We start from the raw sequence: 72,089 nt of genomic DNA on the forward strand, positions 1-72,089 counted from the left end.
GGAAGATATCATCTACATATTTGGGGGTGTGGTCCTGCTTCTGCATGACTGATCTGTCTTGAGCCTAAGGTCAGATCCTCACCTGTGGAGGAGGGGCTTGGGGCATTGTCCTATATGATTGATCTGTCTTGAGCCTATGTAACCTGTGGTCACATCCTCATCTGTGGAGGATAAGCTTGAGGTGTTGCCCTACATAACTGATCTGTCTCAAACCTCTCTACAGGAGGTTGTGGGGGGGCTGATGCTACCTGAGAAGGGCCTGATTTCCTAGGAGACTGGGAATGCTCCTGCTATCCCTTTTAGGGTCCCCGAGGATTCAATGTATGGCAACCAGGAATCAGGGTACCTTTCAGAGCTCACCGCCCTACACCTGACTATGCTGCTGGCCTGGTGTCCACACAGAACCTTGGATCTCTGAACAGTGAGACAACACTGCCCTCCACAAGTTACCTGCCCTCTATACCCAGTGTGGTACCTGCCTTGTCTTACATCCCTAGCTCTGAGACTCCCCAAGCTCCACTCTTGAGCCATCCCACCTCCTGAGGAACCCAGTACCCCAAGTTCCACACTGCCAACACAGTTTAAACAAAGGGCACCTATGTATAATAGTGGCCTGAGCCCAGCTATACCAACACCTGCAGCACCTACCTCATCTCTGCATCCACTACTCCTACAGCTGTCACTCCCACTGCTCAGACACCTCCAGTGGTCATGGTGGCCCCACAGATCCAGGCCCCAGCCCCCTTTCAGAAGTAACCCAAGAAGAACCTGTCTCTCACGAGAGAACAGATGTTTTCTGCCCAGGAAATGTTCAAGACAAACAAGGTCACTTGGCTATAGAAGGCCCTCATCCTGGGCTTCATGACTGGCTCTTGAAGTGCATCTAAGCTTGAGAGGTGCCTGACCTCCATGGGTTGGGGGATGGTTTCATTGGGCTTAGCTGGGATGTGATCCAGATCAAGCTCAGAGAACACACAGAGAATCTGCCCAAGGCAGATGGACAGGGCAGTACCACCATGCTAATGGACACAGTGTTCGAGATGAACTATGCCACAGGCCAGGGGATGAGCTTCATGAAGTACAAGCCTATAACCAATGTGTCCTAAGTGCCATCTCTGCTGCTGACCCTTATCAGACCAGAGAACAATGTTTTTTGGTTTTTCTAAGTTTCCTGAGCAGATACCAAAGGATGTGCTTCACCCAGCACCTGTCATCTACAGGCTTTTGGGCCCCAGTCATTTCTCTGGGGAGTTTAGGCTTAATATTTTATATCTTAATGAGTTAGTTTTTTTGTGTGAAAAGATACTTTTTTGGATTTAATATTATGTTTTGAATGCAAACCAAAAGTTACTTCATAATTTTAGTGCCTATTAGACTTTTACCTTTTTTATTTCTTCTTTAAAGAGGCTCAGATAGATGGTTATATAGTATTAGTGGGAAATAATGGTCTGTCTCCTCCATGAGTGGACTAAACTTGATTTAGATATTCTACTCTCTAAAGGAGGTTGTTATATGTGAGATACAATTAAGAGTTGGGTGCCTGAGGCCAGCATCTTGGCAGGGGTGGGGGGGTTCTTGTTTTTGGTTCTTCTTGAGGCAGTGGAGCTGGGAAGAGCATCACAGGGGGTAAGACTTGGTATTTAGAGTTGCTGTATAAGAATAAAATGTTTACCTGTCTTAAGTCTAAGTCATTTAGCTGTCTAGCTGACCTGACTTCTGAGTTCCTCTGAGGCTAGAAACTGTTTAGTACCTCAACATAAAACAGCAGGGGACCAAGTGAAAGGATTTATTGTTAGTGATCCTTTCTTAGGTGAGTCAGTCAGAAGCCTTTCTGGCTAAGCTAGTTAACTATTTGTTAACCTGAGAGGAAGGAAAGGAAACAAATTAAGATTCTGTATATAGGTCTTCCGCCAGGGCAGATCATCAGCTTTTCCACCCCTCTGAAGACCACATAATCTGAGAGCTTCACAAGAGATCTGCTGCAGCCAGGACCACAGGTCTTCCAGGAGACCTACAGCAACACAGGCACACAGGAGGCAGGCTTTAGACAGAGACAACTAGGCCAGTTAACACCAGATAAACCAGATGGTGAGAGAGGCAAGCACAAGACCATAAGCAACAGAAGCCAATATAGTTGGCACCATCAAAAACCAGTTCTCCCACCACAGCAAGCCCTGGATACCCCAAAATGCCTGAAAATCATGATGTTGATCTAAAATCCTATCTCATGAAGATAATAGAATTCTTTACAAAAGATATAAATAACTCACCAAAAGAAATACAGGAAAACATGGATAAATAGGTAGAATCCCTTAAAGAGGAAACAAACAAATCCTTTAAAGAAATACAGGAAAACACAATCAAACAGGTGAAGGAATTGAACAAAGTGGATCAAGACCTAAAAATGGAAGTTGGAACAATAAAGAAAACACAAATGGAGGCAACCCTGAAAATGGAAAACCTAGGAAAGTGGTCAGGAGATATAGATGCAAGCATCAACAAGAGAATACAAGAGATAGAAGAAAGAATCTCAGATATAGAAGATTCCTTAGAAGATATTGACACAACAGTTTATGAAAATACAAAACACAAAATACTCCTAATCTGAAACATCCAGGAAATGCATGACACAACGAAAAATCAGACCTAAGATTAATAGGAACAGAAGAGACCAAAGATTCCCAGATCTAAGGACCAGAAAACATCTTCAACAAAATCAAAGAAGAAAACTTCTAAATCATAGAATAGAAGCCTACAGAACACCAAATAAATTGGACCAGAAAATTCCATCAAAACACTAAATGCACAGAATAAAGAAAGGATATTAAAAGCTGTTAGAGAAAAAGGCCAAGTAACATAAAAAGACAAACTTATCAGAATTACACCAGACTTCTCAACAGAGACCGTAAAAGCCAGAAGAGCCTGGACAGAGGTTATGCAGACCCTAAGAGAACACAAATGCTAGCCAAGGCTACTATGCCTTACAAAGCTCTCAATTATCATAGATGGAGAAACCAAAATATTCCAGGACAAAAATAAATTTAAATAATATCTCTCTACCAATCTATCCTTACAGAAGATTCTAGAAGAAAAACCCCAACACAAGGAGGGTACCTATACCACAGAAAAAATAAATTATTCATGCAATAAAATCAAAAGGAGAGAATCAAATACATATATTGCCACCTACAACAATGAACATAACAGGAACTAACAGTTATCTGTCTTTATATCTCTCAATATCAATAATAAAAAAATACCCCAATAAAAAAGACATAAGCTAACAGACTAGATATGTAAGCAGGATCCAGCATTTTTTTACATACAAGAAACACACCTCAATGACAAAGATAGACAGTACCTCAGAGTAAAGGCTGGAAAAATGTCTTCTAGGTAAATGGTCCCAAGAAACAAGTGGGAATTGCCATTCTAATATCCAATAAAATAGACTCTCAACCAAAAGTTATCAAAAAAGATGGGGAAGAGTACTACATACTCAAAAAAGAAAAAAAAAATTTACCTGGACAAAGTCTCAATTCGGAACATCTATGCCCCAAAGGCAAGGGTACCATCATTTGTAAAGTCACTAAAGCTCAAAACACATTGAACCCTTCAACAATAATACTGGGAGACTTCAACACTCTACTCTCACCAATAGACAGGTCATTGAAATAGAAACTAAACAGAGAAACAGTGAAACTAATAGAAGTTATTAACCGAATAGATCTAACAGATATATACAGAACATTTCACCTTAAAACAAGAGAATATACCTTCTTCTTAGCACCTCATGACGCCTTGTCCAAAATTGACATATAATCAGTCACAAAAACAAGACTTAACAGATAAAAGAAATTAGAAATAATCCCATGCATTCTATCAGATCACCACAGACTAAGGAAAGAATTCAGTAACAACAAAATCAAAAGAAAACTCACATACCCATGGAAACTGCACAACTCTCTGGTCAAGGATAACTTGGTCAAGGAGTAAATAAAGAAATTAAAGATGGGACTAGGAGGGACCTATATGGGAGAGGGGAGGGGGAAGGGAAAAGGAGAACAAGATCAGATTTGGGGGAAGGAGACCGGGAAGAAGCCATGAGCACCAGCAGAATGAATTGAAATATGCAACCTTGGGGTGGTTGGGAGGTAGGGGAACCCTCTAGAAAGTACCAGAGACCTGAGAGGTGGAAGATTCTCAGGACTCAAAGGAGGGATCTTAGATGAAAAGAAGAACAGTGGGGAGAAGGAACTTGAAGAGTCTACCTCCAGTAGAAAGACAAGAAAGACAGGGAATCAATGGGAAGGATGGGGTTGACATCCCACAGTCAAAAACGTTAATCAGGTTTCCTGGTTATGATCATTCTGATATCACTCTTTTTTTTTTTTTTTTTTTTTTTACAGGTGATTGTCTTGATTTTCTTCTACTAACGTGCTGGTTAATAGTTTTCTCCATTAGAGTGACTAGAATACAAGCTCCCATAATTTGCTTTTTTTTTCACCAGAGTCAATACCTGATCATGCCAATAGATGTTCAAGAAATGTTGCTAAATGAAAGAGAATTATGTAGATATATGCATATATCATATGTATGTAGGTACATATATCATTATAATTATCATATATATAATACATAGATAGACACATGAAAACTTAAACACACACATACACACATACACACACATATATATGAAAGTTTGTGCTGCACTGAGCTAACTGATCCTGCAGAGAAGGCAACTACAATATAAGTTTTTTAGAAGTAACAATGCAATATGATTTTTATGAATTGTTTACTGAAAGAGATAAAATATATTATACTTTCTGAATTACTTGAAACTAATTTTTTTAAAGTAGCCACTGGAAATTTACTTTGAAATACATAAAATAGAATGGGTTTGTGAGTATACTGAGAAGTGGTTAGGTAGAGAGATACAGGATAAAGAAGGTTACTAAAATATTGATGTTGAAATCATGTGATAGCGACAGAGGGGTTCATTGCAAAAATTCTTCCAAGGTTTCTGTTTTCAAACTTTCATAAGCAACTTTAAAAAAGAGAAAGTATTCAAGTATATTCACATTTTCAACAGAATTTAAATTCAAGATTTTGTAATTTCTGTACTTTATTTTTTTAAATATTTTTTATTACATTTCAAATGTTATTCCGGCCATAAGCTCCCTATCTCATGTCCCTCCCATTTTTCTATAAGGGTGTTTCCCTTCCCCAACCATCCCCCCTTCCCGCCCACACCGCTGACATTCCCCTGTGCTAGGCAGGACCAAGGGCTTTTCCTCCTATTGGTGTCCTACAAGGCCATCCTCTGCTACATATGCAGCTGGAGGCACGAGTCTGTCCATGTGTAGTCTTTGGGTAGTTGTTTAGTCCATGGGAGCTCTGGTTGGATGGTATTGTTGTTATTGGGCTGCAAGCCCCTTAGCTCCTTCAATTCTTTCTCTAATTCCTCCAACATGGACCCTGTTCTCAGTTCAATGGTTTGTTGCTAGCATTTGCCTCTGTATTTGACTGAGACTCTCAGGAAACAGCTATTACTGTCACCATTCACTACTTGGCATCAGCATTATTGTCTGGGTTTGGTGGCTGTATATGTGCTATATACCCAGCTGGGGCAGTCTCTGAGGTGTTAAAATCTCCCACTGTTAATGCGTGAGGTGCACTGTGTGCTTTGAACTTTAGTAAAGTTTCTTTTATGAATGTAGGTGTCCTTGCATTTGGAGCATAGATATTTAGGATTGAGAGTTCATCTTGATGGATTTTTCCTTTGGTGAACACGAAGTGTTCTTCTTTATCTTTTTCGATAACTTTTGGTTGAAAGTCAATTTTATTTGGTATTAGAATGGCTGCTCCAACTTCTTTCTTCAGACCATTTGCTTGGAAAGTCGTTTTCCAGTCTTTTACTCTGAGATGTATTTACTGTATGCAGCAAAATTCTGGGTCCTCTTTATGTATCCAGTCTGTTAGTTTATGTCCTTTTATTGGGGAATTGCATCCATTGATGTTAAGAGATATTAAGGAATAGTGATTCTTTCCTATTATTTTTGTTGTTACAGGTGGAATTATGTTTGTGTGGCTATCTTCTTTGAGTTTGATTGTAAGGAGATTACTTTCTTGCTTTTTCTAGGGTGCATTTTCCCTCCTTGTTTTGTAGTTTTTGGTCTGTTATCCTTTGTAGGGCTGGATTTGTAGAAAGATATTGTGTAAATTTGGTTTTATCATAGACTATCTTGGTTTCTCCACCTATGTAAATTGAGAATTTTGCTGGATATAGTAGCTGGGGCTGGCATTTGTGTTCTCTTAGGGTCTGTATGATATCTGCCCAGGATCTTCTGGCTTTCATAGTCTCTGTTGAGAAGTCTGTTGTAATTCTGATAGGTCTGCCTATATATGTTATTTGAACTTTTCCCCTTACTGCTTTTTAACATTTCTTTGCCTTGTGTGTTTAGTGTTTTGACTATTATGTGCTGGGAGGAATTTCTTTTCTGGTCCAATCTATTTGGAGCTCTGTAGGCCTCTTGTATGTTTATGGGTATCTCTTTCTTTAGGTTTGGGAAGTTTTCTTCTATAATTTTGTTGAATATATTTACTGGCCCTTTAAGTTGGGAGTCTTCACTCTCTTCTGTACCTATTATCTTCTCATCATGTCCTGGACTTCTGGATATTTTGGGTTAGGAGTTTTTTGCATTTTACATTATCTTTGATGGTTGTGTCAATGTTTTCTATGTTATCTTCTGTCCCTGATATTCTCTCTTCTATCTCTTGTATTCTGTTGGTGATGCTTGAGTCTATGACTCCTGATCTCTTTTGTAGGTTTTCTATCTCCAGGGTTGTCTACCTTTGTGATTTCTTTATTGTATGTATTCCCATTTTTAAATCCTGGATGGTTTTGTTCAATTCCTTCACCTGTTTGGTTGTGTTTCCCTGTAATTCTTTAAGGAAATTTTGTGTTTCCTCTTCTACTTGTTTACCTGTGTTGTCCTATATTTCTTTAAGGTAGTGAGTTATGTCCTTCTTAAAGTCCTCTATCATCATTATGAGATATGATTTTAAATCCAAATCTTGCTTTTCTGCTGTGTTTGGATATCCAGTGTTTGCTTTGGTGGGAGAATTGGGCTCTGATGATGCCAAGTTGTCTTGGTTTCTGTTGGTTAGGTTCCTGTGCTTGCCTCTTGCCATCAGGTTTTCTCTCTGTTAGTTGGTCTTGCTGTCTCTGACAGTGGCTTAACCCTCCTTTAAGACTGTTTGTCAGCACTCCCATAGACCTGTTTTCTTTCAGCTGAATCTGGGAACAGAGACCTGCTCCTGAGTTTGTATTACCTGAAGCCTCCAAGTGGGTCACTTGGAGAAGAAGAGTTGGTCTTACCTCTCCTCTCAGGCACTCCTGGTTACTGGCTTTCAGCTCTTGGCGCAGGCAGAAACTGAAGAGTCCTACCCCTGACTGCTCTTAGATACCTGTACTCAGAGGGCACAGAGAGCAGTAGGCAAGTTCCTCTTGGGTCAGGAATGTGGGCAGAAGTAGTTGTCTCCTCTGAGTTCTCAGGATTGTTTGTACAGTTGTGCAGAGAACTGTTGACCGGGTCCCTTCAGGTCTGGGTGGTGTCTCTTTTTGAATTTCAAATCCAAAAATAATCTTATATTTCACTGTATGATGGTTGGTGTTTGTACTTGATATTATTTTCATGTTTAATTGTTATTTAGAGGTAGAGAACATAAGCAGTTTTTGCAACTTCTGACCAATGATCACTAAGTTAGAATTTAGGAGACTGATTCTGTAGGTAACTTTATTTCTGCCCTTCATGGGATAGAGATCTGACACATGGGTAAAAAAAGTGAAAGTGGCTTAATTATCATGGCTTCTGAGTCTTTAAATAAAATGACCTTAAGAGCTTTATTAAGCCCTACTGCTTAGTGGATTCCCAGTACACTCATAATAAAGATTATTAGCTCTTCCACTTTGAACCTCTCTAGTGCTTGATTCTGCTAATTTTTTTAAAAGTTTTTATCCTTTGTTCTCTTTCCCCCACAAGGTCTTTTCTTTTTATCTCAGTGTCTGACCTGTTCTATCATCTCACATTTTACCCAGTTGAGCTGTCATTTTCCTCCCTCCTTACCTTGCAGCCTTTCCACAGACTTCCCTCAATCCTCAGTTTCATTTCTATAATTCTTTTGGTTTCTTTTCTAACTAGTCTTATGAATTAGCAGCCAGCACATACTTTAGCGTGTATATTTATGCAACCCACAGAAATACAGAGGATCACAGCAGAACATTATAAAAATTATATGTCAACAAACTGAGTAACTTACAAGATATGTATAAATTCTGACAACAACACTGTTGGGTGGTCTCTTTATGCACTGTGCAAAAACTGTCTTTGTGTTATTCAAATGCTGATTTACATGCAGAGAGTTGATCGCACACCAGTCGTTGACAGTTTTATTCATATGGCTACATCGTATTTTGTACTTTCCCTCTCTTACCTCCTTATTGGTTTATTAAAAGGTTGATGACCTATTACAAAGGAGAAGAGAAAAGGCAGTATAGTGGCTTGGCGTGACGCTGCTTGTATTTAATGCTAATATTGAGTCCCTGAGACCTGGTTGTCCCAGAGATGAGACTGCATTTAGATTCAAGTACTGCTATGTAACCTTGCCCCCAAGTTATTTTTGACTGGTAAATAAAGATGCCCACAGCTAATAAATGGGCAGAAGAGACATGTGTGGGGTTTTGGATTCTTCTCTTAGAGGAGAGCCAATAGAGATGAAGAAGGTAAAGGAGTTGGAGACGCTGCCCCTGGGTTAGGTGAGTCATGAAAACACGGCCCCAATGGCTGGCCAATTGGAGTTAAGAGCAGCCAAAATGAAACATAATAAGTAATAGCTTGGGTTATTGATAGGAAAGTAGATTCTAATAGCATAGAAAGTAGATCTCTACCCAAGTCTTGTACTGTTTAATGCTTATTGTAAATATAAGGTTACATGTATCTTGAACTGAATGATCAAGGTAGGGTAGAAACCTCGGATTGGGATTAAATAATTTCTATACTAAGGCAAGATTTCCAAGACAGATAGGAACTCTAGAATAAAAATCAGGTGCAGGGGAAGATTCGCCAGTCAGACTTGGCAGAAGAAGCAGTCTAGGACTAAAGGAGTGGTAAATAACAAGTCATGTGGCAGAGCATAGATTACTGTATTTGGGTTAATTTAAGTCATAAGCACTAGTTGGGGACAAGAGCAATCTAAGGCTTAAAGTTAAAATTAATAAATATGTAAGTTTCTCAGTCTTTATTCAGAACTAGGGTAGACATAGAAAGTTCATTAAAATTATACAACAAAAGTTAGCAAGATAAATCATGAAGAACAGAATCAGACTAGTAAGAAGCAAAGAGCTCCGAGTAGAGTAGTAATCCAAACCTCCCAGAAAAGAAAAGCTCAGGACTAGCTAGATAGATCTGCTTATTTATTTAACTACTTTTACATTTCTCAGTATAGTCTCTCTACATTGCCTAATATTTCATAGTAATGAAATGTCTGTAGAATTTCAAAATTAGCCATATATTAATACTGACTAGGAATTCCTTTGCGGTAATTAGATTTGTGCAAAATTCTTTGCTATTACCTAGTCCCCTGTACCCCCTCCCCACAAAAGAGCAGAGCTTGAGACCCTACAGGAACTGGATCAGGAACAACTAGAGAAAGTCACCAGGTTGCAACTTCACCCATATGCAAGTCTGAGTCCAGGTAGGAGAAATCACCTGTGTCTCTACTAGCATTAAGAGTAATCACTGAGTAGACAGAGCTCTGCATCCTTCCTATCCTCTGCCCAACTTCCCCTTTGGACATTATGACCATTTTAGCATCTCTTCTCCAGGGAGTTTGTCCTTATTTTCTTAACTTTTGTCTGTGTATTTGTGAAACCTTTGGAACAGTGACTGATTAAATGTTCTGTTCTTTGTCAGCAATTCAATTAAAATGCAAGCAAACCTATAGTATTTTTACAAGCTTCGGGACAATGAATGAATATGTACTGAAGACTTCAGGCAACAGATAAATCAACAGGATTGCTTTGTTGAATGCTATGGAAGAAAGCTTTGCTCTTACACATTTACTTCTTGAAAATAAGGTCATGTTTTATTATGCCCTTCATGGAATAGCTTTAAAAAAAAAGAAATTAGTGTGGTACTGAAAGTGTTCATCCATCAGTATATGTTTTTAAATAACCCACAGTCAGAATATTCTAAGAGATCACTACAAACAATTACCAATGAATTAGAGAATCTGTGAAATGAAGATACATTCTTTAAAATATGTTGTAGAACCAAGACTGAACAAAAAAGAATGGAAATAGAGATCCATTGTGAAATTTACTCATGAGAGAGAAAATGGCTAAGACCAGCTTAACTTGCTACTAAAAAATGAAAAAAAAAAAAAAGACTTGCTATAGCCTATTGTTCTCATTATAGAAAATGGAGCTCTTTCCTTCATTCAAGTAGAATTCAGTAAGAAAAACTGCGAACTTTTGCTCTGCTACATAAGGAGTAGGAAACTTAATTCTATACTCAAGGGACACTATTCTTCAGTTAAATAGAAACACTGTTAAGCAGATCTTTATCAGTTGCTATTTGAGTTGGACTCAGGGGAATTCTTTTGGCTGACTGTAGAAATTCTAATTTCTCCATACAGAAACACTTGCATATGTACACTAACAATACACGTTTTATTTGCAATTCTGCAAGTGCAAAGTGAAGACAAGCATTTGAAGATATTTTAATGTTGATTATAATTATTTTTGAAGTTCACCTATTTGAAAGGAAATAAGCAAAAATTTGTACTTCAACAGGAATGTCTTAAATAAACAATGCTCTTTTAAGAACAACTACACTGACTTCCAACGAGCTCAGTCAGAGGTCTTTACTTTTCTCACTTCCACTTCTGTCCATATCATATTATACCCCTCACAGAAACAATTTCACCAAGGTCTATTGGAACTAAGTCCAAGACCCTAATGAAAATGTGAAAACAGTGAGCTAGTGTCTTCCCTTTGTGATTCTGACAGAAGTCACTTTTCTGTTTCTTCTTCCTCTCAGTTACAGAGAAGACCTTCAGGGAAAGGTTAATATGTGTCCTTGGGACTCACATTCCTGGGACACTCATGTATGCCACTTTTGCCAGTTAATTCTCAGTTAATCAGAGAAAAGCACATGCACAGCCACCACCTTCTTCAGAGATACTAATAAATGCAAGGCTCTGTATCATTCATAGTAAGCATCCATCCAGAGGGCAGCAGACTTCTTCAAGGACCTAGAGAAGAAAACAAAATTGTCAGAAAGTGAAACTCAGTGCAAAGGGATTCTCCATGAAACATTTATCAGATTCACTGCTTCTTTTAAGACAATATAGTTTCTAGTCATATTTGAAAAATGTCACTGTACGTGAACCAGGGAAGAGGAACAAATGCACTGAATTGCTTTTAGCAGATAAATTTGCCTTTCTTTCAGGGAAAAGGTTTAGTTTTCATTTTATTCTTTTCTATACCATATACTTAAATATAAACTCATACCATATTCACCTACCTACCCTATTTCATAATGTTGAACATGTATTTCTAGGATTTAGGAACATAACATCAAAAGAGACAGAAATGAATTCTGGCCATACAGACTCTTCCTCTTGAAAGATAAGCATTAAATAATTGTTTACTTAGCAAGCTGTTTAATTAAGGTTGTGATAAGAACTGTGATAAGGATAGATTTAATCTTGGGATGAATGAAGGCTGACATAAGGGAAAAAATTGCAATGAGCCTTAGAGAATGATTAGGAACCGAGAAGGTGAAAAAATTGTAGTTTTTAAGAATGTTACAGGTATAAGAAAAAGTGGCAAAAGGATAAGATGCTCAGGTACAGGGAGTTTTCAGCAAGTGGAGGTAGACCAGATGTGCATATGACAGAAAGGAAGAAGAATGTAGAGAGTCTGAAGGAGCCAGATAAAATCAGATGTGGCCATGGTGGCCTTCACAATATTCCCCTAATTTTTTTGGGGGGGGTTCTTTTTTTCGGAGCTGGGGACCGAACCCAGGGCCTTGCGCTTCCTAGGTAAGCGCTCTACCACTGAGCTAAATCCCCAGCCCCTCCCCTAATTATTTTTAAAGAGAACATTATTAAACTCAGACAAGTGGTTTTAAATTTGTCCAGTACCATATCCTGCAGGAAAATGTATGTGCATGGATATGTATTTGTTCTTAGATTAGTTACAAATGGCTTATTACCCTGACTGATTCTTGTATTACATACCCCTGCACATTAATGATTTCCCCAATAGATCAGAAGAGTTGATGGTCTTTCATACTATGTTAAATTCTAAAACATGTCCAGAGGTCTATGGGGGAATAAATACAAAGACAAATCTTACATACCTATGATTTCAGGAAATTTGAACTATGGAGGACACTAGAGTACTTCTACTGAGAAATATCCTAGAATCAAGTAGGTAAATGGTAAATATTTGTGTCTTTATTACTGTCGATACTTATGTTTCTTAACAAGAGGTTGTTAGATGAAAGATTCAAAAGCTGCTGAAGTTTAGAAACCGGGGAGAAAAGAAAATGCCAGCCATGAGCAAAGGTAAGTTGTGTTATTACCTGACAATGTCTCCAAATGCCTTCAATATGGGCTTATTTATATACTGCAATCCATGCTTGGTGCACAGTGACTTCACCAGAGGTGCCACTTTGTGGTAATTATGGCGTGGCATTGTGGGAAAGAGGCTAAGAAAACAAACAGCAGATGTGAAACTTAAACATAAAGAGAAATGCAGGAGTTTTATTTCTTTTATTTCTAAATAAAACAGTACTAGGGATGTAGACCCAACCTTGACCTTGTGTAAGCCTTCTAGTAAGCCAAATCTGAAATCTGTTACCCCTAAACGCTTACGTTTTAACATCTCTATAAGCCATCTGGATGGCAAGTATTTGGGAAATGCTAAGAAAATAAATACTAGCCATTTAATATGCTTATTTTGGTCAGGTCAAATGAAAATATGGATAAGGTAGCAATTAAATTAATTATGAATTGCTTAAGAGAGCAGATCATCTCTCCTTCATTACTGCCTCTCTTCTGTTCTTCCTATCTCAAACATACTGTTCAACAGCTAAGTATTCACTTAGGTCTGACTGTTACATTTAAGAAGAAGGTCTCAGATTGGAATTTAAGGGAAGAAGTCTTTTATCCAAGGTTTGGCACATAGCAGCCCAGTAATTTTTCTTGACCTGAATATTTTTTTAATAATATGTAACTCTTCATTCTTCCTTTCTAGGGTGACCAAGCATTTACAAAGAATAAAGAATTAAGAAAACAACATTAAGACCATAAGAGTTCTTTTGTTCTCTGGCTCTTAGATGTAGCTTCACAGAAGGAACCATGAGAACCATCTTGTAAGCATTCTGGGGAGATCAGATGTACAAATGTTACCTTCTATTTCATTATTGTATGTCCACTTCACTGATTAATTGGAAGATTATTTTAAGATTTACTGGTGAATTTCAGAAGTGACTAGATTTCGTTATTGGTTATTTTATGACTTTGGTCCTAACCTGATAGTTACATTAAATTGTACTTAAATTTCAACCAAACTTGGTTATATAAATGCTTTAATTTTTATTTTTAGATTTCCCCATGGGCACATGAACTTCACATTCCACACACCTCTTCCACCCCACCACAGACATCACCTGTTCTTAAAGCTCAGAATATATGGTAACTAAGTTACCATTTCTATGATTCTACTTAACTTTCCACAATAGTTAGGTGTTCCTTCTCACCAACTACCCCAACTATTAGTGCTGATGGACAGCAGTCTTTAGAGAACCCTGGTTAATCTTTTTAATTTTCTGAGATTCATAATTAAATGGTTGTGCCATATTGGATGGTATTAAGGGTCAGCCATTGCTTCATAATAGACCATTTGCATCACTCACTGGTGTTCAATTTGGAAATTCAAATGTCCAGTGAACCAGTCATTGAAAAATGACTGTTCAATATTACAGGTGGCCACAATCTGCAGAAGACAAAAAGCTTGCATTAGTTATAAGTAAGCCTAAGTGTCAAAGAAAATGCTAAATTTTATGTAAATCTATCAACACATATTATTGTTTACTTTTTGTTTTTTAGTAACTATGTAACTTAAGTTACATAGACATAGTTCCAGCCTTCAAGAAGATTATCATTTAAAACATACAAATATATTTTACTAAGAAGTACCTATAAAGGAATAGATGTCAAGGGGTATTAGGATTGAAGGAGAAAAAGCCACAATCATTCCTCAGACACAGAAGGTTGTGTTGTCATGAATGAGGAGTTTGACTGATGCAGGTAAGTTTTTAGGACTGTGGTGGAAAACATATGGTTAGGGTAGAACTTGGTTGAGTGCTTCTGAGTGACATGAAATAATAAAGTATTAATGTAGTCCTTCTAGAGTAAAATTACAGGGTTAAGAACCAAGTAGGAAAATGTTTATAACACATATTATGGGCAATGTTTTAAAAGCCCCACTTTACAAGATGTTATCCAAAAAAATATTTATGCTTACATAAAAAGGTCAAGGGTACTGGGAAACAATTCACGTAAAGTGAAATGTATATCCAATGAGTATGTAGAAAACATGGAATCTAACCGATGACTAAAGAAATGATGAATGAAAACTAGAAGATGTGGAAGTAGCTTTCAGGGCAAACACCCGAGGACCCTTCTTCTTTACTCTAAAGGCTAAGGGCTCTCTGATTGCTAGGGTGCAACTCATCCTATAATTTTAAGTCTTAGATTCACTTGAAAGACTTTGTTATATCGAGTCATTAGAATAGAAAGTAAAAACATATTTTCTATAAATTCCCAGATAATAAACATTTCTTTAGACTATTGTTTTAAATACATAGAGTTACATCACTTTCCCCTCCTTACATTCTTTCCCAAGTATCCTCCTTCAAACTCCACCCATACTTTACACTGTTCTCAAAATGATAGCCTTTTTTTATTACCATAGTTACATATATGTCCATATATACAAAAGTATATAAATATAACCCCTGAAGTGTTTTTATTTTTGTGTGTATATAGTTTCTGGCATGATCACTTTGTATTTAATAAAGGAATGGGTTATAGTTTTAATAGTAAAATCTTTTAATTTTGTCATCAATATTACATTTTGTTATAGCATCAAAGTGGTTATGGATAATATATAAACAAACAAACATGACTATGGTCCCAGTAAACCTTTATATATACAAACAACCAGTGGTTCAGATTTAGCTTTTGAGTTTTAGCTGACTGATTTTACTTTGCGGACAAGACTCTATAACCAAACTGCTTAGGTCTCAAGCTTGGTGCCATCACTTACTAGTTGTGTGGCCATGTACAAGTTACCAAACTTTTTCACAAGTAGGCTTTATAGTGTTGTAAAGTGAGAATAATCATTGTGTCCACCTTGCTTAGTTGCATACAAAACACTCCGAGGTGCCTGTCCTCAGGAAATTGTTTTAGGAAGGTGAGTTATTATTATCATTATAATAGATGTATATTACAGTTAGCAGCCGTAAGCCAGTCAGGTTGGAAGGACTGTCCTCAGGAATGCCATCATCACCTGAGTGCTGAGCCAGTCCAGGTTCTCTTCCCTGCTCATTTTCATCGGTATGTGGCTCATCTGGGTAACATATGCAATCCAGGGGCTCTCAATAAACCTGTGGAGGAACAAAAAGAGGGAATGGCAACTCATTTAATATGTTTTAGGTGCAATCACTGAGCTTGCTTGCATGACCTCTATTTGAACTGGCCAAATCCTGGAGGAAATGAAAGTGGCTCAAAGAGTCTAGCTACTGTCTACTTCCTCTTCAAGTGCTATTTGTTTTTTGTTTTTTTTTTAAATTTTATTAATTTTTATTAATCATTTGATTTGTTTACATATTAAATGATATCTCATTTCCCGGGTACCCTTCTACCCCCCCATCCAATCTGCCCTGTCCCCCATCCCATTTGCCTCTATGAGGGTGCTCACCCACCCACCCACCCACCCACTCCGGCCATACCACTCCAGCATCTCCCTACACTGGGGCATCAAATCTCCACAGGACCAAGGGCCTCCTCTTCCACTAATGTCAGACAAGGCCATCCTTTACTACATATGTATCTGGAGCTACAGATCTCTCCCTGTACACTCCTTGATTGGCGGTCTAGTCCCTGTAAGCACTGTGGTTCAGCCAGCCAACATTGTTTTTCCTATGTGGTTGTAGTACCTCTCCACTTCTTCAGTCCTGTCTCTAGCTCCCCTATCAGGGTCCCTGAGCTCAGCCTGATTGTTGGCTGCAAGCATTGGGTATCATTTCTATCTAGTGTTGGCACACAAGCATTTGATGATATGATTTGTCCCATTTCCTAATTCAAAGGAGCACTGCCTGCAAATAGACACAATAGTCTAGAGTAGACACAAGCATAAACGATCCTGGGGCTGAGTGCTTGCCTGGCATGCAGGAAGCTCAGTTCAATCCCCAGCATAAGGGGAAAAAACCAAACCAGGTTCTTTAAGGGCATTTGTAAAGTAACTGACAGTTTGTCATCAGATAGAGCTGGGTTCGAGGTCTGTATTGGCAACAGTCTTTGCCCTTACTTGTTCTGTCGCCATAGGCAAGGCATTTAATCTCTCATGCTTCCATTCCTTGAGCAGAAAGAAAGAAGATGATACTATCTACATTGTAAGGCCTTGTGGGGATTACATCAAACAAAACGATGACTGTCAACCCTTAACTGATTGTCTGATCCATAGTTGCTCCCATTATTCTTACAACTAATAGGGGTTTAGTGTAGCAATGCAACTGAATGAAATATAAACAAATTATAAGTTTGGGAAGGGCTATTTAAGCAAAATAGGGCTTTAAAGCCATTTTGGTTTGGTGAAAAAATTCTAGTCATAACAGAGCTTAACATTTTTTCTTGTCCTGTCATGATTCTTGGCAGAGTCCATGATGTCAAAGCAGCTTAAGTTATTCTGGCCTTCAAAAACAACTGACATGGAAATCTAAGAACATGGTGGAAAACTGAACCTGGGCAAATTCTTCTTAGGTGGAATTTGTGTTATTCAATCACTTGAACTGTTGCCTTTCATAGGAATGAACCACATTGCCTTGATATTTTGCTAATTACAAGTAGCTCTGGTAAAAGAGGTTATAGAAATAAGAGAATATTCTTACTTGACCAAATATATGAGCAACACTGTTCCAAAAATTCCATAGAAAGGGCCAAATGTGATGAAATAGCGAATGTAAAAGCTGCTGACCCACACAATGTCCTGCAGGGATAAGCATTACAGTGAGAAGCCTTGAACACGTTTTCAGATCCTGTTCTTTGAGCACTGTCTCGCTCTGATGTCCTGTTACTGACAGAAGCTACACCTAAGAACACTAAGCGCTTTCAACTCATTTTCTATCTGGTCTAGGTTTAGAAAATGGGATGAGTGACTCACCGTCCAGTACTTTCGAAGATACATCACTTGCATGGATTGCAAATTAAAGTAGACAGGCATGAGGAGGGGGAGTGCAACTGAAAAGATTAAAAAAAGGACAAATGAGCCATGTGGACCCCAGTATATGCCAGCAGGTATTGTGGACCCAATACAAGCCAGCTGGTATTTGAGTCTTTTGCATACCCCCCCCCCCCCCGCCAGAGTGCTGGCCTTGAGAAAGGATGCAAGGAGGACATTCAGAATGACATCCTGGACTTTGAAACCTCAGAGACTGGGGAAGGAATTTGGCCAACAGTTCCAGGTTCAAGTTTCCTGAAGTAGAAAATGAATGCTGAGTTCCTCAGAGTGGGGTTCTGTTATGCTACACTGGTATGACAAGAATTATGCCAGTATACTTATTTCTGAGCTATCCACCCAACTTTCTTACAGTACCTACAAGACCTCCAAGACACATAAAATTTCAGAGAGACCCTTGGGCTTTGAGCAAATACCTTTTCCCTGACCAGATTTTAGTTTTGTTCCTTTAAGCTTTGTTCTCAATTAGATCTCGACCAATGTGGATTGCTAATTGTGAAGGCAAATGATTTCACCCATACCAACTGTAGCAGCTCAACACAGAGCACACCAGCCTCCTTAAAGTTCGTGCTTGGGAAAACCGAGTGATGTTTTTTCTGACGAGAAAAACCTAGCATCACTTTTCTTAGAGAATTACCTTAGTCTACACATGACTGCATATTTCTTTTGAGATTTATCTTCTATAACTCAAAGACCAAAGAGACTTCCTTTGAAATACTATGAAGAAGAAGAAGAGGAAGAGGAGGAAAAAGAAAAGGAATTGGAAGAGGAAGAGGAGAAGAACAAGAAAAAGAACAAGAAGAATAAGAACAGGAAGGCTCATGTTTCCTAGTGGTACCAAAGCCTAGCATTAATAAATACATGTCTGCAAACACAGATGCTCTTATTTTATCATACTCCTTTCTCTTTCTCCCATTCAATACTTTTGAATAATTTTTTTTAGTAGTTTGATGGTTTAGTAGCTCTCACCATTTGTTTCAGCTGAGTTAAGGTCAGTTGGTACTGAAGTTTCTCTCTCATTTTGCATTAATCTAAATAAAATTTCTCTAGCCATGTTTGACAAATGTATGGCTATGTTTTTCTGTAACAATTTGAGCCTGACTTATTGTTACCTGGGAGGCTCTCAGTTGACATTTCAAGGAAAGGTGCACCAAGAAACTGTTGAGTATTTGTGACATAGGCATTCTGGAGTGAACTTATAACCTATACTCATTCAACATAAGCTAAAGGGATACTTCATTACTACAGAGACATGGCATTAAGGCATATTACTTAGTCAAGTTCAGTAATAAAAATATGTGTGTGTCACTCAAACTAATAGAAGAAAAACTAGGGAAGCATCTGGAACACATGGGCACTGGAAAAAATTTCCTGAACAAAACACCAATGGCTTATGCTCTAAGATCAAGAATCGACAAATCGGATCTCATAAAACTGCAAAGCTTCTGTAAGGCAAAGGACACTGTGGTTAGGACAAAACGGCAACCAACAGATTGGGAAAAGATCTTTACCAATCCTACAACAGATAGAGGCCTTATATCCAAAATATACAAAGAACTCAAGAAGTTAGACCGCAGGGAAACAAATAACCCTATTAAAAAATGGGGTTCAGAGCTAAACAAAGAATTCACAGCTGAGGAATGCCGAATGGCTGAGAAACACCTAAAGAAATGTTCAACATCTTTAGTCATAAGGGAAATGCAAATCAAAACAACCCTGAGATTTCACCTCACACCAGTGAGAATGGCTAAGATCAAAAACTCAGGTGACAGCAGATGCTGACGAGGATGTGGAGAAAGAGGAACACTCCTCCATTGTTGGTGGGATTGCAGACTGGTAAAACCATTCTGGAAATCAGTCTGGAGGTTCCTCAGAAAATTGGACATTGAACTGCCTGAGGATCCAGCTATACCTCTCTTGGGCATATACCCAAAAGATGCCTCAACATATAAAAGAGACACGTGCTCCACTATGTTCATCGCAGCCTTATTTATAATAGCCAGAAACTGGAAAGAACCCAGATGCCCTTCAACAGAGGAATGGATACAGAAAATGTGGTACATCTACACAATGGAATATTACTCAGCTATCAAAAACAACGAGTTTATGAAATTCGTAGGCAAATGGTTGGAACTGGAAAATATCATCCTGAGTGAGCTAACCCAATCACAGAAAGACATACATGGTATGCACTCATTGATAAGTGGCTATTAGCCCAAATGCTTGAATTACCCTAGATCCCTAGAACAAAGGAAACTCAAGACGGATGATCAAAATGTGAATGCTTCACTCCTTCTTTAAATGAGGAAAAAGAATACCCTTGGCAGGGAAGGGAGAGGCAAAGATTAAAACAGAGACTGAAGGAACACCCATTCAGAGCCTGCCCCACATGTGGCCCATACATATACAGCCACCCAATTAGACAAGATGGATGAAGCAAAGAAGTGCAGACCGACAGGAGCCGGATGTAGATCGCTCCTGAGAGACACAGCCAGAATACAGCAAACACAGAGGCGAATGCCAGCAGCAAACCACTGAACTGAGAATAGGTCCCCTATTGAAGGAATCAGAGAAAGAACTGGAAGAGCTTGAAGGGGCTCGAGACCCCAAAAGTACAACAATGCCAAGCAACCAGAGCTTCCAGGGACTAAGCCACTACCTAAAGACTATACATGGACTGACCCTGGACTCTGACCCCATAGGTAGCAATGAATATCCTAGTAAGAGCACCAGTGGAAGGGGAAGCCCTGGGTCCTGCTAAGACTGAACCCCCAGTGAACTAGACTATGGGGGGAGGGCGGCAATTGGGGGAGGGTTGGGAGGGGAACACCCATAAGGAAGGGGAGGGGGGAGGGGGATGTTTGCCGGAAACCGGGAAAGGGAATAACACTTGAAATGTATATAAGAAATATTCAAGTTAATAAAAAAAATATGTGTGTGTGTGTGTGTGTGTGTGTGTGTGTGTGTGTGTGTGTGTGTGTGAAACTACATATGATTTAGGCTGATGGAATATGTTTTGGAATGTGCCTTTTGGAATGTGCCTTTTGGAATGTGTTACAAAAAGGGTCTATTAATGGGTACAGGGTGTAAAGGGTGAATCCAAATGTGGAGGAGAGAACTGGGATGGGTAGCTCCACTTGACAAATAATTCATTCAGTGGCCATTTTCAGCAAGTATGTTACAAGTGGCTACTAGCTGCCTATGTGGGCAAGTGAGAGCCTTTGTTGGTTTCTCAGTCTCAGAAGTTTCAAATTATATGGCTAGGTAATCACTTATTACGATGGGCTACTCTTGTTCATTGTAGGATTTTCGAAATCATCATCATCCCTTCTATACTGAGAGGCAAAAATGTCTCTAGATCTCATTCAAATGTTCCCCATTAAAAAAATATCCTCAGTTGACAACCTCTGGTATACAGGAAGTGTTTGTTTCCTTCTCTGATGTTGGTTTGTTTACCAGATGTACAAGTCTGTTTCACATGAATAGACTTTGGAATTACTTTAACACATGTTCATACGTTACCAGGTTGTTGATTTTGCTTAATGATGATGATGATGGTGGTGGTGGTGGTAGTGTCAGAATTACTCAATTAAATGGTTTTGCTTAGAAGCTTGGCAATACACTGTTCTACCTACCTATCTCTACCCATCTATCTATCTATCTATCTATCTATCTATCTATCTATCTATCTATCTATCATCTACCTATCATTTATATATTACCTATCTATCTTTTAATGTAGTCTGCATTCTATGTATGTATGCATGTATGTATGCAATGTATATATATATATATCACCTATCAATCTATCAATTGTCTATCTATATTAATTTACCTATCATCTAACATCTATCTATCCATCTACTATATATACCCTGTTACCTATCATTTAAGCATTTGATGTGTGTCCATATGTTACAGCTGTTTGCTGATTTCAGAAGGTACAAGTTTTCTTCCATGTATAAACTTTTTCGATTCTCTTTATTCCTGGGTAAATTTTCTCTCGTATCACACTACATATGTTTTTCAACCACTCTTCTCTCTAGAAAAATGTTATTTTTCTTTTATCTCGATATTGTAAAGATTTGCTAAGACAAGAATGTTTGACAATATGATTAGAAGTCTGCCTTCTGACTTTCTTTTAAGTATATCTTTTCTTTTTTGCCCAATACCTAGTATGATGAACACCTGTTACAAATGCCTATTTACTTTGCCTTTTTCATTTTCATATTTTCCCACCAGCAAGTCTAAGATGGGATCTGTTTATTTTCTCATTAACAAATCAGATATGGGTTGGTTTCTGTGAGACAGTTCTAGTCATGCCTTCCGCTTGACTACTGATTACAGAAGAGTGGCTGCAGGAGACTCACCCATGTAGAAGTACAGGTGCTGCTTCTCATAGTCAATGTATTTTATTTTCTTCTTGCCATACTAAAAGGACAGAGAATAAAAGAGCCATTATTCTGTAGCGTGTGTGTGTGTTTGTGTGTGTGTGTGTGTATGTGTGTGTGTGTGTGTGTGTGTGTGTGTGTGAGAGAGAGAGAGAGAGAGAGAGAGAGAGGGAGAGAGAGACAGACAGACAGAGAGAGACAGACAGACAGACAGACAGAGGGAGGGATGAAGATGAAGTATGATTTTAGGACTCCACCTGTCAAACTTGAGACAATAGAAGAACCAGAACAGGCCTGTAAGTAAATAATGTGCTTTAACTGTGGATAAGTCTTGTGCAGGTGGATTATTTTATTTTATCATATGGAGTTTATTATCATTAAAACTTCTAATTTATTAAAATATAAAATTATTTTCCTTGTGTGATTTTTAAAAAAAAACTTTGAAATGTTATTTTCTTCATGTGCAATGTTAATGTCAAAATATATATTTCTGTGGAGCTTTTAAGCTTTTCCTAAATCTGTAGTGCTTAGACTATGGCTTGAATATCAGGTACTATGTCTCTTCCTTCATCTAATGGACGCTCATTGTTTTTTTTTTATTTTTTATTTTTTTTATAAAAGGGATATACATGCTTCCTCCTATCTCTTTTTTCTTTTATATTCCCATTATGGATTTCAGTTTTACTTTAATATTTTTAAGACATCATAATAGTATATATAATATTTTATGAGTATTATATATATATATAATTACTCATGATGTGTAACTATAAGATTCCATTCATAAACTAGAATTTGATTCACTTGCTGGGCTTCTCCTTGGTCAATTTGATCTGTGTTCAGGATATAATGATAGCAATTACTTTCAGAAAGTATAGCATTGATGGTTGTATTTTTCTAGTATGCAGCTGACATTTATTGATAAATTATGTGAGAGAATGATAATTCCCACGCACTCTGTTCTCCTTCTGATTCAGACATCAGAGGATGTGTTACACTCATTTTATTCAGTTGTTCCACCCTCTTTTATATATAGATATCTTCATTTATCTAGACAATGCCATTAATATTTTCTTTTACTTTAAAAATGAAAAATTATGGTGATGAAATAATAGCTATTTGTAATTGCTCTCATGTCTCTAAAAACCTAACTAGTGAGAAACAAGGAAAGGGGATGAGATAGAAGATGCTTTGGACATGGTAAACATAGTCGGACTGGTTGAGAAATACCCTGAAGAACAGTAAGTCTCTCTGACACAGACAGAAGATATAGAAGATTCATTCAATGTGGGTTAAGAACACTCTGGAAAAAGGGTCAGGAAGACTTTTAGGAAAGAGATATGAAAAGAAAAGTTCATAACGCACAGGAAACACCACTGTACAATTGCAGCACTGAGTTTCAGAGGTAGAATAACTGTAAGTCATGCTCTATACTGTAGTGTCTGTGGCTTCTGTATTTGTGATGTGGCATCATGTATATTAAGCACAGCTTTCTAGAAGATGGTTTAGAAGAAGTAAGACTGCTTCATGGACAAACCCCTATGCTCTTTACGGGACATCAGAGACGTCAACATATCACTACCACAATCAAAGATTTTGTAGAACTGTTGTCAAAAGCAATCAATTTGTGATAATAGGTAGCATCTTTAACACATCGATTAGCCAGAAGCTTTGTTTTCTACTTTACTTGGGGCAGAAAATAAATCCCTATAAGGTGAGAAAAGAAAATTTTCTAAAAGTTACATAATCTTTGGGTTCTGTATAAGACAGATTTAGACAACAATCAACAAGGATGGAAACACATTTCCTAACACACCAAAGTTCATCTAGAAGACTGAGACATGTTTAAAAGTATGTGACTCTCAGGAGCTACCTCTCCTAGAGGACGGATAAACCTTTGCTCTAATCAGTATGCCTATTTTGTTTAAGAAACACTCTGTTTCCTATAAAATTCAGTAATTTAAATAGTCTTTGAGATGACAGACTCAAGTTGAGACTTTAAAGAAAAATCAGTGACTGAAAAAATTCGGCATATCACTTCTACCCTCTAGTTTTGTTTGAATGTTCAAATTGTACATGAGGTTATAGGCATCATTGGGCAATGTGGATCATATAAATCAAACACACCAAAATGAACATGAACTAAAATAGCATTGTTTCTTTTAACTAGACAAGAATGAGTTGAGTTAACCAGCATTTAGATGTTTTCAGCCTTGTCTTAACCAATGCAATGTGTTATTTTCTCTCAGTGAACATCTCTACATCTTGCTTTGGAAACTAAAGTTGTTCCTCATTGCCTGATTCTACTGCTTGAGAATCGTTTATGTTGCCATTAGGTAAATAAGCACTAGAAGTGAACCTGTCATTGGGGTTGCTCAAGTAGGGCGACACAGGTTATTATGTCATTTGCTCTAGGAGTCTGCACTGGGTGACCTTTATGGTCAGAGAATCATTATTCTTCTTTTATACTTAAAATTTCAGGTCCACATCTGGACATTAAAAGGGAGAGAGGTTCCGAGATCCTTTGGGATTCCTATCTTTCTATGGTAAGGGGCTACTCCAGGAACATTTTCTTCATGTTGATGGGAGTTAAATGCACCTTGATAGGCTGAGTATCTCCAAGCAGAAAAAGTGGGCCTACATCAATGTCTGGATCCTTGGGGTAGATATTTGGTTTTACATGATGCTGGAAGTGTCGATAATTCCACCAATCAGCTGACAGGCCCTGAGGAGAAGAGAGAATTCATTAACTAATAGAATTTTTTTCCCAAGTAACCGTCAGAGTTAGAGTATACTGTATCTTCAACGTGAGAATAAGAGATTTGGCTTCTCTAGTTGATGGTGATGCTGGGTCACAGGATGACTTATTAAAAAAAGGTGATCAGAGATAAGGAAGAAATACTTTTCTAATTCAAGAACATACTGCAAACTAAAATGAACTCCTGAGAATGGAAACATAATCTATTACTCTGGAATGGTTTTCTAGCCTTCCTTTATAAGAGCCTAATCTAAGAAATTATTCTGAAGGTAAAGATAGAGTGAGTCTTATTCCTATTTGTCATAGGAGCCTCATACCCAAGATTTTAATTAGTTCTGGGGAAAAGCGGGCCCTATGTATGATACTTCAAAGAATCATGAATCTGAAGTATTCTCCCTGGAGAACTCTGCTCAGATCATTGTAAGTCCCAGCTCAATGCTTTCCTATAAAAATAAATGAGAATAAAAACATTTTAGCTGGTGCCAAGTTAGAAACATCTTTGATTAAGCTGTTAGTGATGCTTTCTCTTTTACTGTAAGCTTGAAAGTTTTAATAAAACAAAAGATTTGGAGGTCTCTCAATCTGCTTTCATATACTAGCTTTTAAATGCTGATACATAGGTTTGGTAAACCACTCATCTTCATTGAAGCTCAAGAACAACTGAACATGATGACATTTAGTTCAATGGATAGCTCAAGGAGATATGATATGCTGGATCTAAAATATTGGCTCTTTGAGAAACCCAATTTCTTCTCTTTTGTATTAATTGGTTATAGAAAAATGAATAGTTATATTTTATTGCATATTTACCATCTCTTAATAATTAATGTATACATATTATAGAGCAGCTCTGTCCAATATAGAAGCTACTAACTATATGTGGCTAGATAAATTAAATCTCAAGATTCACATTGAAGAATCAATATAAAACATAAAGACAAAATATTTCACTAATTTTTATGCTGGTTACAGATTTAAGTGATATTTTGATTATCATATTATTGCTATAAGTAGGCATTTTAAGTATGACTATATAAAATTTATGATGAAGTATATCATTAATTTTTTTATTTTGGGAATTTCATACATCAACATTGTATCTATCTACATCATATTAACTCCCTAATTACTCTTGTGCTCCCTACTCTCCCTCCCAAATTCATTCTTTTTAAATTATTATTGTTATATACAAACACATGTACATATATGCACATCCATACATGTATATACTCATATGCATACATATATAGCTTACTCATTCAATTTAGTGTTACTCATATGCACATGTGTTCAGTGCTGACTACTTGGGTCTGAATAACCTATGAAGGAGCTTCTCTCTGTAGGGAACTGATTCTCCCTCTCTCAATAGCCCTTGATCATCTATAGCTCTTTATCTAGGGGTAAGATTTTGTAGAATTTCCCATGTCTATGTTGGCATAGCCACTGGAGTTATCATTATGCTCATCTTGTTTAGGTAACCTTATTGTTGAGAGTCCATCAATTCAATTTTCTTGCTATGCCTAGGGTACACTGTCTAGCAGCAGGTCCCTTGGTCTTATGATATAATTTTAATGTAGCTTATATATTATTTCTGCTGGGAATGCTGGTGTATACACTGTACATCTCAAAGAAGATGAGAATGATTTGAAAAACTTCTTTCTGGAAGCTCTACTATGAGACATAACTATTATCTACCACCCACAAACATAAAGAATGGGATGCGGTTTTCCATTTCCCTCCAACACTTCATAACACTTTTACAGTGGGGTTTCTAGCTCCAATTTATATCTGTTTCCTGACTGCCTTAGCAATCCCTTCTCAAATATTTCCCTCTAGGATAGCTTACAGTTTCTCAGACTTGTGTCCCTTTACACTCTTTCCTACTCTTGTGAAGTTATCCTCTTCAAGCGGTACATCACTCTATTCTTATTCATCCATTTCTTATTTACTCTGAAGCATATCAGATTCTGATCTAGGCAAGTACCTGTGATGCTATGTAAGACATGATGTGAGAAGGTTCCCACACCAGCTATATACAATCTAATGGGAACAGTTGACAGCCAAACTCAACATGATAAGAAATGATTCTCTTTTAAAATTATCTCTTCCCACAGCTGATATTTTGGCCTCTTCTACCAGCTGACTCTACACTTTTAGGCAATGACTACCTGTGATAACTGGTAACATGGGAGACAGGTTTTAATGCATAGTAGATCAGGGAACAGATTTTAATACCACAAAGCCCTAGAGGTTAGAATGGTGGATAACATAATGATGGGTGTGATCTAAACAAGTTCTACCTGAATCCCTATGTCTAGAAAACACTCTTACCAGAGATGACAGAGAGTTCTTTGTGAGCAAGGGAGAATTTTCACCATCATGTGTGGCTACCCTGAGACAGTTCTACATGGGTCCTTCTTAGGCCATTCCTTATTCCTAAGTTATGCCCTTAATTCAGTGCAGAAAAAAACAATCTAGTCTTTGGACTGAAGTGAATTGGAATTTAAATTTTTGCTCGGCCATCTATTAGGAGTGTGACTTTGGAACTCTCCTAAACCAGGAAATGGAGGTAAGCTCTGCAAGTTACAGGAAGTAACTGCCTGGAATCTCTTCTTCCCTCCCACCAAAGGTTTTAGGATATAGTCATGGGCTGTAGTGAGGCCAGGTCTTAATCCCAAGTTTCCCGCCCCATTGTCTCTACTGTCATACTGTATTCTTACTATTTGGAAATGTTCACATGGGAAGATCCTGAAAAATGTTGCATGTCCATCTCCAACATCAATGTCTTTAATTTCATTTATAAACCTCTTTGGAATATTTCTTCATATACAATGAGATATGAAGATGAGAAGTAAGTCTCAACATAAAACTCATTTGTCTCATATATACCTGCAGATAAATTCATTCAAAATTTTTTATTCCTGGCATCATTTGGCATTAAAAATATTTAGATTTTTTTCTTTTCTATTTTTTGGAGCTGGGGACCGAACCCAGGGCCTTGCGCTTGGTAGACAAGCACTCTACCACTGAGCTAAATCCCCAACCCCAAAAATATTTAGATTTTTAAACATCTCATATTTAGTATTTGGATCTTTAAGTTAAGAATACCTGATCTTTAATACATGAGAATGTAAAATATATGTATTTGATGGTTCATTTTTAGACAGGATATTTGAATGTCTATTTACTGTGTATACTAGAACACACATACTCATACACATACATATATTTATACACATAGGCACACATACACACAAATACATACATGCGCATGTGCATACACATAGACACACACACACAAACACACACTTGAGAGATGCTGAATATTAATTCCAATGCTACCCATGCTTTTCTGAGTTGTAAGGGGAACTGAGGTTAAACCTTGTTTTGAAATTTAGAATTATAATGATTGTAAGAGGTGGGGATGTTGCTGCTTATAATTTTCTTTGTCATCTCTTTTCCACCCCCTTTACCACCCACAAGTAATTTCTCTCCTGTACGTGTTGAAGCCTACATTTACTTTGTTCATGAATCACTCACTGACTTTGCTTGTAAAAAGGCAAAGCATTCTGGCTCTGCTTTTAGAACTATTTCCCATTTTCTCATTCTAGTCAGGAGTCACCAAAAATATACATTTTGAATCATAAAACAGATCTTTTAGACACATAGTATAGAAAGACTTATGTGCAAATATGGGTTAGTGGAAAAGCATTGGCTTTAGAAGCAGCCAGCAAGGGTGGAACTCACTGGAATTAATTGGTACCAAACCTTATAATTGGTGCCAATTACCTTGAGGACAAATGACTTTTAATTCCTTTGTCTCCTGAGCACAGGGGAGCAAACACGTACACTTCACTACCTGAAACTCATAGTGATAGGGAAAATGCCTTTATTTTTATTTTGTGACATTTCAAAGTGAATTCAGAGAATTGATCTCCTTAGCAATGGTGGCTACAAGTGAGGAAGAAAATATACCTAGAAATTTTTTGATTAAATAAATCTTTTCATACACTGTAGCAATTACTTATTTATTTTGAGGGACAGACATGTTTTTAGCAGGAACTCAAAGTTCAACTCCATTGCTTAGTATACTTATGGCTCCAGCGGCTGAATTATAGAGACAGTGGCTAAGAATACATGGTTTTGGTAAACTGATCAGTCTGACTTACAGTCTAACCTGTTAGTACTATCATGATCAAACATTTTTCTTATTGAGTCTGGATCCTTATTTTGGTTGTGAAAATATTGTTCCTAATATTAGCAGCAGCTCATGTGACTGTTTCTGGGTATTGTGTTACACATGATACACAAGTATCACATATAACACATAATAATCCCACAGGTCGAAGCTTTTATCCATCCATCTTCATTTTCTAGTCAGTGAAGAAACTAAAGTCCAATCGCATTAAATAACTTGCTCAAAGTGACCCAGTTCACAGGAGGCTGAGTTTCAATGCAAGAAGGTTTGTTGTTGGAACTGTAGTCCTTAGTACTGGCATTAGGTTAGAAGAATCTGAGAAGCTTCCAAAGAGCCTCACCCTTACTGACACCCAAACACCACTGAAAAAAAATAATCAAATTATCTTTAATAGTCTAGGCATGCCTACTTTTACCAAGATTCTCAGTGTCTTCTAAATGCTAGTTCAAACTGAGCAGCCCCACTCTGGTGAGCATTATTCAATACTGTGGTATTAGTTTCTCTAATTAACCACTTTGTAGACATTGGCTTAAATAGTCAAGCTCTTTGAAGACTCATTTTATCTGAAAAATAGGTATAAGGTAATTCCCATCTCACGAGTTTTACATGAGTCCTACAAGAGCCTCAAGGGAAATAGCTCTGTACTTGGTATCTGGCAATTTTCATCATCAAGTTCCTGCCCATCATCCATTATCCCTTGCTGCCCGTGGCTGCTGCTCATTGTTTTCCAATGTTTTGACTCCAGCATTCCTTTACTCTATTAATTAGTTGTCTATTTTTAGTCTGGGAAACCAAGAAGTTATCTTTGGGAAGTAATCTAAAGAGACAGTATGTTAGGAAAGAAAAAGCAATCTTAATGGGTTTCTTGCTTTTCCCAGGAGGCTTTAGCTTGAATAGAAGGTTTTGTTTGAGATGTCTTGATTAGAGGACATTTTTCTCACCTTCTGAGCCAGAGTACACAGTAAGAAAAATGTACATAATCAAAGAAAATCAGAGATGTAGCTTATCTCCTAATGATACAGGATGCTAAAGGTCAGAGACAGACATGATGGTCTTTGGATGGTATACTGAGCACTGTAAGGTCCCACATCCCTCAATACTGCCATCCTATCTCCTTGGTTCCTTTGTTCCTTCACTCCTCTACACACAGAAGCTTAGTGAAGAACTATGTTCAGGAACTTACTAGGTGCTGCATAAAATAACACATCCACCCTTTCAGAAAATAATGTCAGTTTCTATTATCAATTTTTGCTTTTTGCAGAAGTCTGAAGTTTGTTTTTGTTTGTTTGTTTTTTTTGTTTGTTTTTTGTTTTTTCGGGGCTGAGGACCGAACCCAGGACCTTGTGCTTGCTAGGCAAGCGCTCTACCACTGAGCTAAATCTCCAATCCTGAAGTCTGAATTTTGTAATCCTCCTTTTCAATAGCATCACCTAGCCTTCCCCAGCTACTCTTTTTATCTTATTTGGTATTTGTCTTCTGACATTTTAAGTCTCAACATTTCACCTTTTAATTAGGTCTGCTGAACTCTCCAAAGGAAAATCTTCACATCCATTCTAAGAAGATTTCTATTCATGGTTTTACAGTGTATATCTAGATTTGAAGGATTTGTGCACATTCCTTAGGGCAATGTGAATTGAACCAAAATGTTGATCAGAGTAATAAAAATAACAACAATAAAAAACCTTAAACATTTTCCTCTTTAACTTTAAAATTTGATTTTGCTATGTATTTTATGCTGTTATATTAAATATTATATATATATATAACTTAGATTATAAATATAAGTGAATGCTATAACATGTTTTGCTGCTTTGAGTACCTAAGCAAGATAGAGCATTAGGGACAGTACATTCAACAATCTTCATCACACTTCCCCACATCCTTTACCTTGAGATGACACATTACAAATTTATGCATCAGATGGTTCCACTTGGACTTCTTGAACATGGAAAGGTGTCCTATGTCATGTTGTAAAAATGAACTTTGAGCCTGAGAAAGAAAAGGAAGTTAGAGAAGTCACAAAGAAGGAGTATCAAGCACACAAGTAGACTTGCGGGCCTGACAGAGACTACCCAGAGACCTCCTTTGATCTCACCCAAGTTTAGTTTCAATCTCCTTTATACATTACCATCTCCATACCCTCCATCTGCAAGTGGTTTTTCCTGCCTCAAACACTTTCATTGTTACCATTTGATGTCTTCTGTGTTAGAGAATAAAGACCATGAACATTAGTCTCTGTTTAGTTGGGATCTTCAAGAACTGACAACTCTGCTCAAGTTAGACAGTAGTTCTGAGCCTCAGCAAACTGATTCCCCCTGGGTATAATGCCAAACTCATAAGACTATGGTGTACTTTATTTTCTGTAAAGTGTCAAGTTAATGCTAGGCATTGAATGAATATTTGTTTCCAAAAATTACATCCTAAAGAGTAAAGAAGCTTCACTTTTCAAGAAATATATTGATGTAAAAATTCTGGGCTCTGGAAACATTATGCTTCCATCTCTGGAAAGCCTTCCCAAGTCTCTCCACTGAGAATGAATTTTCCTTCCTGTTCCAGGAGCATATGCTTTCTCTTGCCATTGGTGCTTCCCCCCTTTTATGATACAGTATATTCAGCTGAGTGGTTCTCTCAGTCTTGAAGGACTCCTTGATTCAGGACAAGGAGTATGTGAATTTACCTTTATATCTACACACAGACTGGGCTCATATGAAGGCACATATATTTGGACATGCATATAGAACTTAACAAAGATTTATCAAATACTCTGCTAAGTGCCAGTTGCTGATGTTATTTATGCTGAAGTACCTGTGCTATTTATTCTTATACATTAAGATGTAATTTTCCCCTTGAAGAATTCATGGGTTGATGTATTTATAAGTGCTAATGGATTGATTAATGAAAGAGTAAGATTGATTTCTTTTTTATTGCTGAGGATAGAATTTTAGTTATTAAAGTCATTATAAAACAGGATAAATAATATCAATTGCCATTTATTTAACCATTATCATATGATAGATGCTGAGCTAGCTTGTTTATAGATTAACCTGTTTAGTTTTTTTCAGAATAATTTCATATTCATTGTCCTCACCTAATAGATGAGAGAACTGGAATCCAACACTTTGGAAAGCTATTAAAATTCATGAGTAGTATGCCAAGATGTACACCAGCACATCAAAAGAAGATCAGACAATATTACACTGGAGAGGACAGAAAGAATGTAGGAAATAAAGGATGAACAGGAGAGCTGTGAACTGCTGTTCTCTGGATATGAAATACATGTTACACACACAGCACACAGCAGCTATGGTTAGAGCAAGTACAAGATGAAGCCAATTAAAAATTACAGCACTACTCTAGGTGCGAGGCTACTGGCTTCTGGGAAAGGGAGAATAAATTTAATTTGTGGGTGTGGCCACTGGTAGTTTTCAAGTGTTCCAGTGGCTGATTCCACACTCCTGTGCATATCGGCAGCACTAACTGGACTTCGTGTGCTAAAAAAGGAGGACCTGAAGTTGACAGAAAGATGCAGTGAGCGGGGACTGAGTGCATATGATCAAGCTCTGTTGAATGCATATGTGACGTTTTCAAGTAAAAAAAAAAGGATAAAAAATCTCAAACTTTCTTCAAAGGCCACTCTAGTAGCTTAGGGCAGTTGCTTACCTGAGAAACTGTAAGAAGAAAGGAAATAAGTATTGTAACAATCCAGCCACTGCCAAAATGACGTAGTATTAGCCATGCTAAGACTTCCAAAATCAAGATCTGGGCAAGGTGGAGAAAGAAGAACCACAGGTTGGCACTGAACATATTCATGTCCTCTAACGTCTTGCGCAATTCACGGAAATCTTCCACCAACTGCGGCTGTGAAGTGAATAGTAAAGGTTGGAATTAGTTCACTCAGGGAACTGGGAAGATAAATGAATCCAAGTAGCCACTTATCGAGTTATTAATAAATTACTTTAGCAATATGAATATATTTGATTAAAATTTAAAACCAATGACCATGAAACTTAAATGAAATGGTAAGAAGTTTGGGGTGCAGTGAACGTGATTGTTGGGGGGAGGGCAGCAATGGGGGGAGGGTGGGGAGAGGAACACCCATAAAGAAGGGGAGGGGGAGGGATTAAGGGGATGTTTGCCTGGAAACCGGGAAAGGGAATAACATTCGAAATGTAAATAAGAAATACTCAAGTTAATAAAGAAAAAAAAAGGTTGGGGTGATATGCTTTATGGGCGTGAAAGAATGAGTTGCAATGTGAAAATCTCTCCCCAGCTTCTAGGGAGAGCAGGTAAAAGCAATTGTTTTGGGGCTCGGGGATGGCAAAGTGGGAGCAGTTGTGGTATGTGTAAATCCAACAGTTGCTGTTGAAACCACTATTTCAATTGATGACTGAGTTGAACTCTGTTTACATTTGGGAGAACATACTGTTCATGAGAATATGTATTACCGTAGTTTTTGCTACAGTGTACAAGTGATTTTCCAGTCATCTCTGATTTACTGTATACAAGTGATGCACTTATAGATTGAGGTCAAGGCAGAACAATGTGTTCTGGGTAGATTAGCTTGAGGGATAAACTTTCAGAGACCTTCTCAGTGGATTCCCTCCAGAACAAGACTATCAGCTTCAGTGTGTTCGTTGGTTAGCATGGTCTCAGCATGGTCTCAGTACATGCATATTATGCATGTGCAGGAGTAAGATATGAGCACTAGTGTGCAAACTTGCCATTGTACTGGAGGTTGACCAGAAACATCCTTTGGATTAATGAGTATAGTAGCTTGGAAATCAGAACAGTTCAAAATGTGAGTGGGGCAGGAGAATAGTAGCAGGTTTTAGAGATGTATAAATGGAATGTGGAAATGGAAATAAGAGATCTGTAAAGGAAATTCCAGACACCAGAAGTCTCATTTTAAAATCCATTGGTGTAACTTAAAAATACGAATTTATTATTACTGTACATGTGGGACTGGCAAATAGGTCCTATGCCTGTGGAGGTCAGAGGACAACCATCACAGAACTGTTCTTTTTCTCCTTGCACATTTATGCTGGTTCTGAGGATCAAACTCATGTTGTTGGGTTTGCTCAGCAAACTCCCTTGCCTGCTGAGCCACCTTGAAGGCCACCAAAGACATTTCAAGAACCATATTATCTACTTATGTATGAGTAACTGGTGCCTAAAGCCATACCTTTACTATTGGATAGAAATAAACTTGTTAACACTTTTGTTTACTTATGGAAAATTCAATGAAATTCACTTTGAAGTAAAGAGTTAAAATTAAAAGAAAGGATGTTTGCCTAACATTTCATTCACATTATATACCTTTATTCTCATGAAAAATTAACAATCAATAGATTTATATTTCTGATAAGTGTAGGGTTTGGGCTGTGGAATTTTGCAAGGGAGATCTTACTTGTAACTCTTAGAAACGTTTAAGTTGGCCTTAGTTTTCTATTGTGCTACAGCGTTCAGACTTGCATGGTTATCTTCTGTTAAAATTTAGAAGTCAACACATTTCATTCATACACAATGTGCTGTCATGTCAAGAAGCTTCACATTTAAAATTCTTTTTTTCTTACATAAGGAGAAAGAGGAAGATATAAAATGTGGGGAAGAAGCAAGTTGGAAGATGATGGAAGTTTTTAAAGGATTCTGACATGTGTAAATGATTACATAATTGACTCCCTTATCCACAGAGAAAATACTCCAAAATTATCAATGTATATCTGAGATAAAAGATAGTCCCATCTCATAACCAAGAAGACTGTAAACGTATATGTGTAGGTGATCACAATTTGAAAATAAAACAAATAAAGAGATTATTCTTTACATACTAATCAGAGTAAGTGAAGGCATATGCACTTGGGTTTTTTTTCTATAATATTTAGGGAATGTTTGTGAACTTTGATCATGATAGTTCATTGAACTACAGGAAGTGAATCTTGGGTAAACGAGGGGTACTGCACTGTTTTCAGCAACAAACAGTATGTACCCATTTCCCTGGTGAGTATTTTTCATCTAGGTATGAAAAGCCTCTTTGTGGGGGAGACAGATAGATGAATAAGAAGTATCACAGAACCTAGGTTCTGGGTTACACAATTACCAAGCTGTGCAATTACCCAAGTAGCTTATGGTGCTTTCTATAGGCCATATTTGTTTAAATATATTTCCTAATTACTTATGGCTATTACATTCTTTTATGTGTGTGGGTGTACTTGTGACCAATGGAACTTTTAAAGGACCCACTGTCAGCCCAAAGTGCTCATAAGCCTATATCCAACTCCCATTAAACTTGGAATTCTGGTGCCCAGGGACAGTTTTAATTAGTCTCTGATATTAATTTGTCTCTAGGATTTTTCCTAGTCTTTTCTTTTTCAGTACAATTAGACAGAGTAGAAGGTCACTGAAATTCAGAAGAGCAACTCCCTCAAAATAATTAGCAAGCCAGTGACAGATGCTGACGTAAAGCCCACACCTCCTGACACTCAGTTTTACCGGCTTTCTATAGTAGTAGCTCCAGTAGTTACACAGATATTACTTCATAGTCAACCTTAGCTCTCATGGAAGAACAATAGTTTAGACAGTGATAATAATCCTTCCGCTCTCAGAAGTCATTTGAATTTGCTTTGTCATTTGGAAACTCTTTAAGAATAACAATTAACCTTTGCTCTTACTTTAAACATAGGTTCACCCGCTGAAAGTGGTGGAAACATTGTGGAGGTTCGTGTGTTTTAGTACCACCATAACTACTATGTTCATGATAATGTTAATATCTTTATTATAGAGCATTTACTATGTTTTAAACAGTATTTCAAAAACTTTTCCCCCAATTATAGTCCCAATAATTCAAAGATGTGGTGGTGGTATCACTATTTTACATGAAAAGATACTGGGCCACAGTGAAGTTTGAGAACTGTACTAAATGGGTCTGAGATGAACAGGGTTAGGATGAGACTCAGGTCATCCAATTTCAGAGTTCAATCTTCTAGACAAAGAGGTTCCACCAGGTACATGGCTGTGTAGGATGCATGTGTGCAAAGTGAAACCAAGCATTACTCCCAGATATGAACAAAGCAACTTTATATCCTTAAAGTAGTCTTGTTTGTTTCCTGAGTCATCTCCTCAGTTCTTTTTTTTTTTTTTTTTTGAGCTGAGGACCGAACCCAGGGCTTTGTGCTTAGCGCTCTACCACTGAGCTAAATCCTCAACCCCATCTCCTCAGTTCTTAAAGAGTGAATAAAACTTTTTATCTACTTCATAGCACTATATGGCTCAGCACTTTTTATAAATGATTTATTGCATATAAGACAAATTTGTTTCTACAAACATAAATTTCAAAAAGAGTGAACCATTTGTTATTAAATAAAAGCCCTCTATGTTTTATGCAAATACACCTCAGCAAAGTTTTAGTCACAAAGAAACATTAGAAGAGTACATATAAAACAGCCAAACTATTAAAGAAAAAAATAATACCTATTTTGGGGAATAGTTAAGAAAATGGGACTAGAGAGAAGTGAATTCAAGTCTCATTTCTTTGATAACGTAGTTGTATACAGAAAATAATTTATTCTTCATGAATGACAATTTCCCTAAACATAAAAAGGGCAACAGTTAAGATTTCTTTGCATCTTTCATCCAACAGCTAATTGTTGAGATTTTGTTGCATGTCTGATTTTATGTAGGCAGATTGGAGAACACAAGGCTAAATGAAGTCGTCTTTGTTCCCATAAAACTTAGCTTAGCAAGACTTCAAACATGTAATTAAAAGCAGCCACAGAAATAAAGCCATGTCTACGTTGTCTGGCATGAATGAATGCTTAGAGACAAAGAGCTTGAATTGAATGAAGTGCTATAAATTCCATTGCTTTGTTCTGAGAATAAAATATGATCACATTTCATTATATGCACGTATAAAATTATAAAAAATAAAGAAAAGATCTTCCTAAGAAAAATATGAGTTTTGAAATATGTAGAATCTGCTTATTTAGAGATGAATAAGCAAGTCACAGCTCATGTTGGCAAGGATATGGAGTAAGGAGAACACTCCTCCATAGCTGGTTGGAGTGTAAACTTATACAACCAGTAGGGAAATCAGTGTGACATTTCCGCAGGAAGATGGGAGTTGATCTGCCTCAAGATCCAGCTATGCCATATTTGGACATTTGCCCAAAGAATGTTTCATTTATCACAGAGACACCTAATTAGCCATGTTCATTGCTGTCCTATTCATAATAACCAAATGTTGGACATTCTAGATGCCCTTCGACAGAAGAATGGATAACAAAAGTGTGCTACATTTACACAATGAAGCATTATACTGCTGTTATAAAAAAGAACATGGAATTTGCAGACAAATGGATGGAACTAGAAAAAAATTCATCCTGAGTGAAGTAACCCAAACCCAGAAAGATAAATATTCTAAGTACTTACTTATATGTGGATATTAGTCAGCGATAACCAAGCTATAATCTATAGAACCATAGAGGGTAGTATAGAGTAAAAGTTTAGAGAGAGAATATACATATTGCCAGGAAAGGGAAATAGAATAGATAATTATGATTAGTGAGCATAGAGCTGCAACAGGGGGATCAAGAGAGAAGAGCAAAGGGGGTTGTGGGAGGAAATATGGGGAGATACAGCTAAAATTAAGGAATATTTCAAGGGTAGTATGGATATCAATATATGAAGATGATTTAAATGAAATTGTCAAATAATGGGAAAAAAGGTGTCCCAAATGACCATCTCTTGTCATCAGTTAAACTTTCCAGTACCAGGATTGGGTTACTGGGCAAAGGAATCCAATGGAATCTCAAAATAATCATGACTGTTGCCAAGACAATAGGTTGCTCTCTATACACTGACAGCAAGGTCTCATTCCTGAAGAAAATGCCTCCATAACTCATTGAACATGGAGAGGCTGAGCTGGTGCCTATTTTAGAGACTTCATCCCTACATAGTAGCATCTTTGGTACAGGAAGGTGCTCTGAACACTACCAAAAGAGAAATATAAACATAAAGCTAGTCAAAAAACTTTTGATCTATAATACTGTCCTGCCTGCAAAATATGCTAGGGGCAGTGGTGGCACAGACATTTTGAGTTACCAAGCAATGTCTGATTTGACATAAGGCCCCTTCCACAAGAAGGAACCCACATCCAATACTGCTTGAGTGGCCAAGAACTAGAGGCGATATATCCCAGAGACCTAGAGTAAAACCAATATTATTGATCTAAAACAAAAGCAAAAATATAAAAATATAGTGATAAAATGACTCCTAGTGGTATTCTGCTCTACTCAGATTAGAATCTTGTTCAGCCATAATCAGTGAATCTTCTTCCTCCTTGATATGGGAACAAATATAGAGACCTACAGCTGGATATTACACAGAGAATGAGAGAGGTCTTGGGACACTTAGCCCTAAATGGGATGTTTACACCAAATTCTTCCCCTCAGAGCTCAGGGAACCGTGAGGAAGCAAAGTCAGAAAGTATTTGAGAGTCAGAGGAGATTAAGGATATCAAGAAAACAAGGCCATGTAAAACATTTTAAGTAGAGCTCATATGAACTCACAGAAACTGAAGCAGCATGCACATATTCTGCATGGGTCTGCACCAGGTCCTTTGAATTTACATTATGATTTCTAATTTAGTATTTTATGGGACTCCTGAGTGTGGGAAAGAGTGGGTCTCTGACCTATGTGCCTTCTCTTGGGTTCTTTTTCTTCTGTTAGTTTGTCTTGACAATTTTATGAAATGTTTTCATTCTGTCTTATTACATTTACCTTGCTATAATTATTATTATCTCTTAGAATCCTTAAAGAGACAGAAAGGGATTGTATCAGGATGGGAGAGGACATAGGGGAGGACTGGGAAAAATAGAGGGAGGGGAAACTAGAATCAGGAGATATTTTGTGAAAGAATCCATCCTCAATAAATGGAGGAAAAAGAAAAAAGAACAGTGTCCCTGTACTTTATGTGGTTTCACTTTTAGTTATCTTAAATTAAAATAGAAGAAAGTTCCAGAACTTACAATTTATGCATTTTCTGAGCATAATGCTGGAATGTCCTGCCACTGTGGTCCACCTTCTCTTTAATCTGAATTGTTCCTTCATCTGCTGTATACATCATGGATATATGGCATTCTGTGCAGTTAGTTAGCCCCATTCTGATAGTCTACTCTCCCAAGTTTACGCTGCTGCAGATACTGCTCATATTATCCAGTACTTTAGGCGTCTACTTGGGAAAAAGTTTGACGGTGGAAACCTTGAAGACAATAAGGACCTACTGGACTTTACTATGAACTCAAATTCTTACAGAAAACAGTATTCTTGAAATATACCTTATCCTCAATTCTTCTATGTCCTTAGATCCTGAAGCTCTACTTACATTTTTGTTTTTCTCCTGGCTGGGTTCTTCTGGAGAAAGTTCTCCAATGAGAAGTGGTTTAAGATATAGCTGCACAATGCTTGGATCCAGATGCATAGCCCTGAAGGCATCCTGTAAACCAGAGATACTTGTTAGAAGCTTGTAAAAGATGTGTTTATTCTCAGCTAAATACCTTCCTTGCCCATTCTGGGCCCAAACTTGCAACAGCACAGACCCTCCCCACAGAGCATTTGCTTATAATGCCATGTTGATGTTCAAGATGAGGCATCAACTTTATTCTTGAGATCCTTCTACAAGGGTCTAGGTCAGGTACTGCTTGTCGAGGGACAGGCAATTCCTAGAACATTGATTACATCGTTGTTTCTTTTTATTAAGCATTGAAAGGAAGAGCTCCTTGAGTTAATTAGCCATGGTGAGTCTTTTTTAAGTCCAGTATCAAGTTTCATGTGAAAGTTTCTTAAACTATCTAAGGCATGCGGTAAAGAAGACTCTCTACACAAATTACATTTTCTATTGAGGGTTCCCTTTAGTCCTCTTGACTAAGTCTCAGAAGAATGAGGCCACTTCAATTAGTTATTCCAGAGAATAGTAGATTGAACTCGATAGCAACATCTTAAAATAAAGACACGAATTATTGAGGGAGTACAGTCCTTGAGCCGTGGGCTGCATAAAGCAGTATACTCTGGGCTATATTCATCATTGAAGGACTCTCATCACTCCCTACAAATGATGTTGCTAAGTAGTAATTCCACATCATGCAAGACAGTGGATTCTTTTTTTTCTAAGAGAGAAGATGTACATCTTTAATTGAAGACATATGTAACACAGAGACTTGGCCATCTTCTGGAGCAGAGTCCAGCACACCAAGGAAAACGCCTCTCACTGGACTGATGGATACTGAAGTCTGCTACACTATAACCCCACACTCAGGAGGGAAGTGGAGTTAGTATCTAAAGGAGTTACTGGTCATTACTGATCCAGACACATCTTTTTCCCCTTAATTCCCACCCCTAGCTTCAGCATCTTCAAAACACCTTCATTTTCAAGGAGAATGTGTGGCAGAGTTGTAGAGACAGGCCCCAGGACAGATGGAAACGACCCGTCTGGATTTCCTCTGCTCTACTATTGCACTGCCTGTCCCCAGACCGGCACCAAGCAGCAGGCCTGGGAAAGATTTGAGTGCAGAAAGACAGTGGATTCTTATATCTCATGTATGTTTGCAAGTGAAAGACTTTCTTTCAAAGTGTTTTTATAGTTCTTTTGGGGGGTGGGGATTTTACAAGATGGAGATGATTAGCTTCCTGTTGTTATGATATTGATGTTGGACTGATTCAAACTGAAGAAATATAAGAAAAGTTTTACCTTGAATAAATATATAAATAAATATATATATATATATTAAAGGGTGGGGTACTGTGGAGCAGTGTCTTTTGCACAGTACTGGTTGTAAAAGAAGGACTCTGGAGCTACCCTTCCTACACTTCAGATCTAGTTTTGCTATTTTCTGACTGCATAACTCTGAGCATTTTGTGTCCTTGCCTTACATGCATTCTATATTTTCTTGACGGTTGCCACTCAATTCAGAAGTCAATATAAAGTTAGGATGAATTAATTGGGATGCTGATTGGCATACACAAACTATACAGTACTTTTAAAAGCAGATTTTATCACTGATTATTTTTATGGATATTTATGGGTATGTGCATATGAGTGTGAGAGCCTGAAAAGGTGGATGAGGAGCATGAGGTCTCCTGGAGCTGGAGTTACAGGCTGTTGTAAACTGCTGGACATGGGCACTAGGAACTGAGTTCTACATAAGCGATAGGTACTTGTAACCACTGAAGCATTTTCTCAGGCTTTATTATCCAGTATTTGCTAACCATCTTTGTATGCTCCTCCAGTGATAAAATCTCACACCTTCTCTTTAATGTGGCAATTCAGGCTTTTATTTAAATATTCTAACCATCAGTAGGCTCTGATTATACAAGTGAATTTATTGAACCCTGGATTTTCAGTGCCATGGAAATTTGCCTAGGCCTTCATGTGATAAAGTACATATATGAAGAATATGGTGATTAGAAGTATGCAATATCAAGTTTGTTGATTGACTTCAGCAAAGGGACCATAGAAAGAATGCTAGAAGCCTCCTGGACTTTCTGTTCATTCTACTGTGCGCACTTCTCACAATACCTTTGAACAACAATGGGCTACATTTTTCAAAGATGTTTTATATTTTTTACATTTTGTGATACTAAAACTTAGCTCTCCTAACCAGGCAAATCATTATTCATTGGAAGGGACTGATTTATGCATCTCATGATGATCTATATTGATTAAATCATCCACCTTCTGTTTCTCAGCAGGTTTGAATGGGAAAGCATACTGGTGGATCAAGTGTCATGGTACAGATGAACATAATCTAATTTCAGAACATGTAGCAAACATTATAATAATGTAATCTAGCATGATTTCAAATTGTGTTGATAATCTACTCTTCTGGTTTCCTTGTCACTTTTGAGCCTGAGGAATGATCTAAAGTCTGTGCTCTGGGGACCAACACTGAGTAGCCACTTAGTTTTAGAGTAAGCATGCCGATTTGTGGAGTTCTTTTCATCATAACATTGAGGGAGCCGAACAAAGGAGTTCATTAATCTTAAAGTACTCAGTGCTTTTCTAATAGAATCCATATACTAAATTGTGAAATCCCTCCTTGGAAGCTAGCAAAAACAGGTTCTGTTACCCACATTCTTGGGCAAGCATGTTCTTGCTGAAGGGTGTGGAGTAAAGAGAAGGAAGCCTGGGAATGCCAGTATTTACAGAATTCACTTTAGTAAAAAGGATCATACTGGCTTGTAGCTACCAGCTTATTCCTGTGAAGATTTATTGCTTCTATTGTACAGAGAGACTTCACGTTTTTAGGAATATGAGATGGAAATGTTTTTCCTACATACTACAATGAACAGCAGAGCTAATGTTTGACCTCGGGGATAAATAGAACAATGTCACCCTAAAGATCTAATCCAGCCTTCAATACCTATAATCTTTTTTTCTGGGAGAATACTTTGAGATCATCTTGAAGTAATATTAAAATCAATCAGTGTCTTCTGGACAAATGGTGATGGATTCCTTACTGTAGGCTTTAGTCTCATGAAGCACTTGCCTCTGACTTCAATTTGCCTCCTTAGGCTGACCCTTAATGAAAATCTCTACTGAAACCTTGTATTGAATAAAATTCTGTACCTTTCTAGAACTGAATGGTTACAGATATTATACTCTTCCCTTCAGTTACTTCTTCCATTTTTCTCTACACAAAGGTCTTTCTTAGAATTTGATACCATTATTAGGTATTTGCCACCCCTTGCACATACAGCAAAGCTATTCATGACTATTCCTACAAGTTTATAACATACATATACACATATACATTTGCTTATTTATTATTTGTTTGTTTATTTATCGAGTGTTGGGGTACATGCATAGATGTTAGAGGACAACTTATGGGAACCTGTTCTCTCCTTGTACCTTGTGGTTGGTTCATCACAGGGCGCAAACTTAGGTCATCATGGCTGGCAGCAAATTATCTTTACCTATTGAGCCATCTCATTGACTATAAAGCTTTTTTTTGTATTGTAATAACCCTTGTTTCTTCTTCAGTGAGTTTGTGAAACTAAAGCCATGTACCAGTTATCAATTAATGTAGACCTAACATCTACTATTGTGCCTCAAATACAATGTGTAGTGAATACACCCTTGATGAGTAAGGGAAAGATGAAAAACAGATGGGCAGAACAGTTCTGCATGAGGAATTGGGATGATTGAAGCATGAATAATAATATGCTGCTCCCACTTTTCCTATTCTTGTTTTGACTCCCTCTTCAATCATCTCTGCTCTTTAAGTTTACCATAAATTGCATAACATTGCAGTGCCTCTTGAAACAGATTATTTCCAAAGTCATATCAACAAGACATGAATACTGAAGATTATTTTACATTTACAAGTATTTTGGAAACTGCTAATTCATAGCTATTTTTTACTAGAGGCTGTAGTTGTTAAGAACTTTATTATAAAAGCAATAGAATACCCACTAAAAGAGAAGAGTAAAAGTATGCAAAATCAGAAGACCTTAGACAAAATTCTAATTGTGTAGTTTAGATACTGTTGTCTAGATTGTACCCTGCACAAAGCCACCAGGTCAAACAGGGAAAGGAGGCTTGAAATGGAGCAAGTACTCTGTTTGACAAACCTGGTGTCTAGGGGACTGCAACCACCCAGAGACAGTTTGTTTCTTCACCTCCACCATGGGCAGTACATGACCTCGGAGAGTTGGGCAGCTGCATGTTGGGAGAGCTACTTCAAATTTAACAAGTTATTTGTTGTTGTTATTAATATGAGTAAGTATATGTCTATGTGTGTGAGTCTGTGTATGTGTGCCTGTGCATGTATGATTGTGTGTGCATGAAATGTGCATGATGGGTCAGATATGGAAGTCACAGGACAGCTTATTTCATTAATTTACTAAGGTACTATACAATCTACATAGAGTCTAACCTAATGACTCAGAGCTTAGTCTTTGCAACCAGATAGCAATACATTTATTATTACTATCATCATCATCATCATCATCATCATCATCATCTAGGTATCAAACTTATTATTATTTTATTATTATTTGCAGGTATCAAACCTGGGACCTAGCAGTTAGTTTGATAAGGGTTGAAATTTCCCAAAGGATGTTGATTAACCAACAAACATAAAGTCATGAGATACCAGCAGGCTCACTATCACAGAAGAAGGCATGTGGAATGTGGTTTTTCTCACACAGGAGCTCACAAATGTATAAGGAAAGTCAATACTGGGAAGCTGGGAAGTAGAGCCAAGAGGTTATTGTTAGCTATATAGTGAGTTCCAGATAGCCTGGGATACATAAGACCTACACACACACACACACACACACACACACACACACATGTATATATACACACATATAAGTATATACATATATATATATATATATATGTATATTCCATTGAGTAATTTTCCTTCTCTGTTGCTTCCTTTTCAGAACTTGTATGTGTCTAGGCTGTGCCTAGCACAAGAGTCCTGACATCCAAACAGAGAGTGAGTTGTAAATAGACTGAGCGCATCTTTGGCCTTGCCTTGGAGAGAGCAGCAGCCTGGGAGGGTGCCCACATGAGTCTCCACCAGAGTTTCTAGCCTCACTGGAAGGCCTTCATTTTATGCTTCTAGGTGAACTCCAGCCTTTTCTCCCTGTCTGCATCCCTCTTTCTCTCCCCTCCTCCCTTTCCTTCCATCCTTTCATTCTCCTACCTCACAAACCTTCTGATGTTCTCATCCCATCATGGGCACCTGGCTGGCTTATTGAGGTGCCCATGTAAATTAAGACTTGCATCCTCCTTGTTTATCTGGTTATCCATCAAACATTAAACCATGTCTCCACAGTGTTACTCCCACTCATCTTCTCTTTCCAGTTGTGTTGTTCGTGCTCCATTTGGACTTTCAACATGTTCCTGGGACTCCATCTTGGTTCCCTTCCTTTTGATTGTCTCTTCGTAGTTCCTTACTTAATTGCCACACTGATCTTTGAGAGTGGCAACATTTATCCTTTTATGTTCCATTTTCTTCTCTTTATGTTTTTGTAATTAATTTTTACTAGCAGATGGTAATTATACACGCTAATCAGTATTATTATGGCATTTTCACATAAATACAATTTCTATCTATGTTATTACAAATATATAATTTTAATTACAGTTATCCCTTGTTCTTCTCCCACTCCAGAAGATTCTCTTTGTCTTCCCTCCTGTCTGTCTTTCTCCTTTTTCTCTCTCTTCCTCTCTCTTTCTCTCTTTCTCTCTCCTCCACCCATCTCTCTTTCATTTGATGACCTAATGAATTTCATTAGGATTGTTTTTATGAGTGAGAGATTATTTACAGAAGCCTGGATTCCTTAACTGTGGCTATACTACTGAAGAAAAGATTTCTCTTTATCCCTAGGACTATTAACTTTCTATGGATACTCAGGAAGGATGAGGCCTCACGCACACCTTCTTAGCTGCCATGGTCTATTTTTATCTTCTAGAACCCGGAATGTTTTTGTCTGTTTTTCTAAGACATCAATCAAGTGTGTACTTTGCACAGTATTATGCTAAACAGAGGAAGTGGATGCCCATGATGCTTGGATACTTAATCATGACTAGTCACATATTTACACCTTGTTTTCTCACACTTTCTTCTCTTTGCCCTAGCCTTGCCCCTGGCAGCTGAGTTCATCCTAATCCACATGGTTTCTTCCTTTTGCAGTTGTACATGGTGCATTGTCTCCCCAGCAGCACTCCAAAGAGTTGAGAAAGACTCACTTTTATGTTAACATCTATCATCTCTACCATGTCTATTCCACATTTAATATATAAAAGACTTGACTGAATGTGTTATATTTGTGTGTATGTGTTCATGTGAGTGTGTGTGTGTACATGTATGTGGAGACTGGACATTGAAATCAGGCATCTTGTTCAGTCACTCTCTCCCTCATTCTTGGAGATAGTGTATATCTCTGGATAATACCTCTCCCTGCCTTGGTGACCATTAATTGTGCTAGGCTGGCTGGCCAGAAGCAAAGTTCAGGAATCTGTGAGTGCACTGAGAGTAAAGACTATCATTTGATTTGAAGGTCTCCAGCACTGGGACCACATGCTGCAGTGCCCAGCATTTTAAGTGAGGGCTGAGGATCCAAATCCAAGACCTCATGCTTGAATGACAAGCACTTTACTGACCAAGCCGTAACTTCAGCCCTGTCACTGCTTCTTCTAAGGTGTGATGTTGAGAGATGAACAGACTGACCTGCGCTTGCTTTTATTATTTCAAACGCTGCAGCCTCCGTGTATCTACCATCATGATTATATTGGAACATATCAGTGTGTAGCATAAAACGTATGGACAAGTATTTATTCATAGGTGTGTATTATCAAAATGTTTAGCAATCTTCATTTTAGAAACTGCAAAATAGCCTATCATTATGAAATTAAATGATAACCTTTACAATCTAACTTTTGCAAACTTACTACTTATTGGCTTTTCCTCAGTAAACTCACATACATGAAAAGTCCTGGGCCCTAAGCCGTTTATTGGCACTGTTACATTAGCTTGCAATTACATAGCTTAAGCAACCAAGTAACGCATGCATGCAATAGCAGGAGCTTATATGATTTTGTTTTACTGGTTTATTAAACTACTGTGTGGAGCATTAAACTCCATCTCAGGAGAATGAAGGGATGATCAACTACAATACCATCATTGTTGAATATTTAATCTCACCTGAGCACCATAGTGGCCATTTTATTTAACCTCCACTGATCTTTATAATAAAAACCAAGATTAAATTATTATTCTCTCCTTTAATAAATAAGAAATGGAGACTCCAAGAGCTTAAACAGTCTCCTCAGAACCTCCTTAATAAGTGTGGATGCCAGATGTCCACTGAGTCTATTCCATTCTGAAACCTGTAGTTTTAAACATTAGGCCAGATTCCATGACTTAGGTATCGCTACCCACCTTGTAGGAGGCCTAGAAAATAGTTTCTTTGTAACTGAGAGAAGGGTACCTATCTGGGCAAGTGCAGCCACTAGTCTAGCATCTATAATGCAGAGATTATCCTGTGGTCTTCAGTTGCCAGTCAGGAAAAATTGTGCTAATACTCCTTAAGCTGTAAAGTGAGCATTTGGCCTTGGGCCTTTGGGCTTAATGTTTTGATCCCAAGTAAATGGTACAAACTATAATTAAAATGTCTACGGTGATAGTAAACTATCTGAGAGTAATAATCATACTTCTGAGGATATGCATGCTATAATTTGATGAACTTTGTCTTCAATTATACTCTGCACTATACACACATTCATTCCATTTACCATAGTTTAGGCATTCTTTTGTAGATCACTGAATTGAAACTCTGGGCGTTTCAATAGTTTCCCTAAATTCACACAAGAAATCTCAGCATACGTGTTCTCCATCCTCTGAGTAGGCAGGGAGAATTAGAACTTCCTTGACTCCTATCTCTCTCTCTTACCATTCATTCCTGAACTACCTTCCTCTTGAGAACCTTCTATTTGAATGATTTTGGATATATTTTTCTTGAAGTATATGGTTGACCAAACATGAATTTTTTCTTGATCTGTCCCAATACTAACAAGGTAGTCTTGTTGTCGCTAGTGGTTTCTGTCAGAGTAAACATTTCCTCCTTGATAGCTAGTCTGGGAATGACCACTTCCAGACACCTGTGGTATTAAAAATTATTAGTAGACTTCACATCTATCACCTGGGCTACCACAAACTGAGTGAGACGGTCAGTAATTTTCAATGTGATTGAAAGCTCAAGTCCTGGCCAACATATTTTTGAGGCAATTCTGTGATTTAACCTAGAAAACCCTGACCCAGGCCAAGTGTGATGATGTATGGCTATAATCCCAACATTCTGGAGGTGGAGGTCAAGAGTTCAAGACCAGCTTGGCACATTGGAGATCTTGTTTCAGACAAACAAATAAAGCCATCTATTTCCTGTGTGCTGTAGGAACAAGGGGATGGACTAGCTAGGGAGCTGTGGCTGTTTTACTTTTGTGGTGTTGTCTTTTTGTCATTTGACATTTGCTAATTGTTCTTATCTTATTGTCATAAATACTCTGCTTTGCTCTGAGTGTGCTTTTCTGACACCTATAATACCTCTTCCTTTGCTACTAAAGAAAGAGTGAACATTGTTTAAAAAGCACGTCAGGGGCTGGAGAGGTGGCTCAGAGGTTAAGAGCACCGACTGCTCTTCCAGAGATCCTGAGTTCAATTCCTACCAACCACATGGTGACTCACAGTCATCTGTAATGGGATCCTATGACCGCTTGTGATATGTCTGAAAACAGCTACGGTGTGTGTGACACACACACACACACACACACACACACACACACACACACATGAAACCATATCAGCTATAACCATGCCTGATTGGAAAAACATTCATCTTATTGAAGGAGGCATCAAAGCAGGAAGATGACAAAAGATCAAGAGATAGACAGCGAAAAAGGGTGAAAAATCAGGGAAAAACTGAAAGTTATGGGAAAGATGTTGATGACATCAAATCTAAACTTTAAAATCCTTCAGGCATCTACTGAATCCTATTTCTAGAACATACCATCTGCATACAGATGTCTGTGGTCCTGAGAAGAAACCTGTTTGAGAACTTCTTTCCTCATGTGTGAAATAAGGGCAAAAATATCAGCCCCGGCTTAAATTCCGGGTTTGCCACATACTGATTTTCTGACTTGAGTTTGTTTAGGTTCTCTAACTCGGTTTCTCTGTACTGTGACAGAGAATAGCACTTGCAGAGTGAGTGGGAGTATACACCATGCACAGAATATTTAAAGAGAGATTTTAAAATCATACTATGTAGTTTTGACTGGCCTAGGACTCTCTGTTGTAGACCGGACTGACCTTGAACTCACAGAGATATGCCTGTCTCTGCCTCTTTAGTGCTGAGGTCAAAGGGGTGCATTGCCATGTCCAGACTGAAAAGATCCTTGAGTGAACGCAAAGTATCTGGCAGACTTCCTTATCAAACACTTAGTGAAGTTTAAAATACCTCTTTGCATTACTTATGTATTTACTGTGTGTGTGTGTGTGTGTGTGTGTGTGTGTGTGTGTGTGTGAACTAATGCATGTGGATGTCAGAGGACAACTAGCAGAAATTGGTTCTCACCTTCTATCAGGCAGTTCCTGGTGGTTGAACTCAGATTGTCTGGCTTGGTGGCAAGTGTCTTTACCTGCTGAGCTATTTTCTGCCTCTAAGTTTTATCTTATTTTATTTTTAAAGGAACCAGATATACAGGAGTTTATGGTTAAGACTAAGCAACCTGGAGCCCAGAATTATCATCATCAATCCTGCTATGCACATGGCTTGCCTCTTTGAGCATCAGGAACTGTGATGTGGGAATAACGTGCACGCCCCTGGCAATAGTAACTAAGGCAATGCCTTTGAAGGGGTCTCTAAGGGAGAATCGCATCACCCTTGTCAAACTGCTTGAGCTACACTGTGCAGAAGAAAGCTGTGAACTTCCCAAGTCCTGGAAGCTCTTGGCTTTCACTGTTATTAATGAATATTTGTTGTCTGTGAAATGAATTGTTATCTGTAAATTCCTGTTTGAATTAACCACATGCCTTCCCCAGGTATTACCTATTTGTAACTTGCTGTTTATAGGGCAGCTATTCTACTTTAATGAGGATAAATAAAACACTAAACAAACAAACAAACAAACAAACAAACAAAAAACAAACAAAAAAAACCAAAAATCCACAATGCAAAACCACAATCTTCACCATCAACATTGGAAAGTATCCCATATTGGACAGCTAGACCTTGAAGCCCCATCTGCTTCCAGTTTCTTGCTAAATAGGAATCCTAAAAAATTGGTCTTGGAGGAGATAGTGATAGTGGAGCTCAGGCATGTACTTCATGTACTTCAGTGTTTTGGGGGCAAAAGCTAAGATCTCAGGCACCCAGCAGCATTGGGAAAAGAGTAAGGGATGGAGGGAAACAGGGAAGGGAGAACGGAACAGAAGAAGGAAAGGGGAGGGAGGAAGGGGAAGGAGATAGGTCGGAAGAGAGAGGGAGGGAGGGAGAAAGAGAGAGAGGGAGGGAGAGAGAGAGAGAGAGAGAGAGAGAGAGAGAGAGAGAGAGAGAGAGAGAGAGAGAGAGAGAGAGAGAGAGAGAGAGAGAGAAACACGAGCTAGCATGTGGGTGTCCTTACCGTTGCATCTTCCCCAGCATAGTGGTTGAGAACCCGATGCCCACCTGGATGCTTGCCTGCCCAGTCAGTCACATTGTAAACCTTGCGATCAATCACCAGCCACTGGTCGGTTTCCTGATTGTGTTTCTGGATCTCCTGCCAGGTGTACAGGTTGAGACATTTCCTGAGCCTGTCACCCTTGCCATTTGCCTCCTGCTTTTCATAGACTTCCACGTTCCCATTTGCTCTCAGATTCCCATTAGCTATAGGTTTCCCGTTTGCCTGATGCGTGTCATTGAGACACGGTCGACTTTTTCCAACAAGGCTCTCATTGTGCTCAAGCTTTTCCTCCAACTTCATTGCTCCTGGATCCCTGAGATTCTCTAGGTTGATGCCTAAAATTTCTAGTTCTCTAACTTGGCCATAAAATGACCCCTTTCCTCCTATTTCATTCCACTGCAGTCCTGGTGCCTACACAGCCTTTGGCTAAATTGCTCTTCAGAGCCTGACAGCGAGCACCTGCCCAGCTGGCCCTGTTTTGGTCTGTAGTTAATCTTCTGCACTGAGGACAACTCGACTACATTTCTTTCTTCACCTCTCTCCTTGCAGGCTATTGTCTTAGCCGCATTTTCTTTCAGCATTAAATGTCCCAGAGTACAGAGCCCGAGCCAATCACCGTCTGGATGGAATAGAGCCACTGGGAGGAGGGACTAAGATCTGCTCTCTGATTTTTCCAGTGATTTCAGAGTGGGTTGGGTTTACCTGCTCTTTAAGACACCCCGCCTTCAAATGACAACCTTTAGATCTCTAAATTCAACATATGAACAAAAGCTGTCAGAATTCCTGTATGACTGGAGTCTATTGCTTGTATTAGAGAAATGTTCTCTGGACAGCTGTCATTTCACCAGAGCTTTCAAACAGGTTTTAAAAAAAATTAAGTGTCATTTTCAAAAGAGGGAAGAAAGCTTAAGTACACGATGCAAATGACTCCCGCACCCCACTACACCTCAGTTAAATCTTTCTGAATCTCCAAACACTTCTAAAGGCCACATGAGTGACACATCCTTAGAGTCCCTGTCACATGTTTTATCTCTTAATCCTGTCATCCCTCTTTCCGGGGGAAGCTTCTTAGTGCCCCATTTTCCAGCTTAGAAAACAAAGAACTGAAAGTCCAGGAAATGTATCACCCCATCATAGCCACCCCGTGGGTGAAAAGCAACCCAGAGGAACCCAGATGTGTCCACCTCTAACTCCAGGTCTTTTTTTGTTTCTCTGTCCACATCTGGATTCTAGATTTGCAGCAACTAAATGAGATTGTTTGGAAGCAAAGCAGAAGAGATTCCCAACTGACTGGCAAGAGTGAATTTTGAAAAAAGTGATAGCACAAAATAACAAGAACACAGGTTTGCGAGACTGAACCAATTCAACACAATTCAAAATTGTCATAAAAGGGGATTTATTCTACTGACATTTGCAGCTGCTAAAATTGTTCTCAGTGGTCAGCTCTAAGAAAGAAGAATCCATCTGTTTTGAATATTGGATGTTTTATTTCTATTTTTATTAATTAATTATTTTGTTTATTTACATCCCAAATGTTGTCCCCCTCTCAATTCCCTCCCACCTCTCCCCTTCCTCTGAGATGGTGCCCCTCCCAAGCACTTCCCTCCTTGGGGCATCAGGTCTCTGGATATAAGCATTTTAAAATCAAAGTTCACAGAACTTTTATTGGTAGGCACTCATGACTGCAATATTATTAATACAAAGGAAAAAGTATTCAACAAATTATACGTTAAAGTAATTTCTACTAAAAAAAATCTAGTTTGTATTTGCTAAATAACGAATGATAGGAAGGAGATAGGTTAAGTTGTTGGCCTTGTTATCTTTAGAAACTTATGGCACTTTTCAAATTTTGACAAATTGCTGGGTGCAGTTTTATAATTTTAAAATGAAAAATTTAAAGGAACCAAAGAAAATAAGGTGTAGGTTTGGACACTAGATAGAATCATATTTCATCCATTTCATTTACTAGCTATGGGACAATCCTTAAATGATGTCTTTGCATTTAAGTTTTCCACTGATAAATGAAAGGAGAAGCAGCACATTTCTCATTACTTCATTAAACCAATCCTCATGCTGTGATCTTACACGAACTCATAGTTTCCATGGTTTCTAAGTAGATGTTTCCCAAACCCACAAATGTGTGTGGACTATTTGCAGATCATATGTATAAATTTAGGAAAAGTCAATAATTTTGGTAATGATTTCGGTATGGAAACAAGCACTTAACTTGAGGCTAGCATGTTTTATAAGATGAAGAAAGTATCATGCCAGGCAGACACACCACTCAGCAAGGTATCTCAAGGCCTGTATAAACTTCATATCCATCCTTCATACTCCTCTCACCTGCCTGGGAGATTCAGAAGGAACTGGTATTAGGGATTTCGTAGCAACAGTTCTCATAAATGTTTTTTTTTTCTATTTTCAGAGTGGATGTAGGTCTGTCAGTATATGTATGAGGATATTTGAGCTGCTTGAATCCTTTTGAAAATTGGAGGGTCCTGTCCCAGACGTACAGAGAACTGGCCCCCTTTTCATTATTGTTCTTGACATTATCATAACATTCTCACCCTCCACTGGGGAACAATTAAGTAAAAGCTTCATCGTAAAGGCAATCCTCAAGTTGATTATGATCATAAAAAGATAGGTACAACACGAAGTCTCCTGTAAGGATAAGATCATGAGAAATTAATCCTATAAAGAGATTTTTGAAAGCTAACATAGTTGTCAGGGGAGGTGAGTCAGTTGTTTATTTTCAAATCCATCCAGCGAGCGAGCGTGCATGAATTGAGCAGCTTCTGTGAGGTAGCATTGTGCTAATCCTGAAAATCAACTGACTCTGACACCATCACTCAGCGGGACATGGCTGAGCAATGCCAGGTTCAGAAAAGGCTCAGATAATATCTCTAAGCTCTTTGGGCTCAACCTTCACAGTACCCATTTTCCTCTCAGCTCAGTAGTCTTTGTTTTTATCTTTATTTTCTGTTTATTTGGAGACAGGGTTGAATGAGTCCTAGTTGACCTTAGACTCCCTATATAGCTAGGGATGGCCTCTAAATTCTCATCAATGCTTCCACCTACCGAGCTAAAGTTACAGGCCTGTGTATGCTGCTGTCTTTTAGTATATGTGGTGAGAGGGATTGTGCACATGACATAATTACTCTACTCAATGAGCCACATCCTCATCCCTTAGCCCAGAGCTCTTTAGAGGCATCAGAAAGTATTTTCCTGCCTTTAAGAAAATTCTCTAATTTATTGAAGATCCTCTGAGAACTTAAGTGTTTTCTAGCTGCCATCTTAGAGTTGAAAATGAGCCACACTTTCATAATGTTTTACAGACAATTATTTAAAACAGAATAAAACAAATTGAAATAAAGCTTCATTTTTGAACTTCAGCTTCTTCGTAGAGCAATGGATGATCAAATCAAGGACTCCTAATGGCATAAATCTGGAAAAATTCTTTAACTTCACTCTGTCTCAATTTAATTAATTAATTAAACTTAATTTCCACACTTTATTTCTTTTTCTTAAATTTTTATTAGTTATTCTATTTGTTTACATCTCAAATGATATCCCCCTTCCCAGTTACCTTTCCAGAACCCCTGCCATCCCATCTGCCCTTTCCCGCTCCCCTTTGCCTTTATGAGGGTGCTCCTCCACCTACCCACCCATTCCTGCTCCACCCTTCCAGCATCCCCTCAGGCTGAGAAGCACCTAAAAAATATTCTACATCCTTAGTGTTCAGGGAAATGCAAATCAAAATGACCCTGCGATTCTAATAAAAAAATGCAGGTGACAGCAGATGCTGGTGAGGATGTGGTCCTCGCTTTAGAACATAGATGATAGAGGTGGAGACATTGCTCAGTGCTTAAGAGCATGTACTGCCCTTCAGAGGAACCTACCTTGAGTGGCTTAACTGCCTATAGCTTCAGCTTCAGGAGATCCAGTGCGTCTATCTTCCTTAGGCAAATATGTGTGTGCATGCACACACACACATACACACACACACACACACTTCAAAAGAAAAAAAATTTAAAAAAATGGATGAAACTACTAGTGATATTATTTCATAGTTTTTTCTTTGTGGCAGTTAAATATGCAAATTCATGTGAAGTGATTAGAGTACGGCTAGAAATGTTGGTTATTGGTATTCTTTTTTTGCATGTGTATATATGCATGTGTCTGTTGATGTGCAGGTGTGTGTGTGTTTGTGAGTGTGTGTGTGTGTCTGTGTGTATTTGTAATACATAGAGAAATCAAGCAGAAACCAAGCTCAAAACTTCCTCCTAGGTTTCTGTGATATACAATGTTTTAGATCACAGGAGCTGGTGTGACCATTATCGTATACTCTTACATTGCAGAGAAAGTTTAAAGTTCCCCCTACTGACTTTTCTGAAGTACATGATTAACTTTATTCCATTGTAAATACTCTATAGTGATTACTCTAATCTACTTGTATGTGTTTACCCATAAAACACTTTTTCTGTTTGATGCTCCTCACTCCTTCCAGCACTGGTAAGCACCGGTGTGTGTCTCACTTCTGTGTATCACAAAGCATCCTCTAACTTCATCAGTGCTGCAAACACACACGCACGCACGCGCACGCACACACTTTGACACACAAACACAGTGAAGCATCTTGCCTTATGTACTAACATCAATGTATATTTTGTTTGCTTCCACTTCTGTGCTATTGTGAATAGAGTTCCAATGAGCATGGGAGTTCTTTGACCTACTGATTCTCCTTCGTTTGGAGGAATTCCTAGATCATAAAGTAGCTCTATTTCTTTTTCTTTCTTTCTTTCTCCTTTCTTTCTTTCTTTCTTTCTTTCTTTCTTTCTTTCTTTCTTTCTTTCTTTGCTTTCTTCCTTTCTTCTTTCCCTCCTCCTCCTCCTCTCCCTCCTATTCCTCTTCCCCTTTCTCCTCCTCCTCCCTGCCCCCCTCCTTTTCCTCCTCACACTCCTCCTTCTTCCTTTTGGATATTTTATTTACTTACATTTCAAATGTTATCTCCTCCAAAACCCCCTTATCCCCTCCCTCTCCTCCCGTTTTAATAAAGATGCTCCCCTACCCACCCTCCCACTCCCACCTCACAGGCCTAGCATCCCCTAAGGGCCTTCCCTCCCATTGATGCCAGATAAGGCCATCCTCCGCTACATATGTAGCTGGAGCCATGAGTCGCTCCATGTGTACTCTTTGGTTGATGATTTAGTCCCTGGGAGCTCTGAGGGGTCTGCTTGGTTGATATTGTTGTTCTTCCTATGGGGTTGCAAACCTCTTCAGCTCCTTAAGTCCTTCCCCCAACTCCTCCATTGGATCTCCCTGCTCAGTCCAATGGTTGGCTGTGAGCATCCGCATTTATATTGGTCAGGCTTTGGCAGAGCCTTTCAGGAGACAGCTACTCCTGTCAACAAGTACTTCTTGGCATTAGCAATAGTGTCTGGGTTTGGGGCCTCATATGGGCTAGATCACCAGGTGGGGTGGTCTCTGGATGGCCTTTCCCTCAGTCTTTGCTCCACTCTTCATCCATGTATTTCTTTTAGATAGGAGCAATTTTGAGTTAAAAATTTGGAGACGAGTGGGTGGCCCACTTAACCAGGGACCATGCCTCACCTCTGGATATTGTCTCTATAGGTTCTCCCTTCCCTTTGTTGGTCATTTCAGTTAATGTCTTCCCTGTTGGGTCCTAGAAGCCTCTTGCTTTCCTGGTATCTGGGACTTTTTGTTGGCTGTTTCCCAGTTCCCCATCCCTCATTGCTATACACCTCTGTACAATTTTCTAACCCTCTGTATATCTCCCCATCTCCTACTATACTGAATCTGCCTCCTTTTCCTGCTTCCCTTCCTCTCTTCCTCCCAAGTCCCTCCTACCCTCATTCTCCTGTGACTATTTTGTTCCCCCTTCTAAGTAGGACTGAAGCAGCCACACTTTGCTCTGTGCTCCTTTCTTTTTTCTTTTTTTCCCTTATTTATTAAATTGGGTATTTTTCCTTTCTATAGTGGCTGTGCTAATTCGCATTCCTACCTGCTACAGATGAATCCTGACCTTCCTCGAAGACCTCAGCTGTATCTACCTCTGAGTTAGCATAGTACACAATGATAGCATATACTTAAAGAACAATTGCTTCTGTCAGGTAGTGAGTCCTTAGAGTAATTTGATTTTCCTACAGGATATGTGAGGATAGACAGCCAAATGAGCAGGACAAAAGAAAAACATGCTCGAGTTTAGTGAATAAATTGATGGAAAAAGCAGCAAGTGTAAGTCATAGACTGGAGGGTTTTTTTTGTTGTTGTTGTTGTTTGTTGTTGTTGTTGTTGTTTTGTTTGTTTTTTGATTATGTTTTGTCACCAAAACAGGGTTGGTTTTCTGAACCTCAACAGCATCACTATGAATCACTATGGAGACAGCTTCTCTCTCCTTGCTCCCTTTTCTTTCTTCTTCAGCACATCTTAGTTGTAAAAGATAATGGGCTATACCATGGCATTTCTGTGTGTATTGGCCTGTGGAGACCAAAGGACCAAAATCAAATATTATTCCTCAGGTACAGCTCACCTTTCTTTTTTTAAAAATTTTTTTATTAGATAGATTCCTTTACTTACATTTCAAAGTTTATTCCCCTTCTTTTTAAGGCTGGATCACACTGACTTGGGGCTTACCCATTACTTTAGGATAGCTGGCTAGCACAGGATAGGTAGCTCTCTGTCCCAGGCCAGAACTGTAATTACAAGTGTGCATGGCCACACCCAACTATCTTTTGGTAGGTTCTCTGGCTTAAACTCAGGTCTGCATTCTTGTGTGGCAAGCACTTTACTAGCCAAGCCATCCATCTCCCTTTCCCCCTCATTGTGCCATTTTCAAACATATATAAAATGCATTTTGGTTCTAATCATGGCCCCTTTACCCTCTTAGATTTATTTACTCTTTTCTGGGCTTCCGGCTTTCTCCCATGAGTCCTGCTCCTCTTTCTATTTTACTTTTGTTGTTTAAATGGAGATCAAATCAATATGATTGTTCCCTAGTTCTGCAATGTCCTAAGCCAACCAAAGAGGTGACACTCGTGACACTCTTGTAGTCATGCTTTACAAGTGAGATTATCATTCTTTGGTGTGAAAATGAAAGTCACATCATAACCTACAGGAGATTCAGACACCAGCAAATGCTGCCTGTAGGTACAAACTGAACATAGCAGGGGAAAATCTTTAGCTCTTTTATGCCACTTCTTTTTGAAAAGCTACCATGCACAGTTCCAGAAGCTCAGTTTGATTGTGTAGGTTATCCATGATGTCATCCCTAAGGGGTTATTGTGAAGTTCACAAGAGATAATAGAGTTACAGATATGATCATTACATGGTAATCGTAATTTTATAATGAGTGCACAACTTCCTGGTTCTCAGTGAGAATTATTTCAGTAGAGTGCACCATGTCACCTAGAGAAAAATGTAAATATTCTTCTTAACCACAGAACTATAACGAAAGTTGGACCCAGTATAAGGGGATTCCTTCTTCTATTGATTTATGGTCTATCTACTTTCCTGTTCAGAACTGTGCTTTTAGTACTCTGAGGTCTGTCCTGTATGTCTGAGTGCAACTGTCATTATAACTGGCCAATCTACTTTCCATATGGCTTCCTTTCACCAGGGCACGCCCTGAATCTGTGAATAAGCCACTGTGCAAAGGGCACACCCATTTTCCCTGGGCAATTTTTCAGAAGCACTACTCTATCATTTTAACAAAATATGTTTGAAAAAGACTGCAATTAGCTCTTAGTGCCTGAGGTGAAAACAACGTCATTGTTTTGAGGCTGACATTCAGGATGGACCACTTTAGCTGGTCCCTCTGAGTCTTTCCGTGGACTGGTGAGCCCTGCTACTGCTCAGGCAGGAATCAAATGAGGCAACAATATCCTTTCCTGTTGTAGTCACAGACAATGCCTTATCTCACTCAGGAAAGCAGAAATGAAGGCTTAATCCTGTGAACACCCACAAGTGTGATTAATCATTTAATAAATGTTCAAAGTTGTCAGTATCCCCCATCTACACACTTCCTTATTTTAAGAAACTCCTGATTCAGAATCTCAGGTTTAAGAGACTTTGTGTGATACAATTTGTCTTCCATAATGCAGTGTCACATTTGAAAGTATTTACACAGCGTCCTCTCCCATCCACCGTGAGCATATAAGGTCAAGTTTGTAAGTAAATATGACTGCAGTGTGATTTCTTGAGACAAAGCCCAACTCCGCAACTGGTGTCTTGATCTGTCTTCTCTCCTTGCTCCTCACTCCTTAGCCTCACCTTTTCCTTCTTTCTCCTTTCTTCTTTGTCCTTATTTTTATTCTTTGTTTTTTTTTTTTGTTAGCCTTGGAGAAGATAATAAAGTTTCCTCTATCCTTGTGTTTCTTCAGATAGATGAGAGCACATGTTTCTCAAGATATTAATTCCACTTCCCCTTAACTCATGTGTAAGAGTGGTTCTGGTTTTGCATGTTCATGTATAGTAGCTGGTGAGAGAAAGTGGCAGAAACTGGCCTAATAAGCTGCTCTCCTGGTAAATTCTAGGCAGATATTTGTGTATTAAACAAAGAAACCACTGTGATGATTCATTTGGCTTAAGAGTAGGAGATTTGTATTTATTGGAATATTTTAACTTCCAGTATTTTTGAATCTCATTTTGAGCAGAGTTACTATCTGTAACATAGGGTTGGGGTACAGTGGTAGAGTGCTTGGCTGGCCTGCATAGGGCCTTGGGTTCAACTCCATGATTGCAGACACACACACACACACACACACACACACACACACACACACACACACACACACACACACTCTCATATACACAGATAATTTGTTTCCATTCTTCACAATGCATTGATGAAATCATTTCAAGTAAATTCCTATTCATATTGTTCCTGTAGGAAACATGCCCTGAGTGGGATGTTAAGTCAGAGAGCTTAACTGTTGCAGTTACTGACAGTATATTTTTCAGAAATTGCACTGTCTTTCATCCTTCCAGTAAAGTTTAATAGTAACAAAATCAAAGGAGGAAACCTTCTACGTGTCTTGACTCACCTGCCACTATTCTGCTTTCTAGAATTTTCTGTCTTATTACCACATTTCTTCAATGTTCTCATGAGATCCTGGTGGGTTTGTGTCTAGTGATACTTTGTACATTGCCCAGACTAGATTGAATGGAATAAATGAACAAGGCTTCATTATTTGTTGGCTAGGAAGTTATATCTGGGTGGCATTTCCAAGAGAATACTAGTCAATATGATTAAAGGAACCAATAAGAGAGGACTGGGGAGATGGCTTGATGCACATTGGTGCATAAATCAACAGGAGGTATTGGGTACAGATCCCCAGAACTCACATAAAATCCCAATGCTTCTGTAGATCTAGCATGGAGAGTGGTAGTAACAGTTTGTCCTAGTCACTCTAGCCAGTTGAAGAACATTAAGTTTGGTGAAAGATTTTCTCAGAAATGAAGTAAAGAATGTCCTGTCTTCATTTTTGTTATGGTAGTAAAAATATCTTGGCAAAATCAACTAAGGGGAGGAAGGTTTTTTTCTTAATCACTGAGCTTTCTCTATCTCTAGATGACAAGAGCATTCTGTTTTAAACATCACTGTCATATACTATTGAAACACACACAGAGACTCACTGGAAATGATTTTGGCTGTTTTGTACAAATGTAAATATGCACTTCCTACGAGAATGACCCAGCAAGTACAATCCTACATATTTATCTCAGAAAAAAATTAAAATTTCTTTCACAGAAAAACTGCTGGGGACAGCATATGATAACAGGGACTGCCAGTGGTAGGCCAGAATGGAGACATCTCAGAAGCTGGCAGCAGCTCCTTGTTAAAAAAAGTTGTTCCCATTTCTCCTAATCTTAGCCCTGAACAACAGCTGTATAGATTCCATTTGTGTGTGACTGTTTTTCAGTTGGCCTTGGTGTACATAATTATTCTATTATATTTGACTTTCCTACTTCTTTCTTCTTCTCTGGTGAACTCTGTGAAATTAGATGTTCTTTAATGTAATGATTCTTAAACAATTGGAAATTGAGGCATAGGGGCACAGCATAGCACAGCCCTAATGGCCTAGGTGCAGGCTGTGTGTTCTCATCTTGGAAACAATGTAATAACTGCACAATAGTAGTTCTAGATTAATAGTAGCTCTTGACTTGCAAAGAAACTTTGAAGAAATTATTAGAAAATGAATTAGAGCCAACGTTGGGACCCCAAGAAAGGAAAAAGTTATTGAAATTTGAAGTTTGGAAATAAGTTTTACATAACATTTGAGAGTGGTTCCTAGATAAGGATGTATAGAATACATAAAATTATATACTAATAAAACTAAAACAAAATACTGGGACTCTTACGAGAGTCATTGTGTGCAATGTAAAGGAACAGAAAGTTAGCGGAATTACTGAGTTAAGGTTTAACTTGATTCTGTCTGGCCACTGCCTGGCAGGTTTGCCCATCATTAGAGCTTCACAGGAAAATGCAAGTAGCTGCCCTCGGAGCTTTGAGGTCTGAAGTATAGTAAGTCAAAACTGAACGTTTAAATAATGATGTTTGCAATTATTATTATTTTGGCCATAGGCTTGGGAATAGGGGAAGCTCGAAACTTTGGGGAACAATTGTAATTCTTAATTATTTTGAATTTGAGTTGGCAGGGTTATACAATGACATTTTTCTAACTGCTTTTGGACTATCAATAAAAGACTGTGACAAGAGAAAGGCTAAATAGTGAATGAGAGAGCACATGAGGGAGTGAATGTGAGAGCAAGTCTGAGAGTGAGTGAGAGAGTAAATGTGTGAGCAAATGTGAGAGTGAATGGGAAAGCAAGTGAAGGAGCGAATGAGGGAGCGGGTGAGAGAACATGACAAGAACCTGGGAAGAGTGAGTGAAGAGAGACTGTGAGGTGTGTATGAAGATTATGTGTGTGAGTGAAAGGAGAGTGCATGTGGTGTGTGAGACATGTGTGAGGTGTGTATGAGGAGCGTGTGTGCGAATGAAAGGGTAATGAACAGAGGTGTGCATGAGTGTGGGAGCTCAAGAAAGGAAAAACTTAATGGAGAAAAGCAGCGTGCACAAGAGAATGCAGAGTGTGTGCAGCCTCAAGCTGCAAGAGAGAGAGAGAGAGAGAGAGAGAGAGAGAGAGAGAGAGAGAGAGAGAGAGAGGAAAGAGAGTAACTTTAAGCCTTGAAATCACCTGTCAGTTTGTACCCAAAGAGTAGTCCGTGTATATTTATTATGTGCTTTCCAGATATCCCTGCTTCCAGTTGAGAACTCCGATCCTGTGTTGAGGCTGGACACTGACAAAAAACTTTACACAAAAGCTTGTAAGAAGTTTATTTAGAACAGCCTTAAGTTGGAAACCACCCAGAAGTTTTCCAGGAAGAGAGTGATTGAGTAAATGTAGGACACACATATAAAGGATACTACTTATTGTTGAGAGGCAATAAATATCAACATATGCAGCAAGAAAACTAAATGACATTTTTCTTTTAGGCATTCACCACTATGTCCAGCTTAAAATTACTCTAAGTACATCATGCTGAAAAACAAAACAAAACAAAAAACAAAAGGAAAAACAAAACAAAAGTCTTTCTGCTCTGTAATCCACTTTACATAACATTACTGAAAGGACATTATAGCAGAACAAACACATCAGTGGTCACTGATGAAGGTTGAGGAGGGCATAACTAGCAAGGATTAATGAGAGTTTCTTTGTGATCAGAAACTGCTTCTTCATTATGATGATTAATTGGACAGCTTTAGTAATAATATTTTAATAAATCCCAGCACAGAGTTTCTTTGTGCCTTAGATCACTTATGTCCCCAGATGAAACACACACACAGCCTTATATTTTAATAAGCCTTAAACAGCATAATAGCTGGGCAACTGCCTAACCTCCATGTTGTTAGAATCTACCTCCTACCAATAACTTGACCCAGTTGAGCAGCCCTTTGAGCTGTGTTCTTTTGGCCTTTTACATAGTGCTCTGGTTTCCCATCCTGTACACCTTCTCAGGCATGGCAGCTTCTGTCTTCTTCCTTGTGGTTCCAAGCCCAGGAATTCTAAATTCCAGGAACCCTAAATCCTGCCTATGTCTCTCTTCCCATTATTGGCTGCTGGCATCTTTATTTACCAAACAGAATTAACTGGGGGCAGGTTTCCAGAAGCTATGTGAAGACCCTCCTGTGCAAACAGTTTTAACATCAGAATATAAGCAGCTACATCTATAATAAGGTAAGGTGTCATTAAATTGTACATCAAAAGGAGAGACATGGCAGAGAAAGATAGTGCATGTCAACACTGATGCAATCCAAATTCTATCAGCACCTGAATTAATACTATCACATCACTGGCTATTTTGATTATTAAATATCTACTATGATTACATTGGATAATTATATGGGTAGCTTAGGGACAAGTACAGGGAGATTCTTTATTTTCAAGTCTTAAACTGTTTTAAATAAAAGGCAATGTTTGAAATCATCTCTGTGTTTAGATTCAAGCTCCCCCCTCACATCCAACATTTGCCTCTGGGATTTCTGTCCCAGTGGTTTTGGGCCAGAAAGGAGAGAGGGCATAAGATTATGATGTTTGTTTTATAGTTGCTCTTAGTGAGGTGACTGCTGTTTTTCTTTGTTGTAATTGCTATTATGTACATCATTGTTTCTCAGCTTGAGCATGATTTACCTTTTGAACAAGATCATTTCTTTTGGTCCCTACTCACTAGATCTTAGTAGAAACTTCTGCCTTCTCCATCCAGCCAAATCACAGTACTTAGACTATTTCTAGATATTTCCAGTTGATCATTTAAGTACAGACATCCATAGTTGAGAATCAATGTATTACATGTGATACAGAAATTGAATAGGAGGCCATACATTGGTCATACTGAACTTGTCTATGAGGCTCAATAGACCAAATCAAAGGGAAATCATTTACGCTAAAAATTTCAGATAGCAAATCAATTCTAAACTGTTTCTCTGTCTTTCTGAGAAATTAGGAGAGGGACTGGAAGCAGCCAGTTTTTCAAAAGGCTTCCTGTACTCAGCATAGAAAGGATGTCTTGCCTGCTTTGCCCTTTTGTGACAGGGAAAGAAAGTCCAGGCTCCTCCATCTTATATTTTTGTTGAAGCCATTTCAGGATTAATTATAATTTGATCTCTTTTATGAAAAATACCCTGAAAAATTACCCAATGCTGTTCTAGGAACCCAAGGTCAAGATACCCTAGCTAACTCAGTTTCTTGTTCAGAACTCCTGCCAGCTATCTGCTTATCTTAGCTTCTGTTAAGCTGCCTGCTTGTGCATCCGATATTTCTGTAGCTCCAGAGCAAGATACCAGTATTTGTTTTTTGCCTTTAAAAGCCTTTTGATCTAATTGTTTGGGGGCTACATTTAGGAACTGAATACTTGAGTGTAGTCCCAACTGGCTTGAATAAAAATTTCAAATGGCTATGAGCTATGACTGAGTGGTCATCTTTGGAGGATTATCTGTAATAATTTAAAAGAATGTAATCTTGAGGTGACCAATCTAATTTTTGTTCAGTTTCTGATCTCCTTAATTTGCTTCCTTCTGGAAAATCAGTTTCCTTGGCTCACTTCATCAGCATACCCACTCTAAGTTATAAAATGAAGTAGTATTCAGTAACAGAATTACAAAACAGCCAAGTAAGATTACAGGATGTGCTGGTGAATGTCTTTAATCCAATACTTGGGAGGCAGAGACAGGCAATTCTCTATGAAATCTAGGCCAGCCTAGTCTACGAAGCCAGTTACAGGACCTCAAAGAGTACATAGAAAGAATACATCCCCCTCCCAAATGGTATAAGCATGGTTTGTTGTAATTTTGGCATAAGCTTAAATGCACAATGACAAGGTGTGAGGGTAAGTACTGTATGGATGAAAAGACTCCTATAGGCATTAGTGAAGAAACAAGACAGAATCTGACATTTGTCTGCAGCCTTGGTAAACTGATAGCTCATGACAAAGTGATGTCCCTATACTACACTAGTGTGTGCCAAATCTTTAGCACAGAATTTTGTCTCCCTGTCTGATTCTTCTGATCCTTATAGGATTCTTCTTTACTGAAGGGATAGAAGTTGACTGTTTTATTTTATCTTTTTTTCTGGCAATGCCACACCACCATGTTATGTTATAAAAAAAAGTAAAACATTTGTAAGTATAGTGATTGAGGATAAAAATAATAAAAGGTAATCTAAGTGGTAAATTATCAAGTCTATTTTTTCCAAAAATGGTTGTCCCCTGTCACTTCTCTGTGAATCTCTGTTCTTCAACACTCTCTAGGATCTGAGTTCTGCACTTACTCAGTAGTTCCTAACTACTGAATACACAACAAGAAACAAGAATATGGAGAAAGTCAGATGAAACCACGCAGAATGGGTTCAAGAGACCTCAGAGCAACCTTTTGGGGGAGTAACTAGTAGACCTAGATATTCCTCTTAATTAAGTGGTGTGTTATTGGTAGATTATTGGCAATATTGTAGATAAAAGACAATTAACTATACATATAGAATCAAGTTCAAATTCTCATTCCATGTTGAAATTTTCCCATATCTGATCTTTATTTACACACTGGACATGAGGACATAATATAGCACTTATTGGGGAGGTTGATTGAGACATTGTATTTGAAATGTTTATGACAGCGCTTGCCTCATCCTAAACTCATGACCATCCTCACTGTCATTTCCTTCTCGTGTCAAGTGTTTTGGAGTTTGGAAAATTCGTTTATGCACATTTAATCTTCTCAACCCACAGGTGGCTTTTTGAAGCAGGTGCTCCTGGTATTTCATAGATGAGGTAACAGTTTCAAAGAAGTAAAGAGACTCTTCTAAACCTACACATCCTTTTAACATGGGAAGCAAACACAGGTCTTCAAAAATGTAGACTTGTGCATCTCCCCCTAGGTTTCCTTGCTCCCAGTTAAGACCTTTCTTTCTTCATTGCTAGCCCATGGATTTGCATAGAGTACATGCTTAATAAATATCAATTCTCCTGTTGTGTCTTGTGGGTTTTTCTATTTTCCTTAACAGCACATTAAGTTAAAAAAATCCTATTATGTAGAAGGAGAAGCCCTTGGTCCTGCCAAGGCTGGAACCCCCAGTGTAGGGGAATGTGGGGGGGGCAGGAAGAGTGGGTGGTTGGGGTGGGGAACACCCTTATAGAAGAAGGGGAGGGGGATTGGATAGGGGACTTATGTCTGGGAAACTGGAAAAGGGAGTAACATTTGAAATGTAAATTTAAAAAAATCTAATAAAAAAGCATTAGCACTAAATATTAGTTAGTTGACTGAATTAAATATTGTAACATTTGGTTATAAATTAATTTCTGATGACTATCGGACTGAGTACGGGGACGCAATGGAGGAGTTAGAGAAAGGACTGAAGGAGCTGAAGGGGTTTGCAACCCCATAGGAAGAACAACAATATCAACCAACCAGACCCCCTCCGACCCCCGACCCCCCCCAGAGCTCCTGGGGATTAAACCACTAACCAAAGAGTACACATGGAGGGACCCATGGCTCCATATGTAGCAGAGGACAGCATTGTCTGGCATCAATAGGAGGAGAAGCCCTTGATCATGTGAAGGCTTGTTTCCCCAGTGTAGGGCAATGTCAGGGTGATGAGGTGGGAGTTGGTGGGTGGGAGTGGGAGCATTTTCATAGAATCAGGGGGACGTGGGAGGGGGATAGGAGAGGGGGAAAGCAGATAACTTTGAAATGTAAATACATAAAATATCCAATAAAAATAAATTAAGAAAAGAAAAAATCCTATTGTGAAAACATTTTCTTTCTCAGGAAATCAAATAGATCATACACAAATAATTTGGAGTTGAACCAACTGCTTGTTTTACATACATATTTGTTTACATAGAGAAGCTGGAGTAGCCAAGGGGAGTATGATGTAAGCAATGATCCATAGGAGTCTTATTATTCAAAGAACTTCAGAGACATCAAAAACAGATGGAAATGGAGCAAAAACCAGGGAGACAAGGTTGGGTAGATAATTATGAGTCTGGGGTTCAATCTGGTACACAGATTCTGGGCAAACAAAACAACACAAGGCAGTGGGTGAAAGAGCAGAATCCTTGGGATAATGATGATACTTCTACAAGATGTGAAGAGGAATAAACTTTTACCATAATACTAGTGAAAATTATGTTCTGTGTTGGTGCCAGATAAGTAATAGCAAGTAATAAAGTTTCAATGAGGAGTTGAAATTTACATAACCTTTCTATTATTTTTCGAAGGAAGAGTCACATCTGTGCCTTGAGCCAGAGATACGGAAACTGAAAAAAAAAAAGAAGAAGAAGAAGAAAGAGAAAGGCTTGGTCAGAAGAACTGGAAACAAAGTCTTTGAAGAAGAGTGGGCAGTGGCATGGAAAGAATGAGAAAAGCCAAGATGAAAGATGATGCTAGTACCTTGATGGAGATTGTGTTTAACACTGAATTACTCGTTTTTGAGAAGTTGTATGCTTAAAGGAAAGTATTCGATTAGAAAATGTTCAGGTATCATTTATAGTAAATACTGTGCAGGAAGGTCTCCAAGAGGAATTTGAGTAGAGTGAACAGTATGAAAGCTTAGGTGATAGTTGAGGCAAGGGGAGATAGAGAGATTAAAAGGACAAGCCATAGAAATGGCAGATTATTCAATTAAATTAATCATGCTGGATTCTATGTTGAGATATTGAGTTTTTTTGTTTTGTTTTGTTTTGGCTTTTTTGGTGTGTGTGTGTGTGTGTGTGTGTGTGTGTGTGTGTGTGTTTTAATAAGGAAAAAGTGTTTTGAGTAGTCAGCTTCTTGGTACATGTGTGAAACCATGTGGTTCAGTACAGCAAATAGACATAAGCCAGCTGAACATGTACTTGCTGAGTGTCTGCCATACATACATGTCTTGTGCTTGTGTAGTTCATATTACCTTGCATGTATATCTCTGTCTGGATTTGATGTTATACTGGGGATGCTCCTAATCAGAGGCAGAGATCACAACCATTCATTACTGTCAACCACTTGTAGAGTTAGAAAGGACAAAGTAGAAAGTGCTACTTTTCAAGATTGCTCATGTTTTGGAAGGTTGTTCTGGAGGAGAATGGTTAGATTCTGGTTAACAGTCTCCGTGGTCGGGTCCTAGTGAATGATTAGTCGACTTGGCAAGAATGTTTTGCAAAACAAAGTGAATGGCTACCTTGTGATTTTCACCTGGGCCTGCTGCTCTGTGGGATACAGATTTGTCTGAAGTGAGATCACAAAGTGATTTTCTTTATTAATCCTGTGAGATCCTCCATAACCTCACCAGCCACCTGAAGCATGTGATATCTAAACACACACGTACTCTGGGCTAAATCCAAATCAGGATGACGTTAGCATAACAGGAAAAAGAGCAGGCTGTCCTTTCGAAAGTAAGATTGTCTAAATACATTTAGGCACTGTACAAGTATTTGTAATAATGATAAAAATGGTACTGAACAAAGCAGCATTAGCATATCATTTTCTAGTGCTTCAGATGTGCCAGAATGACTGTAAACATTTCAAATGCATCAGGAATGTTAATCTTCACAATAATCCCATGAGCCGAGGAGAGAATATTTTAGGGACTTGCCCATGATTACACAGCCAAGAGTGGTAAGACTGGAAAAACTACTTCCCCTTCTCTATTCAATCATTTCTTTATCCCTTGGCAATGAAACGCCTTTATTCTTGGCATTCCTTGAACTTAATTTTTTGTAGGTTTATTTTCTTTATTTTATGTGTACAGTGTTTTTACTTGTTTTATACATATACACCATGTGTGTACAGTGTCAATGTAGGCCATAAGAAGGTATTGAATCCCCTGGAACTGGAGTTAGAGACAGTTACGAATTCCCAGGTGAATGCTGGAAATTGAACCTGGGTCCTGAGGAAAAGTAGTCAAAGGCCTTAATAGCCACTGAGCCATCTTTCTATCTTCTTGACTTTAATCTTATAATATATATTTTGTATTATATGACATCTTCCACAATGTTACAAATGTAAAACTTTTAAAAATCCATTCAGACCCACTATAGAATTCTATAAGTTTATATAAATTCTCCTTATCTTTCTTTGGTAGTTATCATGTAACTATCATATTAAATTATCACTGTATACTCATATGGTGGCCTTCCTCATTAAACTTTGTTACTTTATGGCCCAGTTCTCTCTATCATCATTTTCTAATGGTATTGCTGCAACATTTCTCCAAGGTTGTGGTTCCATTGGAAAATCCATGTTCTTACTTTTTATTTTTATTTTTTTTTCTTTTTTCTTTTTTTTTTATTAACTTGAGTATTTCTTATATACATTTCGAGTGTTATTCCCTTTCCCGGTTTCCGGGCAAACATCCCCCTCCCCCCTCCCCTTCCTTATGGGTGTTCCCCTCCCAACCCTCCCCCCATTGCCGCCCTCCCCCCATAGACTAGTTCACTGGGGGTTCAGTCTTAGCAGGACCCAGGGCTTCCCCTTCCACTGGTGCTCTTACTAGGATATTCATTGCTACCTATGGGGTCAGAGTCCAGAGTCAGTCCATGTATAGTCTTTAGGTAGTGGCTTAGTCCCTGGAAGCTCTGGTTGCATGGCATTGTTGTACTATTGGGGTCTCGAGCCCCTTCAAGCTCTTCCAGTTCTTTCTCTGATTCCTTCAATAGGGGACCTATTCTCAGTTCAGTGGTTTGCTGCTGGCATTCGCCTCTATATTTGCTGTATTCTGGCTGTGTCTCTCAGGAGCGATCTACATCCGGCTCCTGTCGGTCTGCACTTCTTTGCTTCATCCATCTTGTCTAATTGGGTGGCTGTATATGTATGGGCCACATGTGGGGCAGGCTCTGAATGGGTGTTCCTTCAGTCTCTGTTTTAATCTTTGCCTCTCCCTTCCCTGCCAAGGGTATTCTTTTTCCTCATTTAAAGAAGGAGTGAAGCATTCACATTTTGATCATCCGTCTTGAGTTTCGTTTGTTCTAGGGATCTAGGGTAATTCAAGCATTTGGGCTAATAGCCACTTATCAATGAGTGCATACCATGTATGTCTTTCTGTGATTGGGTTAGCTCACTCAGGATGATATTTTCCAGTTCCAACCATTTGCCTACGAATTTCATAAACTCGTTGTTTTTGAGAGCTGAGTAATATTCCATTGTGTAGATGTACCACATTTTCTGTATCCATTCCTCTGTTGAAGGGCATCTGGGTTCTTTCCATTTTCTGGCTATTATAAATAAGGCTGCGATGAACATAGTGGAGCACGTGTCTCTTTTATATGTTGAGGCATCTTTTGGGTATATGCCCAAGAGAGGTATAGCTGGATCCTCAGGCAGTTCAATGTCCAATTTTCTGAGGAACCTCCAGACTGATTTCCAGAATGGTTTTACCAGTCTGCAATCCCACCAACAATGGAGGAGTGTTCCTCTTTCTCCGTATCATCGCCAGCATCTGCTGTCACCTGAGTTTTTGATCTTAGCCATTCTCACTGGTGTGAGGTGAAATCTCAGGGTTGTTTTGATTTGCATTTCCCTTATGACTAAAGATATTGAACATTTCTTTAGGTGTTTCTCAGCCATTCGGCATTCCTCAGCTGTGAATTGTTTGTTTAGCTCTGAACCCCATTTTTTAATAGGGTTATTTGTCTCCCTGCGGTCTAACTTCTTGAGTTCTTTGTATATTTTGGATATAAGGCCTCTATCTGTTGTAGGATTGGTAAAGATCTTTTCCCAATCTGTTGGTTGCCGTTTTGTCCTAACCACAGTGTCCTTTGCCTTACAGAAGCTTTGCAGTTTTATGAGATCCCATTTGTCGATTCTTGATCTTAGAGCGTAAGCCATTGGTGTTTTGTTTAGGAAATTTTTTCCAGTGCCCATGTGTTCCAGATGCTTCCCTAGTTTTTCTTCTATTAGTTTGAGTGTGTCTGGTTTGATGTGGAGGTCCTTGATCCACTTGGACTTAAGCTTTGTACAGGGTGATAAGCATGGATCGATCTGCATTCTTCTACATGTTGCCCTCCAGTTGAACCAGCACCATTTGCTGAAAATGCTATCTTTTTTCCATTGGATGGTTTTGGCTCCTTTGTCAAAAATCAAGTGACCATAGGTGTGTGGGTTCATTTCTGGGTCTTCAATTCTATTCCATTGGTCTATGTGTCTGTCTCTGTACCAATACCATGCAGTTTTTATCACTATTGCTCTGTAATACTGCTTGAGTTCAGGGATAGTGATTTCCCCCTGAAGTCCTTTTATTGTTGAGGATAGCTTTAGCTATCCTGGGTTTTTTGTTATTCCAGATGAATTTGCAAATTGTTCTGTCTAACTCTTTGAAGAATTGGATTGGTATTTTGATGGGGATTGCATTGAATCTGTAGATTGCTTTTGGTAAAATGGCCATTTTTACTATATTAATCCTGCCAATCCATGAGCATGGGAGATCTTTCCATCTTCTGAGGTCTTCTTCAATTTCTTTCCTCAGTGTCTTGAAGTTCTTATTGTACAGATCTTTTACTTGCTTGGTTAAAGTCACACCGAGGTACTTTATATTATTTGGGTCTATTATGAAGGGTGTCGTTTCCCTAATTTCTTTCTCGGCTTGTTTCTCTTTTGTATAGAGGAAGGCAACTGATTTATTTGAGTTAATTTTATACCCAGCCACTTTGCTGAAGTTGTTTATCAGCTTTAGTAGCTCTCTGGTGGAACTTTTGGGATCACTTAAATATACTATCATGTCATCTGCAAATAGTGATATTTTGACCTCTTCTTTTCCGATCTGTATCCCTTTGATCTCCTTTTGTTGTCTGATTGCTCTGGCTAGAACTTCAAGAACTATATTGAATAAGTAGGGAGAGAGTGGGCAGCCTTGTCTAGTCCCTGATGAAAATCCATGTTCTTATAATGCTAGCTTTTTCTACAGCTCACAGGGATCACTCCAGAAAAATCCTGCTCATCAAAAATAGCAAATGGCTATTTTTTGCATTTTTATTGGATATTTTATGCATTTACATTTCAAATATTATCTTATTTCCCATTCTTCCTTCTCCCATCTACCCTCCCCCTGCTTCTATGAGGATGATCCCCTTTCCACCCACCCATGCCCACTTCATCACCCTGGCATTCCCCTATACTGGGGAAAGGAGCCTTCACAGGACCAAGGGATTCTCCTCCTATTGATGCCAGACAATGCCCAATGGAATCCTCATATGCGACTGGAGCCAAGGGTCCCTCCATGTATACACTTTGTTTGGTGTTTTAGTTCCTGTGAGCCCTGGCAGATCTAGTTGGTTGATATTGTTGTTCTTCCTATGAGGGTCGAGCTCATTATTTTAACTAAGAAGTTTTTGCTTTGAGGACCAACTGAGTTTATTTGGCAGAGTAGGTAAGCATCAGTGTTACCTGAAAACATTTTTAAGTGTTTCATTCTGTGCCGAAAGCCTCTGGGAATTCTGATTCAATTAGTTTGGGTTGGGGTTTAAGAGTCTTGCACTTTCCAGAAGGTTCTTAGGTAATTCTGCTGTCAGGCTTGAAGGGTTCCATAAATTTCCACACCCCATAGTTCACTGCTGCTGTGTCTCTAAATTATTTATTGCATTAACTTTATATTCTGGCAGCATCAACGTATTTGTCATTCAATGAATACTTCCTGACACATATATGCATTACACAGCCCAGAGTACCTGCTTGTTCCACCCTTAAGATTTCCTATCTCCTTCCAGTTAATTTGTAAAAGTGATATTTTGTTTATGCTGAGAAGTTTGGGTTTCCATCTCCTTACAGCATACCTAAAAGTCTCTTCTGTAATTATGGAATCACAAGGCCCATGCATGAGTGTGGCAGGAAAAGAAATCTATTTTTATTACCCTAAATTATAGTATATTATTCTGACTTGTTCTACCTGTT

At 38.4% G+C, this 72,089-nt stretch overlaps 1 protein-coding gene, 1 non-coding gene and 1 pseudogene across 2 annotated transcripts; 1 reads left to right on the forward strand and 2 right to left on the reverse strand.

Annotated features, from left to right (window-relative positions):
* Positions 1-1,106, forward strand: part of Nelfa-ps1 (negative elongation factor complex member A, pseudogene 1) — a 2,088-nt pseudogene extending 982 nt beyond the window's left edge.
* Positions 1,107-10,121: 9,015 nt separating this feature from the next.
* On the reverse strand, positions 10,122-50,715 carry Fads2b (fatty acid desaturase 2B). Its single transcript, NM_001429865.2, is given in 12 exon segments — positions 10,122-11,313; positions 12,651-12,776; positions 13,986-14,065; positions 15,644-15,740; positions 17,244-17,341; positions 17,516-17,592; positions 21,961-22,021; positions 24,581-24,706; positions 30,825-30,926; positions 32,598-32,795; positions 39,316-39,426; positions 50,122-50,715. Coding segments are annotated over 12 exon segments (1,464 nt in total). The 5' UTR covers positions 50,461-50,715; the 3' UTR covers positions 10,122-11,264.
* On the reverse strand, positions 40,367-40,498 carry Snora55 (small nucleolar RNA, H/ACA box 55). Its single transcript, XR_015685127.1, has one exon. It is a non-coding gene; the product is annotated as a small nucleolar RNA SNORA55 (small nucleolar RNA).
* Positions 50,716-72,089: the final 21,374 nt, after the last annotated feature.

The sequence above is a fragment of the Rattus norvegicus genome, chromosome 3 (assembly GCF_021556685.1).
Source record: "Rattus norvegicus strain SHRSP/BbbUtx chromosome 3, alternate assembly SHRSP_T2T, whole genome shotgun sequence".
NCBI classification, from domain to species: Eukaryota; Metazoa; Chordata; class Mammalia; order Rodentia; family Muridae; genus Rattus; species Rattus norvegicus.